The following is a 72,089-nucleotide window of genomic DNA, read 5'->3' as shown; positions in this document are numbered from 1 at the left end:
ATGTACCTGTGACTTAGCTCCTGGTTTCCCCAGCTCCAACCCACACCCACCTCATCATTATTTTCAGCAAGCTAGTGTGCCCAATGCTCTTGATCCTGAGGGCCAAGGAACCTACAAAACATAAGTCTACAACAGTCTAATTGTAATTTCACATCTATTAAGTGCCAGTAACTGTTTTAAGCACTTGACATAAATTACCTCATTTAATCCTCAAAACAACCCTAAAAGGTAGTACTATTATACCCATTTTACAACGAGGAAATCAAGGCCTAGGGATGACATAACTTTGACCAAAAGCTAGTAGGTAGGAGAGTGGGATTTCAAACCTAGGTAATCATCTAATCATACTTACATCTCTCAGAAAGAGTATATCTTAACTAAAATAATCACTTAATTTAGAAGCTGAAAGAAGGGGTTCTCTTTGCTAGAGTTGAGGTCACTTACAAAGTTAAGAAGATCATCCACTTCAAGCGTAGATGAAAGTGCCAGTTCAAACTGGGCTACTGAGTGGACTCTCCTGAGGTAATCCTCAATGCGATCCTAAGAAACACCCCAAGCACACACAGAGCCCCAGGCTTCCTCCAAGGAATCAGAGGTGCTGAAGTAAAATGTTGTTAGGTGTCGTCCAGTCAATTCTGACTCATAGCGACCTGATGTACAACAGAGCAAAACACTGCTCAGTCCTGCACCATCCTCACAATCGTTGTCATACTTGAGCCCATTGTTGCAGCCACTGTGTCAGTCCATCTCATTGAGGGTCTTCCTCTCTTTCTCTGACCCTCTACCAAGTATGACGTCCTTCACCAGGGACTGGTCCCTCCTGATAACATGTCCTAAGCATGTGAGACAAAGTCTCGCCATCCTTGCCTCTAAGCATTCTGGGTGTACTCCTTCCTGTAGATTTTTTATTTCTTCTGACATTCCATGGTGTACTCAGTATGCTCCACCAACACCATAATTCAAAGGCCATAGTTCTTCTTCAGTCTTCCTTATTCATTGTCCAGTTTTCCATTGCATATGAGGCAGTTGAGAACACCATCCCTTGGGTCAGGAGCACCTTAGTCCTCAAAGTGACATCTTTGCTTTTTAACACTTTAAAGAGGTCTTTTGCAGCAGATTTGCACAATGCAATATGTCTTCTGATTTCTTGACTGCTGCTTCCATGGGCATTGATTGTGGATCCAAGTAAAATGAAATCCTTGACAACTTCAATATTTTCTCTGTTTATCATGATGTTACTTATTGGTCTAGTTGTGAGGATTTTTGTTTTCTTTAGGTTGAGGCGTAATCCATACTGAAGGCTGTTGGTCTTTGATCTCCATTAGTAAGTGTTTCAAGTTCTCTTCACTTTCAGCAACCATGGTTGTGTCATATGGATATCACAGGTTGTTAATGAGTCTTCCTCCAATCCTGATGCCCTGTTCTTCTTTATATAGTCCAGCTTCTTGGATTATTTGCTTACCATACATATTGAATAAATATGGTGAAAAATATAGCCCTGACACACACCTTTCCTGGCTTTAAACTGTGAAGTATGCCCTGTTCTGTTAGAAACACTGCCTCTTGGTCTACATATAGGTCCTGCATGAACACAATTAAGTGTTCTGGAATTCTCAGAAGTGTTCTGAAATTGTTCACAATGTTATCCATAATTTTCATAGTCAATAAAACACAGATAAACATCTTTCTGGTATTCTCTGCTTTCAGCCATGATCCATCTGACATCAGCAATGATATCCCTTGTTCCATGTCCTCTTCTGAATCCACCTTGAATTTCTGGCAGTTCCCTGTCAACGTATTGCTGCAACCTTGTTTAAATAATCTTCAGCCAAACTTTACTCATGCATGATTTTTTTTCTCTTTTATTGTGCTTTAAGTGAAAGGTTACAATCCAAGTCAATTTCTCATACAAAAACTTATATACACATTGTTATATGACCCTAGTTGCTCTCCCTATAATGTGGCAACACATGCAGCTCCTGCCCCCTTCTGCCTTCTCATCTCACCTCTGCACAGGAGCTGCCCCACATAGTCTCATGTGTCTACTTGAGTTAAGAAGCACACTCCTCACCAGTATCATTTTATGTCTTATAATACAGTCTTATCTTAGTCTGAAGAGCTGGCTTTGGGAACGGTTTTAGTTTGGGGCTTACAGAGAGTCTGGGGGCCATATCCTCTGGGGTTCCTCCAGTCTCAGTAGAACATTAAGTCTGGTCTGCATCCCACTTTTCTCCTGCTCCATCGGGGATTCTCTGATGTGTTCCCTGTCAGGGCAGTGATTGGTGGTAGCTGGGCACCATCTAGTTCTTCTGGTCTCAGGCCCTTTCTGTCTCTTGGGTTCTTATTTTCCTTCTGTCTTTGGTGTTCTTCATTCTCCTTTGCTTCAGGTGTGTTGAGACCAATTGATGCATCTTAGATGGCTGCTTGCTAGCTTTTAAGACCCCAGATGCCACTCACCAAAGTGGGATGCAGAACGTTTTCTTAATAAACATTGTTATGCCACTTGACCTAGATGTCCCCCAAAACCATGGTCCCCAGGCCCCCACCCCTGCTACTCTGTCCCTCAGTGTGTTTGGTTTGATTCAGGGAACATCTAGCTTTTGGCTTAGCCCAGTTATGCTGAATTTCCCTGTATTATGTGTTGGCCTTCGCTTCACCTAAAATAATCCTCTACTATCTAATTAGTGAATACCTGTCTCCCTTCCACCCCACACTCTTAACCATCAAAGAATGTTTTCTTCTGTGTTTAAACCTTCTCTTGACTTCTTATAATAGTCATCTCCCAAAATATTTGTCCTTTTGAGACTGACTAATCACTCAGCATAATGCCTTCCAGATGCATTCATGTTATGAGATGTTTCATGGATTCTTTGTTGTTCTTTATCATTGCATAGTATTCCATTGTGTGAATATACCATAATTTGATTTTTCATTCATTCATTGATGGGCACCTTGGTTGTTTCCATCTTTTTGCTATTGCAAACAGTGCTGCAATGAACATGGGTGTGCATATATCTATTCATGTGAGGGCTCTTATTTCTCTAGGATATATTCCAAGGAGTGGGATTGTGGGGTTCTATGGTAGTTCTATTTCTAGCTTTTTAAGTAGGCACCAAATCGACTTCCAAAGTGGTTGTACCATTTTACATTCCCACCAGCAGTATATAAGTGTTCCAGTCTCTCCACCTCTCCAACATTTATTACTTTGTATTTTTTGGACTAATGCCAGCCTTGTTGGAGTGGGATGGTATCTCATTATAGTTTTGATTTGCATCTCTCTAATGGTTAATGATTGTGAGCATTTCCTCAGGTATCTCTTAGCCACCTGAATGTCTCCTTTGATGAAGTGCCTGTTCATATCCTTTGCCCATTTTTTAATTGGGTTATTTGCCTTTTTGTTGTTGAGATTTTGCAGTATCTTGTAGATTTTAGAGATTAGATGCTGATTGGATTTGTCATACCCCCCAAATTTTCCCAGTCTGAGGTTGTCTTTTTACTCTTTTGGTGAAGTCTTCAAATGAGGATAAGTGTTTTATTTTTAGAGCTCCAAGTTATCTAGTTTCTCTTCTGGTCTTTGTACATTGTTAGTAATGTTTTGTATACTGTTTATGTCACATATTAGGGCTCCTAGCATTGTCCCTATTTTTCTTCCATGATCTTTATCATTTTAGATTTTATATTCGGAAACCCTGGTGGCATAGTGGTTAAGTGCTATAACTGCTAACCAAAAGTTGGCAGTTCGAATCCACCAAGTATGCCTTGGAAACTCTATAGGCAGTTCTACTCTGTCCCATAGGGTCGCTATAAATTGGAACCGACTTGACAGCAATGGTTTGTTTTTTTGTTTTTTTAGGTCTTTGATGCATTTTGAGTTACTTTTTGTGCATGGTGTGAGGTATAGGTCTTGTTTCATTTCTTTGCAGATGGATATCCAGTTATGCCAGCACCATTTGTTAAAAAGACTATTTTCCCCACTTAACAGACTTTGGGCCTTTGTCAAATTTCAGCTGCTCATAGGTGGATGAATATATGTCTGGATTCTCAATTCTGTTCCATTTGTCTATCTATGTATTTGTTCTTGTACCAGTAACAGGCTGTTTTGACTAGTGTGGCAGTATAATAGGTTCTAAAATCAGGTAGTGTGAGGCCTCCCGCTTTGTTCTACTTCTCCAGTAATCCTTTACTTATCCAGAGCCTCTTCCTTTTCAATATGAAGTTGGCGATTTGTCTCTCCATCTCATTAAAAAACGTCACTGGAATTTGGATGGGGATTGCATTGTATCTATAGATCACTTTGGGTAGAGGAGACATTTTCACAAAGTTCAATCTTCCTATTCACGAGCAAGGTATGTTTTTCCCCTTGTGTATGTCTCCTTGGTTTCTTGCAGTAGTGTCTTGTAGTTTTCTTTGTATAGGTCTTTTATGCCTCTGGTTAGATTTATTTCTAAATATTTTATCATCTTGGGGGCTATTGTAAATGGTATCAATTTGGTGATCTGCTCTTCAAAGTTCTCTTTGTTGGTGTAGAGGAATCCATCTGATTTTTGTATGTTTATCTTGTATTCTGATACTTTGCTGAACTGTTCTATTAGTTCCAGTAGTTTTCTTGTAGATTCTTTAGGGTTTTCTGTGTATAAGATCATGTCATCTGCAAATAGAAATACTTTTGCTTCTTCCTTACCAATTCAGATGCCCTATTATTCTTTTTCTAGCCTAATTGCTCTGGCTAGTACCTCCAGCACAATATTGAATAAGAATGGTGATAAAGGGCATCCTTGCCTGGTTCCCATTCTCAAGGGGAATGCTTTCAGGCTCTCTCCATTTAGGATGATATTGGCTGTTGGGTTTATTTAAATGCCCTTTATTATGTTGAGGATTTTCCCTTCTATTCCTAGTTGGCTGAGATTTTTTTTATCATGAATGGGTGTTGGACTTTGTCAAATGCCTTTTCTGCATCAGTTGATAAGATTGTGTGGTTCTTGTCTTTTGTTTTATTTAGATGATGGATTACATTGATTGTTTTTCTAAAGTTAAACCATCCCTGCATAACTGGTATGAATTCCACTTTGTCATGGTGATTTTTTTTTTTTTTTTTTTGATATGCTGTTGAATTCTATTGGCTAGAATTTGGTTGAGGATTTTTGTAAGTTCAAGAGGGATATTGGTCTGTAATTTTCTTTTTTTGTGGTATCTTTACCTGGTTTTGGTATCAGGGTTATGCTGGCTTCATAGAATGAGTTTGGGAATATTCCATCCTCTTCTATGCTCTGAAATACCTTTAGTAGTAGTGGTGTTAACTCTTCTCTGAACATTTGGTAGAATTCTCCAGTGAAGCTGTCAGGGTCAGGGCTTTTTTGTTGTTGTTGTTGGGAGTTTTTTAATTACCTTTCAATCTTTTGTTTTGTTATGGTTTTATTTAGTTGTTCTACCTCTGTGTTAGTTTAAGTAAGTAGTGAGTTTCTAGAAATTTGTCCGTTTCTTCTAGGTTTTCAAATTGTTAGAGTACAATTTATCATAGTGTTCTGTTATGATTCTTTTAATTTCGGTTGGGTCTGTTGTGATATCACGCATCTTATTTTTTATTCAGGTTATTTACTTTCTCTCCTGTTTTCCTTTTGTCAGTTTAGCCAATGGTTTATCAAATTTGTTGATCTTTTCAGAGAACCAGCTTTTGTTCTTGTTAACTCTTTCAATTGTTTTTCTGTTCTCTAATTCCTTTCAATCTGCTCTAATTTTTATTACTTGTTTCTTCTGGTGCCTGAGGACTTCTTTTGTTGCTCTCTATTGGTTTGAGCTGTAGGGATAATTTTTTGATTTTGTCCCTTTCTTTTTCTTGGATGTGTGCATTTATTGCTATAAATTGTCCTCTGAACCCTGCTTTTGCTATGTCCCAAAGGTTCTGGTAGGAAGTGTTTTCATTTTCATTTGATTCTATGAATTTCTTTATTCCATCCTTAATTTCTTCTATATCTCTTGCTTTTTCTCTTATCCATTTCTACTTTTATGGCTTAATGGTCACAAAAGATCCTTTGTAATATTTCGATGTTCTGAATTCTGTTAAGGGTTGCTATATGGCCTAATATGTGGTCTATGCTGGAGAGTGTTCCACGTGCACTGGAAAAGTATACTTGGTTGCTGTTGGGTGGAGTGTGCTGTATGTCTATGAGGTCACGTTGGTTGATTGTGGCATTTAGAACTTCTGTGTCTTCATTGAGCTTCTTTCTGGATGTTCTTTCCGGATGTTCTTTCCCTCGCCGAAAGTGGCGTGTTGAAGTCTCCTACTATTATTGTGGAGCTGTCTATCCCTTTTCAATGCTGTTACAGTTTGTTTCATATATTTTGGAGCCCTGTCTTTGGGTGCATAAATATTTATTATGGTTATATCCTCCTGGCATATTGGCCCTTTAATCATTATATAGTATCCTTCCTTATCCTTTGTGGTGGATTATACTTTAAAGTATATTTTGTCAGAAATTAATATTGCCATACCTGCTTTTTTTTTATTGTTGTTTGCTTGATTTATTTTTTCCATCCTTTGAGTTTTTGTCTGTGTCTTTAAGTCTAAGGTGTCTCTTATAGGCAGAATATAGATGGATCGAGTTTTTTAATCCATTCTGCCACTCTCTGTCTCTTTATTGGTGCATTTAGTCCATTTACATTCATGTAATTATTGATAGGTTGAGTTTAGCGCTGTCGCTTTGATGTCTTTTTTTGTGTGGTGTTGAGAATTTCTTTGTTCCACTTAATTTTCTGTGCTAGTTTTTCTTTATATATTTTCATTTTTTTCACCGTTGTTGCTCTTGTATTTGCTGATTGTTTGTTTTTCTTGTTTTTTATTTTGATGTGCAGGATTGTTAGTTTCCTTTGTATTTACCTTAATATTTACCCCTATTTCTCCAAGTTTAAGCCAATCTCTTATTTCTTTATATTGCCTTGACTTCCTCTCCATATGAAAGATCTATGGCTACATTTTTTAGGCGCTCTTTTTTGTTTTAATGTTGTCTTCTTTTGCATAAATGACATCTCCGTTTCCTTGTTTTGAGCATTTTAGCTTTGATTTATTTTTGTTATTTCCCTATCAGGGTTGATATCTAGTTGCTCTGTCCCATGTTCTAGTCTTGGGTTGTTATCAGATGTTATTGATCTTCTAACCGGGGGACTCCCTTCAGTATTTCTTGTAATTTTGGTTTGGTTTTTACAAATTCCCTGAGACTTCTGTTTATCTGGAAATGTCCTAAGTTCGCTTCATGTCTGAGACACAGTTTTGCTGGATATATAATTCTTGGCTGGCAATTTTTTTCCTTCAAGGCTTTATATATGTCATCCCATTGCCTTCTTGCCTGCATGGTTTCTGCTGAGCAGCCCGAACTTAGTCTTATTGACTGTGCTTTGTAGGTGACTTTTCATTTGTCCCTAGCTGCTCTTAAAATTCTCTTTGTCTTTGGTTTTGCCAAGTTTGATTATGTCTTGGTGACTTTCTTTTGGGATCTACCTTGTGTGGGGTTCAATGAGCATCTTAGATAGACATCTCATCTTTCACTATACCAGGAAGTTTTCTGCCAGCAAATCTTCAACAACTCTCTGTATTTTCTGTTATCCTCCCCTGTTTTGGTAAGCAAATTTTTAGGGTTTCTTTTTTTTTACATTCCTTTAACTGATTTTTCCTCACGTATGTTGGTGTCAAGTGCTTTATCTTCAATTTCACTAATTCTCACTTCCATCTCCTCAATTCTACTCCTATGACTTTCTATTGAGTTGTCTAATTCTGAAATTTTATTGTTAATCTTCTTGATTTCGGTTTGCTGTCTCTGTAGGAATTCTTGCAGCCTAGTAAATTCCTTATTATGCTCTTCTCTAATCTTCTCAAGTTCTTCTAATGCTTTGCCTGTGTGCTGCTTGGCTTGTTCTGCATTTTGCCTGATCTCCTTCCTGATCTCTTGAAGAGTTCCGTATATTAATCTTTTGTATTCTACCTCTGGTAGTTCCAGGAATATATCTTATTCAGGAAGATTCCTTGATTCTTTGTTTGGGAGCTTGTTGAAGCAGTCATGGTCTACTTCTTTATGTGAGTTGATATCAATTGCTGTCTTCAAGCTATCTATAAGTTATTGTATTAATTTATTTTATGTTTGCTTACTGTGTCCTATCTTCTTGTTTTGTTTTCATACGCTTGAGTGAGCTAGTTTGATTATTGGTGCCTTTGAGGCTCTAACTTCCTGTCACCAGAGGTGTTACTAGGTATATGAGCCCAGGAGTCCATTTACTTTTCATGTATGGATTCAGCTCAGGTGTCCAGGTAGTCAGTAACCAAGTGTGTGGTGTAGGCTCTCACCTACAATCTTAGATGAGCAAGGGTGATGGGTGTAGGCACAGGTATCTGGCCGCAGTAAAGGGTCATGCGCTGATCAAGGCAGGCAGATGACAACCAATCCTGAGTGTCTGTGAGGAAAGCATCTCCCTGTTCCCTAGAGCGCCTAGGTGGATGGGTTTTGCAGCCAGACTATGGGCACCCAATGCTGCTGGCTGTAAGGACTGGGAGGCTCCACTTATCCTTGGACCCCTGTCATAGGTGGCTAGGTGGCATAGATGGAACCACCAGTCCTCAGGCCCCTGATGTGAGTAGGTGAGGAGCCTGCTTAATAGGCAGAGTGGTATCAAATGTCAGGAACCTGCCTCTCCACCATACAGCTGAAACAGTTGAAATTAGACTTCACGTGTATACCCTGTTGTACTGTGCTAACTGAGGCCCTACACTGTTGAAATGGGCCCACACAGGTCTATGCAGGGGTGAAAGGCATTAAAAGCCCGTGGACCCCCTATGCCTGTGCCTAGGCAAAGGAGCTGTTTCTGCCTTGAGTTCCCAGCTTAGGGGAGCCAGCAGACTATTTTTTCCCTGTTTCTTAATTTGTTCCTTCTCCAAGGCCAGCAAAATGGCTCAGGATGTGTGACACAGGTCCTACTTCCAGCCCAGGGAAAGTGTCTATCACTGAAGCCGACTCAGGACGAGTGCAGACCAGTAAGGAGTCAAGTAAATGGGGGACAGTTTTCTCTCAAAAGCATTTTTTTTTGCTCCAGGTGGTAGATTAGACACAAGTACTTATCTTTTGCCAATTGTGTGCCACTTTTCACTGATTCTGGAGGTGTGAGTGGACTCTCTGCTGCTTGGTCTCTCCTGATGTGAAAAATGCCTCCTGAATGCCACTGCTTACCTCACCATGCTCACGCCAGTGGATCCGGCCTCCGGGGTGCCAGTTCCAGGCAGATCAGGTCTGGCAACTCCTCACTGCTTCTGAATCATCTCTCCCTGCCCCGCTGCTCAGTCCAATTCCTCAACTTTGCGTTTGATATGCGGGCTCCTAGATTGTCATATATAATCAATTCGCTTGTTTTCTCAGGTCTTTGTTTTAATAGGGACCACAGGAAGCATCTGACTGCTCTGCCATCTTAGCCCTGCCTCCTGTGTGTGATATTAATATTGTTTGATAATTTCCTCATTCTGTTGGATCACTTTTCTTTGAAATAGGCATAAATATGGATCTCTTCCAGTCAGTTGGAAGAAGCAGGCAGCTGTCTTCCAAATTTCTTGGCATAGATGAGTGAGCACCTCCAGCACTGCATCTGTTGAAACATCTCAATTGGTATTCCATCAGTTCCTAGAACCTTGTTTTTTGCCAATGTCTTCAGTGCAGCTTGGACTTCTTCCTTCAGTACCATCATTCTTGATCATATGCTACCTCCTGAAATGATTGAATGCCCACCAATTCTTTTTGGTACAGGGACTCTGTGTATTCCTCCCATCTTCTTTTGATGCTTCCTATGTTGTTCATTATTTTGTCCATAGAATCCTACGATGTTGCAACTCGAGGCTTGAATTTTTTCTTCAGTTGTTTCAGCTTGAAAAATGCCAAATGTGTTCTTCCCTTTTGGTTTTCTAACTTCAGGTCTTTGCACATGTCATTATAATACTTTACTTTGTCTTCTCAACCCACCCTTTGAAATCTTCTGTTCGGCTCTTTTATTTCATCATTTCTTCCATTCGTTTTAGCTATGCAATGTTCAAGAACAAGTTTCAGACTCTCTTCTGATATCCATTTTGGTCTTTCTTTCTTTCCTATCTTTTTAACGACCTTTTGCTTTCTTCATGTGTGATGTCCTTGATCTCATTTCACAACTCGTCTGGTCTTCGGTCATTCGTGTTCAATGCATCAAATCTCTAAATTCAGGTGAGATATACTCAAGATCATAATTTGGCTCTCATGGTCTTGTTCTAATTTTCTTCAGGTTCAACTTGAACTTGCCTATGAGAAATTTATGGTCTGTTCCACAGTTGGCCCCTGGCCTTGTTCTGACTGATGATGTTGAGCTTTTCGATCATCTCTTTCCACAGATGTAGTCAATTTGATTCCTGTGTATTCTGTCTGGTCAGGTACATATGTATAGTCGCCATTTTTGTTGTTGAAAAAAGGTATTTGCAATGAAGAAGTCAGTGGTCTTGCAAAATTCTATCATGCGATCTGGCGTCATTTCTATACCAAGGCCATAGTTTCCTACTACCAATCCTTCTTTGTTTCCAACTTTCGAATTCCAATTGTCAGTAATTATCAATGCATCTTGACCGAATATTCAATCAATTTCAGACTGCAGAATTTGGTAAAAATCTTCAATTTCTTCATTTTTGGCCTTAGGGGTTGGCATGTAAATTTGAATAATGGTCATATTAGTTGATCTTCTTTGTGTGCATATGGAAATTATCTTATCACTGACAGCATTGTACTTCAGGATAAACCTTGAAGTATTCCTTTTGATGATGAATGCAACACTTTTCCTCTTCAATTTGTCCTTCCCAGCAGAGACCATAAGATTTTCTGATGCAAAATGGCCAAAACCAGCGCATATCAAGCTCATTAATGACTAGTATATAGATGTTTGTGTTCCACTTCATTTTTGACAATTCCCAGCTTTCCTAGATTCATACTTCATACATTTCACATTCCTATTATTAATAGATGTTTCTTCTCATGTTGAGCCATGCCACATGAGCAAATGAGGTCCCAAAAGCTTCAAGCCATCCACATCCTTAAGGTCAACTCTACTTTGAGGAGGCAGCTCTTCCCCAGTCATATTTTGAGTGACTTCTGAGCTGAGAAGGCTCATTTTCCAGCACTATATCAGACAATGTTCCACTGCTATTCATAAAGTTTTCATTGGCTAATTTTTTTTCAAAAGTAGGTCACTAGGTCCTTCTTCCTAGTCTTAGTCTGGAAGCTCAGCTGAAACCTGTCCACCATGGGTGACCCTGCTCTTATTTGAATACTGGTGGCATAGCTTCCAGTATCACAGCAACGTGCAGGCCACCATGGTATGACAAACTGGCAGATATTTTGGGGCTAAAAACCTAGAACAACATAGGAAAGAGAATGTAAAATACTGATTACATGTTGGAATGGTAATAATTTTTGATATTTTGGGTTAAATAAAATTACTTTTATTAAAATTAATCTCACATTTCTTTTTACCTTTTTTAAGTGGCTACTGGAACATTTAAAATTATGTATGTGGCTCCTGTTTCTATTGGGCAGTACTGTTCTTGACCACATCCGTGCTGCCCTGCGTGCCAATGCCCTTCCTATTGAATTCTGTTATTGTCATATTTTTTACTCCTATGTATATTTTGCCCTGCAGAACATATTATTTTGTTTTATACAACTGACTGCTATTGTTGCTGTGTGCCATCAAGTCCATTTTGACTCATAGCAATCCCATGTGACAGAGTCATGGCTATAATCTTTATGGAAGCAGATCACCAGGTCTTTTTCCTACAGAGCTGCTGGGTGGGTTCAAACCACCAATTTTTCAGTTAACAGCTCACCACTCAATCATTTGCAGCACCAGGGCTCCTTATACAACTGATCGATATTTATATTTATTCCTATACTTTACCTCCTTTCTTACCACAACTCTGTATTAGCCATCCACTGCTGTGAAAAAATTGCTCCAAAATTCAGTTACTTAAAACTATAAACATTTATGCTCTCATACTGTTTATGTGAGTCAGGAATTTGGGAATGGCTTAGCTGATTGGTTCTGGCTCAAGATTTCTCATGAGGTTGCTATCAAGATGTCCTCCAGAGCTGCTGTCATCTGAAGGGTGAACTGGAAGATTTCAAGGTGACCCACTTGTATGTTGGCAAGTTAAAGTTGGCCATTGGCAAGGGACCTCAGATTGTCACCATGTGAACCTGTCCATAGGGTTGCTTGAATGTTCTCATAACATGGCATTTCCCTTCCCTTAAATTATCCAAGGGAAAGTAGGCAGAAATCACAAAGTATTTAATGACCTAGCCACAGAAGTCACACACTATTATTTCCTCAATATTGTATTGGTTATATAGGATACCAAAATCAAACCTGTTGCCATCGAGTCGCTTCATAGCGATCCTATAGGACAGAGAACTGCCCCATAGGGTTTCCAAGGAATAGCTGGTGGATTCAAACTGCCAGCCTTTTGGTTAGCAGCCATAGCTCTTAACCACTGCACCTCCAGGTTCCATAATAAAATAAGGATGAGCACAACTTTCCTGGTTTGAAACTCAGGTTGGGATACCCCTGAACCTGAACCTGCTTCAACATGTAGTTTTCTCTTTGTCACCAGGGAGACATTGAGAAAATTTACCTCCACTGGCTTGAGGCTGATAGAACTGTAGCCAGCCAGGCCTTCAGTTCCCTGAGATGGAGCTTCATCCTCTCCCACCTCAGAGCTGATCCAACATAACACAATGAGGTTTCAACACTTTTATTCATCAGTCTGCATAATGCATTCATTGTCCACAATGGACGGGGGTTTCCTTTCCAGGGAAGACTTTTCCTTCTCTCTCTGAACTCTGTCTCCACCCCACTGCCCATGTTAAACACCACACTTTCATACCTTTGATGTTTACTTGCTAAGGCCAACTTGGGCACGTTTGATTCTAGGCTACATCAGAGTGTTTTGCTGCCCTGTGACACACCCAGTTACTAAAAAAGTAAAGGCACTGAACCTGTGTCAAAAACATCATTTGATTACTGGGTTAGTGGAGAGTGAAGGCTGATGCAATCCTAAAATCGGCTGCATCAGCTGCTAGGTGACAGGAAGTGAGCAAATCAAACATGAGAAGAAAGTCACAAGAAGCAACTGTCATGGTACCAGTGAAGTCTGTGAGAGCTGGAACCACATCGCAGAGCCACAGATACGTGGTCTGATTCCCTTTCTCCAGTGTCAGCAAGTGCTCAATATCTGCTGATTGAACGGAGGGAAAAAGTTGATTATAAAACCTTCAAGTCCTCCTGATCCTGGGGTCAGCCATATCCTGAGAAAGAAAACCAGCCCATGACAGCTGGGAGCTGTCCTGGCTCTATCAATTAGGCCTCGAAGTTCTCCATGTTGAAGGTAATTTCACAGAACATCTGCATCAGACAAGGCCACTCTGCGATCATGATGGATCAAGGCAAAAATAAGACCACTCATAAATCAAGTCTGATCATAGATACACAGGAACATTGTCCAAGCCACAAAAAGGACCAAGTATTACACTATCCTGGCTACTGCCTGCTGCTCTTTACCAAGGGAGCTATAGGCTCACTCCATTCTTCTTCCTTCTAGGTGAGAATTATTAAGATACCAAATCATAGAATGAGCCTGCTTCCTGACAGCATCCAATCCACAGCAATGCCCCACTTCCTTGAACCCTCCCCAAAGCACCAAATAAGTCCAAATTCTCTAAGACTTAACACCCTCTGATGGAAACACCCCAAAGCTTCCCATGGTAAAATTTTCCTCATGGTCTTTGGCTAAGAGGAATTAACAATTCTTAGCCATCGACGCCCCTTCCCAGGCTAGCGATGGCTATGGTTGCCGCTGTACCTGTATCATAGGGAGAAGAGAAACAAGCACAGGAGAGAGGGAGGAGAAAATTCAACAGTTGTCAAGGTTCATTACAGCGACAGATAAGGGTGATTTCTACACACATCCTTGGTGCAAGGTCAATCTTCCCAGGACCTACCCTAGGTCATGTGCAATGCTCTACTCCTTTCTCCCACTAAAGAAAGCTCACTGGAATACAGAAACTGATTGACCTTGAACCTATAAAAAAAATATGAACCTATACATACACATAAAGTAAACCACTCAAACTTCTGTAATAAACTTAATAATTACTTGTAGGTCGAGTTACAACTAATCAGCACAACAATTAAGGAACACCAACTATTAAGAGCCCAGCTCTATAACCAGCTTCAAGTAGGAGCAAGGTCTGGAACCAGAGAAGCCTGGCCTGCTTTTCCAGTGTGTGACCTGAGCAGGTTACTCAAACTGAGACTGCTTCTCACAGTGCATAAGAAAACTAATGCCATAAAGTTATTGCAAAATGTCACGAATTGAATTGTGCCCCCCCCAAAATGTGTCAACTTGGCTAGGTCATGATTCCCTTATATGATTGTATGATTGTCTACCGTTTTATCCTCTGACGTCATTTCCCTGTGTTGTAAATTCCATCAGTATGATGGAATAAAATGGATCAGTGGCAGTTATACTGATGAGGTCTATAAGATTAAATAGTGTCTTAAACCAATCTCTTTTGAGATATAAAAGAGAGAAGTGAGCAGAGAGACATGGGAACCTCATACCACCAAGAAAGCAGTGCTGGGAGCAGAGCGCATCCTTTGGACCTGATGTTCCTTCTGGGGAGCTCCCAGACCAAGGACCTCCCTCCAGAGCTGACAGAGAGATAAAGCCTTCCCCTGGAGCTGGTGCCCTGAATTCAGGCTTCTAGCCTACTGGACTATGAGAAAATAAACTTCTGTTTGTTAAAGCCATTCACTTGTGGTATTTGTTACAGCAGCACTAGATGACTAAGACACAACAGAGGAAAGCCCCAGAACAACGCCAAGCATGCAGTAAGTGTTCAAGAAGTGATAGTGTCCTCCTTTCTCATCCTCACCACCTTCATATAAAGGTTGGAAACAAAACAGCACTTTAAAGCAAAGCCCCCCTCCTCAAGTTAGTTACCCACTTGAGAAGATTCGCCTCTACCCACTGTTATTTTCCTATAAAAAGTCACAACGTAGCACCCCTGGCACTTCTTATGGCCTACCTAAGAGTACCCTCCCAGAGACTGCAAAAGTAGGGGTTCCAGGCTGGCTTGGGCACTAACCGGCTTTGAGACTGTGACCAAGTAACTTGTCCTATTCAGGCTGTTTCTCCACCATAAGCTGGTACATTTAAAGCGCTTTCATAGAGTCAAAGCCAGAGAGATGACTTGTAGGCAGCTGGCACCAGTCACCTGATGACCACTGTCCCCATCTCATCACTCCCCCTTCCCCCTACATTCATTCACAGTCTTGCAACATTCATGCACCTTGCCCCTCATTGATGCCATTTCTCTGTCAGCGTGCCTGCCTCGCTCACCAGGCTGGAAGCATCTGGAGACAGGAGGTAGCTTATCATCTGTGTCCCATTCTCTCCCTCCCCTAATACCCAGCAGGGATCGGCACATGACGGGAGCTCAGAAAAATTTGATGAAGAGGATCAAAACTTTGAGAAGCTCTAGCTGAAACCAAAATGGAACCAATTTTATTCACATCCAAGTGATTCTCTCCTCCGTTGCCTTCCAGAAGCGTGGCAGTCGATCTCGGTTATAACCCTTTCCCAAACACCAAACTTGCAGTTTGCCTGTGTCCCTCAGCTTTATCCCATGTACCTGCAAACTATTTTCCATTCAACTTATTTCCAAGCAAGACCACATTTAATAACAACTTTACTTAAGAATCTAATCATAATTGGCCCCCAGGGCAAACTTCTGCATGTGTGCCTAAAAAAGAGGTGTTTTGTTTTCTACAAGTTATGAGAAGAAAAACCTCACGTAAACACTGAGAAGCTGCAGTTCCCCCGGTGCGAACGCCTGTGAAACCCGCTGAAAATTTACATGTAGACCATGCAGGTGTGTTTCAGAAGCTCCATTTGTTGTTTACCTTTATCCCTAAATTTAATACACATCGAATTAAATCCACTTCAACCATAGCATTAAAAACACATGCCACGAGAGCTTTAAAGGGCATTTAAAAAATTAATTGTACCAAGTTTTGTTAGCTAACATCTAGTGGCCATTTTGTGCACAAAGCCTCTTGAATGCTCTGTGCTGATTAACTTTTATTCTGCAACATGATTTGGCGGGACTTGAGATGCCAAAATCCTGGCAGCTATAATCCAAGCTTCAGAACCGAGAGCAAGAGAGAAATGACCATTCAAGTAACATGCCAAGTTAGCATGGGGAGAAGGGGGCTCCCACCACAGACACCTTTAACCACAGGACAGAGTCCTTCAAGTCCTGACTCCAGTTATTACTGAGCTGATCATGGCCTTTCTTTTCCCTGTCTACAAGGCTGTTTTCTGGGCACTTCATCGCTTACTGGAGCCCTGGTGGCACAGTGGTTAAGAGCTTAGCTACTAACCAAAAGATTGGCAGTTGAAATCTACCAGCTACTCCTTGGAAATTCTATTGGGTAGTTCTACTTTGTCCTATAGGGTCACTATGAGTCGGAGTCGACTCCACAGCAATCAGTTTGGTTTTTTTGGCCACTGCTTATTAGGCAAATTGCCTGAAGGTATACAGAGATGTAAAAATTCAGGTTACCCATTTTATTGCTTATCAGTTTCCAGGACGAGAGATGGCCTGACTAATACTAACCTGGGGATACTCTGTGACCTTGTTCAACTGTTATCCTCCATTACCAAATTAATACCTTGAAAAAAAGGTCTATAGAAAAAAAACACTTCCTTAGGAAATCAAGCTCTCCCAAAGATAAAGAAAAAAAATTATTCTGGCTCGAGATTTCTTGAGCGAATTCCATCCCTTATAAAAGTTCCTGGAAACCCTGGTGGCGTAGTGGTTAAGTGCCATGGCTGCTCACCAAAAGCTCGGCAGTTCGAATCTGCCAGGCGTTCCTTGGAAACTCTACAGGGCAGTTCTACTTTGTCCTATAGGGTCACTATGACTTGGAATCAACTCGACGGCAGTGGGTTTTTTTGGTTATAAAAGGTCCTACACAAAGTAGGTGAGCAAAATTATCTGCATTTTACTGCAAAACTACAGCAAATCTTATAATGAAGACAGAGTCAAAATGGCACCACCATACTGTTTTATTTCAACCTTCAAACAATACAAAGAGGTGATAATGTCTGATGCCAAACCACGCAAATAATAAGGAACAGAAAAAATATACACAACAAAAGAAAATTATTTTTAAAAAAGTACTTCACATTTCACAGAAGTGCTCTGGTGGTGTTGGCAGTTAGCTCTGGTGACTGCTTCCAGCAGCAGGGGCCTGACGAAGCCCCACCTGACCTTGGCAGACGCACAGCCACCTTTCCCTGCAGTTTACACTCCATGTCACCACACACCGCACTGCAGACTTCTGTAAACCTGATCTTAAGGTATAACTGAGTATTATACAGAATCACAACAAAAACCGAACACAACAGAGCAGCAGAACAGTAAACAAACTCCAAGTTTCCAGTAAGGCATCAGGAAATCACTGGTGGTTGGGCCCTTCATCTGTCCGGCTTAGAGCAAAGATTTTTAATTCTCAGCAAACCCAATTCAGGAGCTTAACCAGCAGTCCCCCTTTCTCTTTTTTTGGTAAATGTTTCATATAAAACATGAAATCAAGTGCTACTTTATTAAAAAAAAAAACACCAGTGTTTTTAATAGTAAAAATATATATGTTTATATTTCTCTTTTTAAAAAGACATTAATAACAATACTTCAGAAGACTGGGTTTGGGCCCCACCCCCCGCCAGTGGTCCACCTGGCATAGTACATTAAGGCAAAGGCTCCTGGGGAGGCAGGTCCACCTCAGCGGTGCGTGGGGACGCAAGGTGAACACAGTCTGCTCCTGCAGGGTCAGCGGAAAGGCTTCTCCCTCATGCTCACCGAGCCATCCTGCATACCGAAGTAGACCCTCTCGGCCATGTTGATGAACAAGCCTGTGTCCACCACGCCTGCAGGACAAAGGACAGAAAGAAGCCGTTAAGTTTCAGCTCCCCAGGATCACAGGATCAACGGAAGCAACTACTACAAGCGGCAGTGGACAAATGACAAATCTAAAGTCTTCCCCCCAACATCGCAATGAAGAGAGATTCTGATTCTCTACTACTTCTGGCAATCTTCTTCTTCCCCTCCATTTTGGTTTGGTTTTCTTTCTGTACCCAAACATGCCACAGGCCTCAGGGCCTTTTCTGATGCTGTTCCTTTTCCCTGGTCATTTCAAACACTGAAGAGCCTGGCTCTTCTCCACCCTTCAGCTATCAGATGACAAGCCATCTTCTCTGAGAGACCCGTCAAAACTAAGTGGTCCCCGGACCCTGCCAGTTGTTTTCAATCATGTAACCAGCCTTGGAAGATTTCTTCCGAATGGGTGAAGATATCTGTAATACATATACTAGACAAAGGACTCAGAACAAAATACATAAATTCTTCCTCAGGTCAGTAAGAAAAAAGACAGACAACCCAATAGAAAAATGGCAAAAGGCTTAAACAGGTATTTTACAGAAGAGGCCATCCAAAATAGCCAATAAACATTTTATAGGTGCTCAAATTCATCAGTGGATAGGGAATGCAAATTAAAACAAGGTAACATCGCAAACCCACCAGAATGAGTGTGATGAAATACGGCTAGGATGCAGAGACATACCCATACACAGGTGGGAGTATAACCACTTTAGACAACGTTTGTTCATATCTTCTAAAAGTAAATATATTCATATCTAATGGCCCAGCAGTTCTACTCCTAGGCATATATGCGACCGTTGGGCATACATATGGTCGTAAACAGACAACCACATGTACAATAACACTCACAGTAGCGTTTTTCCTGTAGCGAAAAACTGAAGACACCCAGATGATCATCAAGAGTAGAATGGAGATACGTATTTTTCACACACATGCGTATGATGGAATACTAGTCACCAATGAGAATTAACTGTTACTACACACAACCTCTACTGAAAACATTTACATACGCATGCATACACTACAATGAAATAACTCCGCTCAGCTCTCAGAGGGAAGTCTGAGGGTGTATGGCGGACAAGTACTCAGTGTGCAGGGAAACCGGTACCTACACAAGTTGCTGCTGGTTGAAGGGTAAACCTGTGCGATCTATGGAGGGCAATTTAGCACCGCCCAGCAAAATTACAGATACACTTATCCTCTGATCCAGCAACTCCCTTTTAGGATAGGACTGGAGATGCAGGGATCTGGTTAAACTATGTTACAGCCGTAAAATGGAATACTATGCAGTTATTTAAAAAGAAAAAAAAATGAGTACACTCGTAACACGATTACATATTGCACATCACCATGTAATAACTTCCAAAATGGGCAAAAGCAAGAAGCAGACACATGTACAGAATGCTGCCACTTGTGTAAAAACGGGGGAAGGGTGGAGGCTGGGGAGCTTTGATTTGTGTGTTTATGAACGTCACCTGAAGGAGAACACAATTCTGGTAACACTGCCTCCATAGCCAAAGGCTGGGCAGTGGGGGGAAGCTTCACTCTTTTGCAGTTTTGAACTACATAAATTCAAAAGGAAAGGGCAGTGATTTCTCTACTGGGGACGAAAAGGCAGGGAACAAAGCCTCTGAAACATATAAAGGTCCCTGCACCAAGCTGTGCCAACATGACTGGAGCCTCCCAGAGGTGAGCAAAGGGGCCGCCCAAGACTCAGCTTTTTCAAAAACTCTAACCAAGGTGGCACCTTCCACCTGATCCAAGAGAAGTCAAACCAGCTTCAGAAAAGGCTTTAAAGAAACAGCAGATGAATGGGCAGCAGTCTGAGGTCTGATCTTGCAGCAACCTCCCCTCAGGTTCCTGAGATGCAGGAGTGACTGACCTCCCTGCCCTCACCCTCCACCGCCACCAAACACGGCGGAAAGGGCAGAGGATGCCAAATGTGAACACGAGGAAGGAACCCCAGTAGCTCTGGCCCTTCTATAAAGAGCTGCTCTATATTCTGGGTGTGACCAGTGAGACAGCCAAGCGAGTGGGCAGCCACGCAGTTCAGCTGTATCTCTGTGCATCCTCCCAGGTGCCAGTGGATACACTGGGAACAGGGCAGAGAGGCAGGGGTAGGGAAACTCGCCCTGCTTCTCCTCCCTTGGTCTTGGTCCAGCCACGAGTCTCATGGACCAAATCAGGAAAAGAACGAGAAAAGAGAGAACCAACCACTCTGATGATCCTAATGGACCATTATTTAATAGGCAGCCTTTCTTTTTTCATTCTCCTCACTTTAAGTTTCTAATAAAAACCTGAACTTCTCTAAGATGTAACTTCTACTTACTTAAGTGGAGAGTTAAGTATGGGCAAAATTACTCACCAAAGACATCTCAGCGTCTTAGTAAGCAAATGAAGGTCTGGGAAGGAGGAACAGCGCCACCTAGTGGGCACTCCAAGAAACCCATTTACAGGGGAACAGCAGGGACACTGGTGAGCCTTAGGGGCAAATGCTCCAATTTAACAACAGTGACCTCTGTATCTTCCTTCTCTTCCTCCTGCTTTCTTGGTTCTTTAGTTCTTCCATTAAGAAGATAAACACTAAGTGAGAGAAGGATAATTGAACTAATCTTTTTTTACTTAACACACCGTCAATAGAAGACTGGTAAAATAGCAGACCGAAGCACGGTTGGAAGAATTAGCTCTTTACATACATTCACACAAATTTAATCCCCAACTAGCATAAAAAAAAAAAAAAATTTTTTTTTTTTTTTTTGGGTAACTTAAAAAAACTTAGAAGCTAGTATATATTTAATCAATAGTGAAGACGGTATCCTTTCTTCCTAGAGATTTATTCATTCAACAAACATTTCCTCTGGTGCTGGGCACAATTTTAACTCATTTAACTCTTCCCAGCAACCCTACCAGGTTAGCCCTTTTTACAGAGAAGGAAACTGAGGCACAGAGTTAGCAACCCTGCAGTTCACGACCTGCTCAAAGGTCACAGAGCTAGAGCGTGGCTGGGTAAGACCCTTTCCCAGGCAGTCTGCTCCAGAATATACTCTTAGCCATTGCACTCTGCTAAGCTAAACTTGTCTGCCTCAGTGGTGACACAGTGGTTAAGAGCTCGGCTGCTAACCAAAAGGTCGGCAGTTCGAATCCACCAGCCACTCCTTGGAAACTCTATGGGGCAGTTCTCCTCTGTCCTATAGTGTCGCTATGAGTCGGAATCGACTTGACAGCAACGGGTTTGGTTTTTTGGATTTTGCCTCACTAGCCAGTTATGCCCCAAGAATTTTTCATCACGTGGAATATTCCCAGTTAGACAGTCTCTCAATACCGTAAGAGAGTGATACCTCCTTTCAAATCTGTCTCCTTTCAGTCCCCTCAAACAAGCTCCCGATACCTCCTCCTAATTGTCTCTGCACCACCCATCCAGCCTTCACCTCAGCTCCTACGCCCTACTCCATCATCCTCTGGCACAAGATGTATTAGAGGCTCTCTAGGCTCAGAAAATTCAAGTCACACAATCCCTCCTGGGCCTGGCACTCGAGGAAGTGAGAATTAAAAATCAGGGTCTGGAAGCAGACAGCATAGGACACCCACTTTGGTGATGGCACTCATGAGCTGTGGACCTTGGGCAAACTGCTTAACCTTCCTCAGCCTGTTTCCTCCTCTATCTTATAAAAGTGGAATCAAATGAGACATTTTTAACACTCAGCACAGAGCCTAGACTATGCTATGCTAAGGCATAGGTGAGAAGCCATCTCTTCTCCGTGAAACGACTCCAAACTCCCCAAAACAACCAACCTTTGTGTACTCTAGACTCTCGGTATTTCCCTAGCAGAATTTACCACATCCTATTTGTTTTTTTTTTTTTTTATTTAGTTTGCAGGCATGGCTCCTACACAGCCACACTCTGCTTTCCCTAGATTTACATCAGTTCCTTGAGAACAGATCCCATGTTCTATAGATCACAGAATCCCCTATAACACATGGTACAGCACCTTGCCTGCGGCATGTGTCCAGTGAGTGCACGTGGACTGAATTATTTGTTCCCACCAGAAATGGTGGGCTTATTTTGAAGCAAGTCCCCTGCCTGTCCATCATCTCCAAGCCTATCCCAAAGAAAATGGCTATGAAATGCAACCCAACAAAGCTGGCAGGTAAGCAACAACTATTTCTCAGTGCAGGAAGGCAACGGTCAAAGGCAAAAACTTCAAGCATCATTAGGTTAGAAATCACAAACATGGTATAAAAGAAGCACTTCTTACCAACCAAGTCTTACAAATTCCACGTCTGTTGGGCCTTCTGCGGCCAGAAGCGGAGAGTGATTAGGAAGGGCCTGGGTGTCTCTGCCCAGCGAGTGCCACTCACATACCTGGGATCATTTTGATAGCTGTGTTCACTTCACTCCATTTGTGCACCTGGTCAAACTTCCAGTCCAGGATAAAATTCCCATTATCCGTCACCACAGGACCCTAGAATAGATTTTCCATGTTGACCAACGATGTGATTACAGGCAGGCAGAGAGAGACAGGAAAGAGGAGATGACAAGCAAAAACAAATATCCTTACAAGTAACCCAGCTCCAACCAGCACTTGGCCTTGTGCTTTTTACAGGGCGGAGCCATGAAACAATAATGAGCAGACGCTCTGGAGTCAGAAAGATCTGAATTTGAGTCTTGAGGCCACAGAACTGTGGATCTCAGAAGAGGCATCAACCTCTGCGAGCCTCAGGTTCCTCAAAGGCAAAAGGGGTAATGATACCTACTTCCTACGGTAGCTGCAAAGGTGAAATGGAATTGCATGTGTAAGCTCTGCCACAGTGAGTTCTCACTGTAAGGGCTCAACAAGTCTTAGCTACTACAGGAGTCCCCCCTTACCCACAGGGGACACATTCCAAGACCCCTTGTGGATGCCTGAAACAGCAGATGGTACCAAACCCTATGTATACTATGTTCTGTTCTATACATACATGCCTATGATAACGCTTAACTTATAAATTAGGTACAGTAAGAGATTAGCAACAACAACTAATGATAAAATAGAACAATTACAACAATATACTGTAACATGTGTATGTGGTCCCCAGGCGGGACAACAAGAGTTTCATCACGCTACTCATTTAGCATTTTTGGACCATGATTGACCACGGTAACGAAAACTGCAGATAAGTGGCCAGCGGCAGCAGGGGGAGGTTTCCGTATGATGCTTTGAGTTGTTAGAGACTCAACAGCACTCAACAACATTACAGTGAAAAACTACAGCCACAGAACAGATGCCCAACACTGCACAACAGTCTCACATCTTCAGACAAAGTATCTTCATCGTGTGAAATACGCCAGTGCTACTGTCCCCATCACAACATCCCCTTGACCAGGCCATGCCATCAAAAAGACAGGGAGCAGGAGGGCTCCTGGGGTCAATCAGGGAGGGGTAGTTTAGTTAATCCAGAATTCTACAACAGCTCGGGACAAACTGTCCACCCTGTGGAAGAGCAGGCTGAGAATTTAGGAACAAGTGCTGATGGCTCAGGAGGGAGGATGGGAGCTCTAGGAAGGAGGCGTACTGGGGCTCTTACTGGACCGCCCCCAGCTATGAGAGAACCTCAGTCAAGGATGGGAGCTCAGTTAAGACCTCTATGAAGGAAGGGTACTGCCCCAGCTATTAGGGAACCTCAATCAAGGATGGGAGCTCAGTTAAGACCCCTATGAAGGAAGGATACCGGGGTCCTTACTGGACTGCCCCCAGCTATGAGGGAACCTCAGTCATCTCCTCCCCACCTTTCAGCCGCAAACTGAGCACAAGAGTCAGAGCTCTGTACAACCACTATGACTGGGACTGCCTTTTAAAAGTCACAAAAAAAAACTGGGAAGAAAACGCCAAAATACAAATGCATCAGGGCAGAATCATAGCTAATCTATTTTCTGTATCTTTCAAAATACTTATACGGTTATCTCTATTACAGTTAGTTTTGGGATTATTACTTTTGCTTATTTGTTTATTTAATATAAGAAAAAATTCTGTACAGCCAACTCTAGAAGTTGAAGAGAAACATCAAGGACTAAGAACGTGGAGTGTATTCCTGGGGAGGGGCTCACATCTCCCATAAAATCTTACCTCTTTTCACATTTAACCACAGAATGAGTGAAAAATTACACTACATCCTGGAACCTAAAAAAATGTTCTGCCCTGGAGGCTTCCCAGAGCCTGTGTTTAGTGCTATAAACAAGGGCAGTCCAGGCCACCTGGAGGTCTGAGGTTTGAAGGTCAGATCACCCTGGGGTTTCTGAGGGACAGAAAGAATGTCTCTCCTGTCTGTAAAGGGGATATGCACTGTATTAAATATGGTCTTACCCATGTGGGTGAATACAGAAACTAAAAAGCCAGCTCTCTAAAACAAATTAACCAATTTAAAAAATTAAAAAACCAACCTTCTGGTCTAGGCTCAGTGGACCTAACGGGAGCAAAAAGGAGGACACCACGCTGAGAACGAGATGCCCTCCAGAAACCTCCCTGGCCACTTACTGCCTTGTTGATGGCCATTCGTAGTTCCACCACACCCCCAAACTTCTGGGTCACGGCTCGGCTCACGGGGACGTAGGCCATCGGGATGACCTCAATGGGGATTCCCTTATGCCACTGATCCCCAAGGTTCTTTGAATCCTTCCTGAAAAGAACAAGTCAAAAAGCACAGTGAAAAAAGATATACTTAATGGGACAGATAAACATCAAGTTGAAGAATGCGGTTAATTATATGGTGGGAGGAGACAGGGAGTAATCAGGGACAAATATACAAGGAAGGTGTTGGCTGTTATACTACTTAAGACAAGATATCTGAAGTAAACATTACAAAAATACTAAAATGTAACATGGCTGGCTTGTGGGTATGCAGGTATCTGTTATGTTATTTTCAGCCATTCGACAGCTATAACATTTCATAATAAATAAATACATACACTTATGTATGTTTTTTAATTAACATGCTCAACACAAGTGTCATCTACCAGATGCCTGGTCAAAGAGTGCCCACAAGACAAGTCCATGTGGCAAACCCTGACCTCAGAGGAAGCCAGGCTGAGTCACTGCTCCTGAGTTCGGCTTGCCCTGCTTTCTCTCAGGATCCCTGTGAGGATCAAACAAGTGACATGAAGGCATGCTGCTAACAGGAGCAGCAGCTGTCTCCATCCCCTTCTAAAGTGCATATGAAAGAGTTGAGGTTCCAGAGTGATGTGATCAATTAGCAGTATCTACCTTCAGCATAAAAGCAGTACGTAAATCATCCTAGACGCTGCCCCAAGTCCAGCCACCAGTCCTCAAGATCTCAAAAAGTCAGGTAGTTCCTCCATTTCTTTATTTCCTCCTCTCTAAAATGGGGATGGGGCCTGGGGCCCAGTCTATCTCCTCTGTAGGCAGTTCAGAACACCGGACGCCGTACCTGAAATCGGCGATCACGATGAAGCAGCTGGCGTAGCCAGCCACAATCTTCTCCTGGGTCAGGCAGCCTCTGAGAATGGGAAGAAGCAAATGAACACAGGATTAAGAAAAAAACTCAATTTGGAAACTAAGGTCAGATACAGGAGATCCAAATCAGCTCAATTCTGGCACTTAAAGAGAAATTTAACTTTTTACATTTAAAGGGATATCCCCAGCCCCATCATGCTGCTTCTATTAAATGGACTACAGCAAGGTTGGCCTGTACCCAGGAGACCTAGAAACTGGACAACGGTTCCCAGTCAGGCCAGCCATAAACCGATCCGTGACACATCCAAGAGGAAGCCCTGTGTGTAGGGAGCGGTCATCTGGACATGGCAAGAATGGAAGCGTCTATCACTTGGGGAGTCAAGAGAAGTTTGTCCTATCAGCTATCTGATAGTCATGGTGACGAGGTGGAGCGTGCTGGACCCTGAGTCAGGAGATCCGGGCCCAGGCCTAACCCTGCTACTTACTGGCTGAGTTATTTAACAACTGCCATCTGGAAGATTAATAATAAATATGAAAATATCCTATAAACAATAAAGGGACTGGAAAAAAAAAATTCAAGTCACTCAGAGGTCTGCTTGATTATAAGAACCAACAGGACTTCACCTTTTCAATTCACCAATCCCCCCAAATCCAGCAATTAAGAAACACTCAACAGAGGTGAAGCCAAGATGGCAGACTAGTCAGATGCACTAAGCCATCCTGCTGCAACAAAGACCTGAAAAACCAAGTAAAGCAAATATCGCCGTCAATCCTGGAACCCTGAACCTTAAATGAAGAGATGAAGTATTAGATTGGAATTCACTAAGGAAAAGAAGAAACTGATAGAAAACAGGGAAGGAACAGAGATATGGAGTGGGGGTTCCTGACCAAACGGCATGACTCAGTGTTGCCATTTTGGAAAAAAGTCAACAACCCCACATGCAGAAAGGCACCTCCAGGGAATTCCCAAGAGGAGATAGAGGTAGGGTGCAGACATACCCAGGGCTAGTTAACACCACGTTTGCTGGCTGCAACTCAAGGAGAAGCCCAGACTCTCTCACCCCATAAACACAGGAGCATGCTCCTGCAGCCCCCACCCCTCTAGTGAACAACAGCTGTAACCGTCCCATCCCGGCAACCTGACTGCCAGGAACCAGAGTACCAACCCACCCTATTGCCCTCCTTCATCTAGCCCCTTCTGCCACTGCCTTCCACCCCTCTCCCACCCTCTCTTCCGCACGGCAATTCCGACCCGAATAACAACAGCATTCTTAAACAAGATGGAAAAACTCATTATTAACTTTATATGAAAGGAAAGAGGCCCCAAGACGTAAAGCACTACTGAAGAAAGAGAACAAAGTAGGAGGCCTTGCATTACCTGACCTCAGACTCCACAGCTATAGCAGCCAAAACAGCCTGGTACTGGTACAGCGACAGATACACTGACCAATGGAACAGAATCGAGAACCCTGACATAAATCTATCCACGTAAGGTCACCTGATCTTTGACGAAGGCCCAAAGTCCATAAAATGGGGAAAAGACAGTCTTTTTAAAAAATGGTGCTGGCAAAACTGGATGTCCATCTGTAAAAAAATCAGTCAGGACCCATACCTGACATCACACACAAAAAACTAACTCAAAATGGATCAAAGACCTAAATATAAAACCAAAAACTATAAACATCATGGAAGAAAGAATAGGGTCAACACTAGAGGCCCTAACACACAGTATAAACAGCATACAAACCATAATTAACAATACAGAAGCACCAGAAGATAAGTTAGATAAATGGGATCTTTTAAAAATTAAATACTTACACTCATCAAAAGACTTCATCAAAGGAGTAAAAAGACAACCTACAGACTGGAAAAAAATTCTTGGTTGTGACATATTCGACAAAGATCTAATTTCTAAAATCTACAGGAAAATCCAACACCTCTACAACAAAAAGACAAATGAGCCAATTAAAATATGGGCAAAGGATATGAATAGACACTTCATCAAAGAAGGCATTCAGGCCGCTAACAGATACAGGGGAAATGCTCGCTATCATTAGCCATTAGAAAAATGCAAATCAAAACTACAATGAGATACCATCTCACCTAACATTACTGGCACAAATCACAAAAACAGAAAATAAACATTGTGGAGGTTGCTGGGATACTGGAACTCTTACACATTGCTGGTGGGAATGCAAAATGGTACCATCATTCTGGAAAACGACATGGCACTTCCTCGAAAGGCTAGACATAGAAATACCACATGATCCAGCAATCTTACTCCTAGGAACACATCGTAGAGAAATAAGAGCCGTCACACGAACAGACACATGCACACCCATATTCCCTGCAGCATTAGTCACAATAGCAAAAAGATGGAAACAACCTAAGGGCCTATCAACAGATGAATGGGTAAACAAACTATGGTACATACACGCAATGGAATACTACACAATGATGAAGAATAATCTGTGAAACCCCTCACAGCATGGATGAATCTGGAGGGCATTATGCTGTGTAATAAGTCAACCACAAAAGGACAAATACTGTATGAGACCACTATTATAAAAACAGATGAAAATGTTTCCACACAGAAAGGAACCATCTTCAGTGGTTAAGAGGGAGGGGAGAGGTGGGGGAGGAAAAAATACTAACTAGGTAGTGGATAAGTGGTAACTTTGGTGAAAGGTAAGACAGCACACAATATTGGGGAAGTCAGCACAACTTGCTTAGGGAAAGTCATAGCTTCAGAGATACATCCAAACGCCCTGACAGATCAAGCTACTGGGCTGAGGGCTGGGGAACGTGGTCTCAGGGGATATCTAGCTTGATTGGCATAACATAGCCTATAAAGAAAATGTTTTATATCCAACTGTGGTGAATAGCAACTGGGGTCTTAAAATCCTCTGACCTGTGGTGAATAGCAACTGGGGTCTTAAAATCCTCTAACCTGTGGTGAGTAGCAACTGGGGTCTTAAAATCCTCTGACCGGCCATCTAAGACGTATCTACTGGTTCCAATACAGCTGGAGCAAAGGAGAATAAAGAAGACCAAAGACACAAGGAAAAGATTAGTCCAAAGGACTAATGGACCACAACTATCACACCCTCCACCAGACTGAGGCCAGAACAAATAGATGGTGCCTGGTTACCACCACCAGCTGCTCTGGTAGGGATCACAATAAAGGGCCCCAGACAGAGCGAAAGAAAAACGCAGAACAAAATTCAAATTCACACACACACACCAAAAAAGACCAGGCTTGATGGTCTGACAGAGACTGAAGAAACTCCAAGAGTATAGCCCCTGGATACCCTTTTAATTCAGTAATGAAGTCATTCCTGAGGTTCACCCTTCAGCTAAAGGTTAGACAGGTCTACAGGGCCAACGATAACACACGAGGCACGTGCTTCATAGTTCCATCGTGTATAAGGGACTAGTGGGCATACCAGCCCACAAGCAAAGATGAGAAGTCAGGGACAGGAAAACTGGACAAATGGAACCACGAAACTTGGGGTGAAGGGGAGAGTTTGAGACATTGCAGGGTTGGCAACCAATGCCACAAAACAATTTGTGTATTAACTGTTTATTGAGAAACTAATCTGCTCTGTAAACTCTCACCTAAATCACAATAAATGTTTTCCATATGAATAAATGCATTCCTAACTGCATGCAGCTTTAAAGCAATGACCACACACTAGTGCCCACAGATCTAATCCAGCCCAGTGATATGTCTGGTTTAGTCTGTACAGTTCTTAAAGTGTGAATCAGCTGGAGCAGAACAGTGACTTTCCCTCACACAGGTGGCATGTTCCACTTTAGCACAGTCTCCCCCACTTCCTGGGTGACACCTTGCCTGCTTCACTGACTGAGACTGAAGTACAAGTAAATAGAAGACTGTGGAGATAGACAAAGAACCCATTAAGAGCTCCAGGCTTCTAGTCACCAGGTCACTGCTAACGACCAGAAGTGCCACCCTGGCTCTAAGGCCAGATGCTAACAATGTTCTAGTAGAAGACAAGCTCACAAACATCATCACAGTAATGTGTTTATTCTATACTCCAGTTTTCTTTCCTAAGGATTGACTGGCAGACATCCTTTAGCAAGAAAGTCCTCACAACACTCACCCACCACCCTTGATAAGATTGAGGTCAGCATCTACTTCATCAGCACCATCGATGGCAAGGTCAATCTGTGTTGGGGGGAAGGAAAGACAGAAAAGTCACTAAGGGCCTCTCGAGGGGAGGCTCTGTGCTAAGCTTTGACATGCAGTAACTCAAGAGATCCTCAAGAGCCTTACTAGTTAGTAGGTAGGTATGGTTATCCTGTTTAACTGATCGGGAAACTGAGGCTCCAAGAGGTTAAGCAGCTCCACTAGGGAGCCAGGAAAGCAAGGGCAGGACCTGGGATTCAGAGCTAGCAGCAGCTCTACCCACAACACTGCACTCCCTTATCTCACTGACGTCCACTATAGGGAAGCTGGAATTATGTCGCGTATGCATTCTCAACGTGGGTGATATCATCTCCGACGGGCACAAAAAGTGGGTCTCGGAGGAGTAAAAAAAACTTCGATATTTCAATGATTTCTGGCCACAAGTACATAAATAGACACACAGTATGTCTGTGATAACAGAATTTCATGGGGGTGGGGGACCACTTAAAAAAAAAAAACAAAACAAAGGCTGCGAAACACTGATTCGGGAGTCTCTGAACGAACGTGGTCAAAAACATAGCTAACTTAAGGTGGACCCAACCCTAGCAAAAAGATATGTAAAGAAGTTGACACACATTTGAGGTGATCCTGAGCTGGAAATCACCTGAGCCATCCCCAGTATGATCCCACCAAAACACCTGTCTGGCCTCCCCCACTCCCTGTTGGAAAGCTCCACTGCCAGCCCAAAAGCGATCCCAGGGGAAACGGGTTCATTTATCCTAAAGTCAAGGAAGTTATGTACTTCTCATCACTCCCGGTACTCTGCACGGGTGGGCGAAGCAGGAGCCACAAGCACAGTTTTTTAAAACAGCATAAAAAACCTCCGTGCAAATTCCCGTCTAAGCTGCAGTTACTCAGAAGCTGCTGAGTGGCTGGAGTGGCACAGGTATGAAATCTACAAGTTTTCACAGCGACAACCTTGTTTCCATCCTTCCCTGGATTCTGGGCTTTGTGTGAAGTCACAGCCCTCTTTGCTCCTCCCCCTCCTGCACGAAGCCCAGGGCCAGGATGAGCTGTGGCAACTCTCCAGGGCCTGGAAGGCAAGGGGCACCTTTTCCGTCTGGGCTTCAGGCCAAACCATTCTCCTAACAGTCACTGAACAACTGATTCAACCTACAGCCGGCTCTGTCTTTCCAGGTGGCTCTGTCTCTCCAGGTTTCCTAGAAACCCTTTCTTAGCCATAGCAACATGGTTAACTCTTTCCTGGCTCAAATCCAGACCCTCTAGCCTGGTTTTCCAGCTGCCATACTGAGCCCCCACTCCCAATCCAACCTTGCACCCCCCTGAACCTGCGCACCAATGAATCCCACCCAGTCTGTCCTTATCGCCCCCGGCAGTCTGGGCTCTGTCCACAAATGCCCACCTGCCTGCCTGGAACCGCTCCAATAACTCCCATCCGCCTCCCCCCCGGCATGTTCTCCCCTGGCCTTCAGAGCTCAGCTTAAACTTTACTTCTTCCTTCTAACTACTAACAGTCCAGAATGGGATGTTCAGATCCAGCTCTGCCACTTACAAACAGCGTGGCCTCAGGCAAATGTGCCTTTTTCAAATCTGTAAAACAGAATAATAATGGCACCCACCTGAAGATTGCTGGAGATTCAATAGGTTAATACAGGTACCGTGCTTAGCACAGACCTGGTGCACAGGAAAGGCTCAGTAAATGTTGGCTATTTTTTATGACCATGAGAGACACTGCTCACCCTCATCAACTTCATCGCCTCTGGACTGCCCATGTGTTTAACAGCTTTTACCACAAACTTAATTTTAGTTTTTCAAATATCTCTGGCTACCTCTTCAATTTCTTATTTCCACTTAGTGGGAAGCTCCATGGGCCAGCTCTCAGGAAACCCTGGGTGCAGCCTTAATCTCGTCCAGTTCCCTTCACTGTGCTCATACTGGGTGCTCGGGGCATGTACTGGGACTAGGCACCTCTCCCTCTGTGACCTCAGCCACAGTTAGTACTCAGGGCCCAAGGGAAGTGCTAGTATGACTCAAGGACCTTTTACCTAGACCAAGTGAGACACCTAATATGCAAGTGACAGCCATAAAAAGAGTCAGTTCAGCCAGTAGGAGAAATGAAGTCTTGATACATGCTACAATATGGATGGAGCTTGAAGACATTATGTGAGTAAAATACGTTAATCACAAAAGGACAAATATTGTATGACCTCACTTATATAAAAAGACAAGAAAAGGCAAAGTACAAAGACCAAAGTTTATCAGTGGTTGCCAAGGGCAGGAGGGAGGGGGAAAGGGAGGATTACCGGTGAGGGAAAAATCACATTAAGGGTAGGGTTACACAGCTGATTATTTCATTTGCTGTCAATAAGTTGTACACCTGTAAGAAGTTGAATCAGGAAAAGCTGTATGATGGATGTATTTACAACGACAAAAGAAAAAAAAAAAAAAAGCAACTGGTGAGGCTGCTTATGTACTACCAAAATCCTCATGGTGGTATCTGGTTTGGAGGTTTAGGATCATGGTTTCATGGGACACCCCAGTAACTGAGCTAATAATGTGCTTAGTGCTTCTATTCTCCCTCCTAGTTCGTTGCATAGTGCCTGGGGTCTTAAAAGCTTGCAAGCTGCCATCGATGGCACAACAACTGGTTTCTATTCACCTGGAGCAACAGAGGAAGGGGGAGAGTCAGGAATTGGAGGAGGATACGAAAATGTGACTAACTGCCTCCATGAACAACTGCCTCCTTTGCTATGCGACCAGAAGAACTGGATGGTGCCCGGCTACCATTACTGAACATTTTGATCAAAGATTCCATAGAAGAATCCTGATCAAAAGGGGGAAGATGCAGAATAGAATATTAAAATCTCATGGACTCTAGACTTTCTGGAGCCATGGAGGTTGGATGAACCCCTGAAACTACTGTCCTGGGATAATCTTTAAACCTTAAGCCAAAAATATCCCCTGAAATCATCTTAAAACTATAGTTTAGCTAACTAGTAAAAAAGGTCTGCCTTGAACATCACGCTCTTTTAAGATCTATATGGGATCAAATGGACAACAGCAACTTAAAAGATTAAATAGGAACCTTAGAGGGGAGTGAGTTGATATTGATGGAGGAACAACTCAGAAAAGGAGGGTAAGAAAGGTTGCACAACTCGAAGAATGTAATCAGTGTGACTAAACTGCACATGTAGAAACTGCTTAATCGGTGTATGTTTTGCTGTATATATTCTCAAGAGTCAGAAGGACACAGCAGCCTAACTCTCTTACCTCTGGGTGTCGGTCCAGGTCACTAAGGGTTAAGCCATATTGCAAGATGAGCTGACGGGCCTGCAGGGGACACAAAAGAAAGCACCCATAATCACTTACTCTGAGCACATGCTGAGAACAATCAGAATTCTTTGGGGTTTACGTTTCAAGAACTGAGTCCTGAGTCGGGCTCCCTCCCAAATCTGGCCCACCAAAACGTAGGAGAGCGAGCCCCATGAATGCCAACTGCTAATGAAGCCTGGGAGCTGCAAGGAGGCAAACACCACATGGTGAAGGCTCCGTTTCAATGCTAAGAGCTCCTCCTCAGTGACCTCCTACTCAAGTCAGTGCCATGGGCCTCTAGAGTGGTAATACAAGTATTAAAAAAAAAAGAGTACAAAATTCACAAAAGATTAGCAAAGCTTTTTTAAAACTCCAATGATATGAGAAAAGGCTGAGGAAAATCTCTATACATTGATATGAAGTGATTTCCAGATTATACTGTTAAGTAAAAATTCACAAAGAATATATACAGTCAAAAAAAAGACGGAGGCTGGACTTCCGGAATGGCAAAGTGAGGAATTCAGCAAATCTTCTCCCAAAAAGGCAATGATAAAACTGAACAAAAGTTCTGAGCAAGGTTAGGGCGGAAGAGAGTGCCAGACCAGGATGCTTGTGAAAAAAGTCAGCCCCACTTACTTTACAGACACATCTCAAAGTTAACCTTTTAAACAGGCTGACAAACCATTACAGGGCCCCAGGCGGGAGTCTTAGCTAGAATAAAGGCACCATGAACTTTCACGTTTGACCAGCCAAGTCAAATTGGTGAGGTTTGGTGTTCATGTCATTGCTTATGATGTGCAGGAGAGCCCAGAGATGAAAAGTATGACCCTTGGCAAGTTTTCTCGTCTGTATAACAGTGCAGAAGGGTGAAATGACAGATGCCAACCTCCTAATCCCAAAGCCGAGAACTCTAGGAATAAAACACAAGGACCCTGAAATTTACAATGTATGGGCCTTACTTGGATCCTGACTCAAACAAGTCGGAAAAAATATTTTTAAAAGATAATACGACAGGATAAATGTGAACACTGGGTATGTGATGCTGTTAAGGAATAGCGTTCATTTCTTTAGTACTGTTACGACATTTAAATTGTTGCCTGTGCCTCTATGCCTTTAATTGAATAAGGTTCTTGCTTCTCACTGGTCAAGAATGAACAGGTAAGGCACGGAAAATTTTCCACATGAGCAAAGCTTTATTAAAAGGGCTTGCAAGCTGAGACAAGGACAGCCTAAGCAGAGGACAGCCCAGGCAATGCTTACCCGTCTCCCAGAACAAAGGATTTGCATGGGTTTTTAAAGGTTTTTGAGCAGGAAAAGATCTACGCTTACTCATGGGCACAGGCGGGGTTTTCCAGGAAGTGGCCTGTGTAGGCGGGGATTTGTTCACTACAGTGCATGCGCAGCAGCTTTCTAAGATTGCTTTAAGACAGCTCCTGTCCCAGAGGCTTCTGGGATTCGTAGCAGGACATATTATGGGATGTCGCACCTGCGCAGTCCCTCCCGTGGTGCCGGTTCAATTCCTGTCTCGAGTCACCTTGCGGATATCTACACATGCTCCAGGGACCAGATCTGGCTAGTCCTTCTGAAAAGAACATCTTAAAACAGAGAACACTGTTTGTTCTTATCACACATTCCAGGATGGAGGTTTTGTATTAGCCAAACACATAGGATTGTAAGTAAGTCGCAAGTTGCCAGGCTCCCTGCCTATTTCTTTCCTATCTCAAAACGATTTCCTATTTTTCAGAGAAACACAATGAAATACATACAATGAAATGAAATTATGCCTGGGATTTGTTTCAAAATAACAAACGTGGAAGGAAACAGGGAACAGATGAAACAAGATCAGCCATGAATCGGTAACTGATGAAGATGGGTGATGGATACATGGAAGTTCATTATACTGTTCTTTATCCTCTTCTGAATTTGAAATTTCCTAATAAAATGCTAAAACAAAATGGTGACAAAAAAACATGTTCAAATTAAAAATAATGACATTAAAGATTTTGATTCTTACTTAAGAAAAATATATAATGAAATGGAGAAACAATAAAAATGGTATTACTGGAATACTTTTCAGAGCCTAGATTGCTCAGAAGTAGTACTAGAGAAGCCATCCTCTACCTCCGGATGCTGAGGAAGGCATGGTAGCAGCCTCCAGGATGGCCCCTAGTGACCCCTACCCTCCTGGTCTTTGCAACCTTGTGCAACCCCCTCACACGGGCTGGCTGTGCGACCAGACACCTCTGAGATGCAAATGTGGCATCGGCCTGGTGAGGGGAGAGAGACAGTCCTGCTGCGTGCATGACCAATCTCTGGGAAAGACCAGCAGCCAAGTCCTTAGGCCACTGAGACAGCCTGGGAAAAGGTCCATGTGGTGACTGAGTGATGCTCTTACCCACCAGCCTGTGCAGAGCTGAGGCCTGCAAACAGCCACATGAGTGGGCTTGGAAGTAGATCCTTCAACCACAGCTGTCTTGGATGACTGCGGCCTTGGCCAACAGCTTAACTGCAACCTCATGGGAGGCCCAAAGCGGAACCACCCAGCTAAATTTCTCCAGATTCCTGGCCTCCAGAAACTACGTGAGCTAATATGCGTGTTGTTTTAAGCTGCTAACTTTTGGGATAATCTGTTCTATAGAAACAGATATCTATACAGAAAGTGTTATATAAATTCATATAGTTTCGTGTGATATCGTATGATGGTGAATAAAACTTTGAAATGCACTACAATTTCCTATTAACTTTGTACCTGTTAGGAACAATACTGAACTGTGTACACACTTATGTAAAAACTGGAAGTCAAGAAACTGTTCTAACGTGACTTCTATGAAAAATCCTGTGCAAATATATCCTTTTAGGTTAAGATAACGTTTATTAAGTTCAGGACTGCTTGCGCCACTTGGTGGTAGGTATTACTGTTTTACAAAGATGTCCTATTAGCCCATTTACACTGTAATCAAAGTGAGAGAACACATTTTATATTCTCCAGTAATCCTCTACCCCCGTACAAACCAAACCTGTTGCCATCAAGTCAATTCCAACTCATAGTGATCCCATGTACTACAGAGTAAATGGTTCCATTGGGTTTGTTGGCTGTGGTCATTTACAGCAGAGTGCCAGGCCTTTCTTCCGTGATGCCACTGGGTGGGTTTGAGCCACCAACCTTTAGGTTAGCAGAGGAGCGCTTCGCGCCACCCAGGGACACCCCTCTGCAGTTATCATCATATTGAGCCAACAGCTGGGTAAATAATCAATCCTGAGTTAGATCTGGAAGGAGCCCCAGCACAGACTGGTTACAAGGAAGGAACGGATGCCCAGGGAATTTGCAGGGAGGAATTAACAGCAAGGACCAGAAGCACAGTCTTCTGCTTTCCTGTCCTGTCTAAGGACCAGGGAAAGAACTAGAAGAAAAGGAAAAGAGAGGAAATGGTAGAAGAAAAAGAAAACGGGGGTGGCCTTTGCTTATAAATGGAATTAAATCACCTTAAATAATAATGCTATTAATAATAACGATTGTAAAAACACTTCTTTGAGATCTTGGCATTCCCTCCCCCACCTGAAATGCCCTGCCTCCTCCTGAGCTCTGGAGCCTGGTGCCCATCTCAAATGCCATCCTCTCCAGGAAGCCTTCCCCACCTCCCAGGACAAGAAGGCGGCTCTCCTTCTAAAAGGTACATTAGCTCACCTTCTCCTCTACCAAGCACTTCTAAAACAAAGAAAGAAATATGCACATAAATGCAGCATTAATTCACTCAATGAACACTTACAGAATATTTACTAAGAGCCATGCACCACGCTGGACACTAACATGTTGCCTCGAGTCAATTCTGACTCATAGCAACCCTAGAGGACAGAGGAGAGCTGCCCCAACCCAAGTCTGTAGTCTTTACAGAAGCCAACTGCCACATCTTTCTCCCACAGAGCGGCTGATGGGTTCGAATGCCAACCTTTCAGTTGGCAGCTGAGCACTTAACCACTGGGCCACCAGGGCTCCTTTGTTGGACACTACAGACAGTGATACACACACTTCCCATGCACAAAAAACCTCTATCCCTATAAAAATATACATACCTTAAGTAAACACCCAACCACTCGTCCGTCAGTTTGTTAAACTGTGCTCATGTGGAGCCTGTACATAGACTAAGAGGTAGTTGTTCAAACAGAACAAGGGGATATTGCAGTTTAAAGTCAGGAATGGTGTGCATCAGGGCTGTATTCTTTCACCATATTTATTCAATCTGTATGTTGAGCAAACGAACTGAGAAGCTGGGCTATATCAAGAAAAACGGGGCATCAGAATTCAAGGAAGACTCATTAACAACCTGCCATATTCAGACAACACAGCCTTGCTTGCTGAAAGCGAAGAGGGCTTAAAGCACTTACTGATGAATATCAGTAGAGATCACCTTAACATAAAGAAGACAAAAATTGTCACAACTGGACCAATAAGCAACATCATGATAAGCTGAGAAAAGACTGAAGTTGTCAAGGATTTCCTTTTACTTGGATCCCCAATTAACACCCATGGAAGCACCAGTCAAGAAATCAAAGGACGTATTGCACTGGGCAAATCTGCTGCAAAGGACTTCTTTAAAGTGTTAAAAATCTAAGACGTCACCTTGAGGACTAAGGTAAGCCTGACCCAAGCCATTGTGTTTTCAATCACCTCATACGCATGAGAGTTAACCAATGCCTTTGAATTATGATGCTGGCGAAGAATATTGAATATACCACAGACTGCCAGAAGAACACACAAATCTGTCTTGGAAGAAGTACATTCACAATGCTTCTTAGAAGCAAGAATGGCAAGACTTCATCTCACATATTTTGGACATGTTATCAATAGGGGCCAGTCTCTGGAGAAGGACATCATGCTTGGTAAAGCAGAGGTCAGTGAAAAAGAGGAAGACCCTCAAAGAGATGGACTGACAAAGGAGCTGCAACAATGGGCTCAAGCATGATGATTCTGAGGTTGGTGCAGGACCGGGCAGTGTTTTGTTCTGTTGTACACAGGGCCGCTATGAGTTGGAACCAACTCGACAGCACCTAACAACAACAAATGAACACTATGTCTGACTAAACTTTGTCTTCTCACCACCACCACCAGCTGCCTGTTCCAGTGCCTAGCCTAGAGCCTGGCACTGAGAGAGGCCTGGAAGGTAAGAGTTGTGTTCTGCAGCTGGGGGGCCTGCTGTGACACGCTCCTGCCACACTCCTCATTTCTACAAGCTCCGGGACTCTCCCATCTCCCCAGACAGACAATATGCACTGACACAAGGACAGGGTCTGTACATCCCCATCCACAATGTGGGGGTGCTCAGTAAGTCGCCACTGTGAGGATGGACAACCAAACATTGGACCCCCTCGAGATCCCACTCAGTGGTGGAATAATTTGGAAAAGGATAACGAGAATGGCTGTGTAATTTGAAGAATATAATCAATGTCCCTGAATTACAAATGCAAAAGTTTTTTAATTGGCCTGTTTTCTTGTGTATATGTTTACCGCCCCCCCCCCACAATAAAATCCCACTGGGGTGGGTCCCTTTAACCTGTTCCCATCAACAATTCCCAACTGTCCCGTCCCCCTCCTTTGACCAGACTCCCCCACTCCACACCTCCTCACCCAGCACACCAGGGCTCTCCTCTCCACTGGCTTCTGTCTGTCTAAATGCTTCCCGTAATTATCATTTATAACTTGTATGAAAATACACAAAAACAAACATTTATTAAGCACTGAGCAGGTTCAGAAGTCTGTGCTGAGACCTGAGGGGATTCTGCCCTAGACCTTGAGTAGTTGAAGTTTTAGCAGGAGAGAAGACGAGGTTCTAAGCCAAGATCACTCTTCCATTTTCCAGGCAAATCTCAACGTTGCCTCCTTCATGCCTTCTTTACTATCGCCAATAAGAATCGATTACTTGTGTTTTATACCATATAATTAGGACTCATCCCATACTCCCTAACAATGGCCCTAGTCCCTACTTCCAGATGCTCCAGAGGGACTGGTGACCAGAGATAAGGTCTGGACTTTCTCACACGGCCCATGGAGGAGACATATCCATGAATGGCTTGTGCCTCATTTGCCCTCCCTGGGGCCCCTCACTGGCTGGGTCAGCACCAACCCAGCCCCAGGTGCCCGACCCTGACTAAACTCAGTACCTGCTGGACACCAGACCCCCAGATCTCAAGCTAAGAGGCTTCCTGAGGGTGTGAATCAAACCACCTCCCTGCCTCCTCCAGTCAGAGCACTTAAAAAGGCGGGGAACAGGGCAACTGATTAGCTTGTGCTTCTGAAAAGACAGGAAGCAATGCCTCCTCACAGCAACCTCTCAACCCAAGCCCATTGCCACTGAGTCGATTCTGACTCACAGCAACCTTACAGGGCAGAGTAGAACTGCCCCACAGGGTTCCCAAGGAGTACCTGGTGGACTCGAACTGCCAACCTTTATGGTTAGCAGCCCTAGCTCTTAACCACTACACCACCGGAGTTTCCTGCTGGGGCCCCCAAATGTCTCTTGTAATTAGGGATGGTGGCATGTGGCCAATGCTTCCATTTGTCATAAATTTCCCAATAAAACTTGAAAACTCTTCGCATTTTCCCTCTGACCACCTAACTGAGGTGGGACTAAAGGCCAGAGTGAACAATGAACACTGTGTTTGGCTTACATCAGGTCTGGCTTTCTTTCTTTTTTTTTTTTTCTTTTCCTCTTCCAAAGGCCTTTATCTACAAAGAGAAATCTACAAAAAAAAAAAAAATTAAATTAAATCCAATAAGTATATTTTAAAAGTAGGACAATTGCTGTATGTTTTCAACAACAAAAATAAATTATTAAAAGAAAAAAGCAGGGTAAGAAATATTTTGATTTCCTTTTCATCATTTCAGCAGATTGCCTTCTGACTAAACCTGACACAAGACTTTGGGTCTGAAGGTTAAAAAACAAACAAACAATAACCCCGAATAAGTGAATTTTAAAAAGCCCTGTGAACTTGCAGTGACTCCTCCACCTAATTAACTGGAACTGGCCAGCATTTCTAATTTGGGTACACTGTTATCAGTTACCACCATAAAAACATAGGTGGGTTAGGAAAATGCCCTCTTAAAAACAAAGAATCAAACTTCAGTTAAAGATCACAATTTGAACACCTGTATTTAGCTCAGCTGTCTCCCAAAACTTCTCTAAAACTTTCTTCTTAGTCTTTCTTAAGAATTTCTTTTCTTAAAGGTATAAATCTTACAGCGAACAGACGAGGAGAAAACAGCAGCAACTTCTAACAGCTGGATGCTGGTTGGCAGTTGGTGAATGGCAGAACTAAGAAAGCCAAAGCCTAACCCAGAACTGAAGAAAGCTGAGAAGCAACCAAACCCAAACCACAGAACCTCCCCCAAAGACGCAGGAAATCAGCGGCCCCGTGAGCTTCTGGAAGCAGATGTGACAACGGGAGTGAAAAAGGGAAGGTCAGTTGAAAGGCTATTTAAAAACTGTTACACCTCCAGTCTTCTCCCCTACTCCCAGAGGAGCAGCTTTACTCTCTGGAAGAAGGGAAAACCCGTCTCTGGACTGGGTTGCCAGGCACAGCTGAGGACAGGGTTACTGTACCTGTGAGCTACAGTTGCAGAGCATCTAACCCAAAACTCAGTGGCTTAAAACTGCAAATATTTATTATTTCTGATGATTCCATGGGCTGACTGGGAAGTCCTCTGGGCTAGCTGGTCTGGGATGGCCTCACTCACAAGGCTGGAACGGCTCTCCGCGGGGACTCTCAGCCTCTGGGAGACCAGTGCAGGATGCTCCACATGGTGCCGAACGGTTCCCAGCAGCAAGGGGGCCAAGCCCCAATGCACAAGCCATTTTCAAGCCTCTGCTTGAATGACTCACTGGAAAAAAAACAAGTCAAATGGCCAAGCCCAGATTCAAGAAGACACTGCAAACTGTTGTGGACGTTTTTCCCAACTATGACAAACATATTAGTGAAAAATAAGAGAGTTCAGTGCAAATTTCCATCCAGTACATTGATTGGCACCTTCAAGCCTTCTTCACCCACTTGGCTCCCAGGACATGGGTAGACATGTACGCTTATACCAAAAAGGAGCTCGGCCATCATCTCTGAGAAATCTGACTAGCCAGAGGAAAGACAAAGGAGCTGATACCAGTTCACCAAGGTAATAGCTTAGCAGACAAGCCTCGAGTGAAGAGCACCCTTTTCCTGAGAAGCTTCAATTAGCATCTTAGCAGACCGCTCTTCAAAAGAACACAGCTCAGGAGTGCCAGAATACAAAAAGCATAAATATAACAAAGTAAGATAAAAACAGTCCAACAATATTTTAACTGTGTTGGCTGTTACATGTACTGTATGTGTTTGTCAAAACTCACAACTACACACTAAAAAGGGTAAATTTTTACTCTATGTAAATTATACCTCCAACAAGCAAAGAAAAGCAACTTTGAGGAAACAAAGCCCACAGAGTCTTTAAAAAAAAACTATCATTAATATTTTCAGGAAGACAAAAGAAAAATTTTTTAATCTTAAACCTATAAAACAAGAATGAGATCCTACTTTAAAAAAGAAAAAAAGTTCTTAGAAATTAAACAAAAGGGTTAGAAAAAGAAAAAGCTTAAGCTCTATCAGAAAGCACAATGTAAGGACAAAGTAGGCTGGTCCACAAACACACACCAAAGGCAGACCTAGAATGAGAGACCTGAGAAAGTAGGGGAGAAAAGCAAAGAAATAATAATTTTTTAAAAATCCCCCAAATTGAAGAGTGTTGTGGTGGATTACATTCGTGCGTGGCATTTCTAAGCATGGTCTTGTAACTCCACCAGGGTGATGGGTCGGGACTGTGTGATAGGGTAATTGTGGCCTACCAAGGGGATTGATCAGCTTTGCCTTCAAAGAGAGCCAATTCCAGAGCAGAGAGAAGGACTCTACCACCACTGGGGAAGAACAGCCAGGAGCAGAGAGCTGTAGGGAGAAAGCTGAGTGCCTCTGGGGAGAGGCCTAGGGCCAGGAAGAGGCAGGCCTGCAAGCACCGCTGGGAAGAAGCTGTCCTGATGAGAAAACTGTATCCCGAGTGTTCCTGAGCCTGAATTGTACCTGTTACTTCCCTAATAAACTCCATAACCCTCAGTATGGTCTGTGAGTTCTAGGTGGCCACTACAGTGAATTATCAAACTCAGCAGAGAAGTAGAGAGTGCTGTATGAGGGATGATTGGAGTCAGAATTAGTAAAGGTGGCAGAGAGGAGGCTTATCCAGCCTCTGCCTCATGGCAATCAGCCTTGCACTGTTATCTTGGTTCTCCTTCCCCCTTCTGGGGTTAGAGCAGGTCAGACACTGCCCCTAAGCCATTTTTACAAGTATGAATTCACAGAATGAAATACCCTAGCAAGCGCCCAGCACGATGAATGAATCAATGAAAACAAACCCACACCAAGATATATCATGGTGAAATTTTGGAACATTGGAGACAAAAAATAATATAACACTATAAAGATTCAGAGAATAAAAAATAGGTTTCTTACAAAGGATCAAGAACCAAAATGGCATCAAGCTCAACAGAAAAACTGAAAATCAGAAGACAGCAGAGAAGTGCCTTCAAAATTCCAAACAAATTATTTAACACAGAATTCCCTACCGAGCCAAATGACTACAAAGGAGGGTAGAATGAAGACATTTTCAGACATACAAAGTGTCGACAAATTTGCATCCCATGCACTTGGGAAACTACCTAGAGAATGTGTTTCACCAAAACAAGGAAGGAAACAAAACAAAAGGGTAACTGATGGGCGGAGCTGAGGGTCATGGAGGAACAGGATAAAGAAACAGGGAGATTCAAAACATCAGAGAAGGATACTTCTGGCCTGGGAAGGGAGACCTCATGACAACAGCTGAGTGCAGCAGCCTACACCACTGCCAATCTCAGTGCTCCACAGAGATTCCTCCAAGAAGGTGGAACTGATGGGATAGAACACCACTGTGTCTGAGAGAACTGAGACTTCTCCAACTGGCTAAAAGTGTGGGGTTGAATCAGTAAGAAGTATACACCAAGCAAATGAAAAAACGAGGCAACAGATACTTAACTTTGGGGGAAAACAAAATACCGGACAGGTAAGCGAGAATAACCATAATACACTGACGTGGTTCACCTGTAATCTGCCATCATGGTTCTGCAAACACTGAGTAATGGCCTATCAAAATGTAACTATACTGTGAGAGCAAGGAGGTAAAGGGTAACCACATGCTCACCTTCCACAGTTCAGGGTGAGAAATACTACCTGAAGTTGAAAAAACAAACGGCAAGAAAACCACATAGTTCCGAGACATTGGAGCAAATATCCAATCAACTAGGAGAGTTAAAAGTATGTCCCTCTTAAGAGCAAGAAATAGTAGTGGGGAAAGTGCTTTAATTTTTTTTTTAAAAAGATCTGAATTGTTTGATTCGTTAATCCATGTGTATGTATAACTTTGATTCAAAATAAAAACCAGTACCAAAAAATTTATTAGGAAGTAAAATACTAGATGATCAAATCACTTGGACAAACTGGACACTTAGCTTTCCAAAAAGCCAAGAAAGCCCACCACAAGCCACTCTGACTTAGGACAGCAGGATTTCCAATGCAAAATCACAGATTTTCTACTGCGTGCAGCAGGAATTACCGTATTGTCTTCAGCCCCCCGGATGTTCACCTACCCCACTCAAGGTCCCCCAGAGACTTAACACCAAATAAGCTCTGTGAGCACACACTATTCTAACTCCCTACCTGTCTACCTGGAGTCCCCGCCGCCATGCCCTAGTCAGAGGTTGGGCCATACGCCTGGCTTAGAAGGAAACTCATGGCCCCTTAACCCATTTCTTTCACCAGAGTTGGCTGCAAGCTGCCAGCCCTCTGCTCCTCCAGCCTCCACAACAGCAGGGTTTCCTAAGGCCTGACCTGGCTCTCCAAAAGGGAGTCCACAAAGTCCTAGAAGCAGGACGGTCTACAAGTCCAACCTGCTTTCCCAGTTCAGGTCACCTTGATTAGTCTGATGCAAGACTGGATTATACAAGCCCCTCCCAGAATGGCCATACTTGGGAAGGGGGGACAACTCTAACTGCACTGAGCACCTCTTTTTCCTTCCATTTCCCTGAGTCTACTCTTTCCTCATCTTTCCCTATATTTAACTGGCTCCACTGCTTTCCCCCACCAGCCTCTACCACTTTATGGTGAAAGAGCATTAGACATGGCATCGAAATACTATATTTGCATTACTGACAGATCACTGAATTCCTTTCGGCCTCAGTTTTTTCACCTCTAAATGGGGATAATATTCCTTGAGGATAGAAACCATGTGGTCATGTCTACATAGTCCATGGTACCTAATACAAGATACACTAAAAAAAACTTCTCTGAGTGAATCAATGAATCTGAAACCAGATCTCCAAGGAGCAATCCTCAATCAGTAAACTCCTCTCCCGCCTCTGGCTCGTTCACCTGCAATCCTGGTGCACAAGCCTAAGCCACACATCCTCGTCTTCAGGGAACCAGGAGGCTAAGCAGCAGATGTCACAAGTGCAGAAAAGAAAGCGGGACATACCTGGAAGGAGGTGGGAATACAGACGAGGTTCAAATTCTCTTGCTTCACTCTTTCAGCTGTGGAGACAAAAGCCACGTTGCTGGTTTTCCACTCTCCTCACTTTACTTTTCTGATCACATGTAAGGTTTATTTGATACCAACAGTCAGAAAAAGGTATCTCTCCCACTGACAGGTAGCTGCCTTTCATCTGTGTCCCATCCTGGTGAAAAGCTGGTGACCATACTTCCCTCACATCACAAAAAGCCTGAGGAGGTGAAGATTCATCACAGGAAAAGTGAAGTGTTTGCTACCATCATGTGCCTGGCTACAGCCGCAGAACTCTGTACATATGAACTTATTTAATCCTAACCACCCAAAAGGCTAGTTATGACTACTGTCCCCATTTTACAAACGAGGAAACTGAGGCAGAGAAGTGAATTAACTTGCTAGTCACACGGCTGTTAAGGGCAGAGCTAGAATAATCCCAGGCAGTCTAGCTCCACAGTCTTAGCTACTACCTTATTTTGCCTTTTCTAGGGAATAACTAGAACTTTACTTCTGCATTTTGTGAAAAATAATAAACCACCTGTAAGCCCCCTGAAAGTGTTCAAAAGGGGATTTATTTACTCATTTTGGATTTGTACTTTTCAAGAAAGCTTTATTAAAACAACTTAAGGAAAAAACCATCTTATCATGCCAGCATCAGGTCTACACCACAAGGACAAACTGTTCCCGGACTTTGCCTCCCAGGACCTGCCCTTTGGCATCTAGAAACTGAGATCAGCATTCAGACAAGCCTCTCCTCTGGGCTTTGTTCTTACCAACAGGAGTAGGGCAGTAAGACCTGTTGAGCAGCCACAGTGGTAGTAATTCCTAAGCACTGAGACACCCTAATCGGAATGAAGGTAGCATCTGCTAGAACCAGCCACCAGTCACAGGAGCCTCACCTCACCTCCACTCCAGGGTCACCAACAGGCCAACGCCCACTCTGACCTCAATCTGTTTGCCTAAGATTGCCTGAAAAACCCACAGGCTCTGAAGGGCCTGGCCCAGGACCCAACACAGAACAGACACATGACACCCCGATGATTAATTCTGTTGAGACCTCACCTATGTCAGCTCCTCCCCTCCAGCTACACGAAGTCCACAAAGCCAAGGGCACCCCGCAAAGCAGGTTAAAGAGGCCCAGGGATTCCTCTCTTCAGAGAAGAGCAGATACACTCAGCTGACCTCATGGCAGGCAGGCAGCCCCTTTCCCACTCTGCACTGCAGAGCCAAGCTGGCCAGGTGCCGGCCCTGTGCCCCACTTCCTCCCTCTCCCCCTCCCCCACCTCCCAGCCCCCATCACCCCACAGTGTCCAGCAGACAGAGCAAGAACTTACCTATTCGCTGCACTGCGTGGACAATTGTAGAACCACTTCCAATTCCCAGCACTTGGTTATTCTGCCAAAGAGGAGGAAAAACAAAATGTATTAATGTCATATCAACACTCCCTCTTCAGCTCACTTCCTAGAGTTACAAAATTATTCTACGAACTGTAATTCATGAACACAGGACAAGGTAAGTATGTGCTCAACTTACTGGAACGTAACTCTGAACCTCAACACCGTACTTTATCCTAGTACCCAGTGGGCAATTTATCAGCAGAGTCCTCCCCCTTCACCTCTAACACTAACACTGCCAATGCCACCACTTCTCACATTCCAACCAAGAAAACAACTGATTTAACCACTCACAGCACACGCCTCACAGACATGGGGTGCCTCACAGACATGGGGTGCATATGAATGCTGAAAGATTCGTGGCCAACCCCAGGCAGCACTCAGAAAGGAAAAGCCTGAGGAAAAGGCAATAGAACCTGGGTGCGCCCTAACAGCAGAAACCTGGGGTTTCCTGCTCCAGTGCCTTTTCCAAAAGCTTAGCCTCTAGAAGACAGGAGACTGACCACATGCACCTTCAAGGGGGTAGCACCACAGGGAACCTCAGGGACACATCAGGCCTGATATCTAGAGCTCTCTCAAAGGGAGCAGGGAAGAAGGGAGGTCCGATGTCACCTCAAAATAGTGAAGCACAGCAGTATCTGTCCAGCTGACACCAAGGGGTCTTGGCTTTCCCAGAGAATATTGAAAGAGGACAAAGGCTTAGTTAGGAACATGAGAAACGGCCTTTATCTGCAACAGGAAGGATTAGTAATAGGTGGAGAGAGCGCCTCCCGAGTACAGAAGACATGAAGTGGGTGTCACAACACCGAGCCTGCCATCAACTGACCAGGGGCATGGCATGGGCCCTGCTGAAGTCAGTTAGACCACAAACAGCAAGCTAAGGTTGGTATTAACTAGCAATCTAATAATCAGGAATAAGCAGAGCTTGGGCGAGGTCAGGGTTCCATCTACCACTGATGTCCTCAGGAAGGCATTATTTAGGCAAACCCAAAAGGCAAGAGTTCCAATCTACCAAGGAGAAAGGACTCCAAGTAAAAGGTACATCACAACACAAAAACATTCAAAATGCCTGAATATCTGAAGGGCAAAAATCTTTAAGTAACTGAGAAAATGTCTTGACTTATATAAATGCCTAGACTTAACCTGAACTTCACACCTAACCCGAAGCTGCAAGCTCCAGCTATACAGCAATCAACCGTCAGGCTCCTCACTGCCATGCCCAGCAATACACACATCTCACCAACAGACTCCCAGCAGGCAGGTGGCACACAGATGAACTTGGATGAGTCATACAAGCTCCTGTGCACAGCTCCTCTCTTGGCTGTGGAAGGAGGCCAGCAATTATAGGGGCTTGCCAGGCCCAAGCTCTTCAGCCATGTGTTCCTTCTACCTTGAACTCAAATGACTGGCCATGCAATCAGTGCCCTAGCCAAAGCCAACCAGAAGTGACCAAATGCTGCCTGTGAGGTGGCCCAACAGCAGAAAGCTGTCAAGCAGGCCCTGCTGGAGGAGCAAGCCCCTTCTGATGGGCAATACTAAACCTGTCATGTGTACATCTGAACTCGCCTTGTCCACGGCAGTAACCTTGGAGATACTGCTGCTGACCAAATGAAACTACTGCCAACCAACTGAGCCAGTCAAAGAACAAAACCTAGGCTCCATCCTGGCTAGCTACACAGACGATTCAGCTGAGAACCCTCCAAAGGCCCATCCACCCAGATGTGGAAGTGATTAGCACACTGAAACACCAATCGACTAGGGAACCAGAAATCCTACATCCTAGAGGTTCTAAGCGATAACCCCAAGACCTCCATATTTGTGTCCACACTCTGTGCCAATTCAACAAACATTTATGGCGCAAGCCCTACTATGGTCAATACTGAATGAAGATAAGGTAACTATCCTCCAAAAGATCACCCTTTAGGGACATAAGAGAGACAAACACACAGATGACTAGAACATAAGAGGTATATAAAGTGCTACAAAACTGCAGAGGAGAAACCATCCTCCTCTTAGGAGGCTAAGGAAAAGTGAAAGGAGGAGATAGCCTTTGAAGCAAGCCCTGAAGGACACATCTGAATTTAACAGGTAAAGACAAAAGACAAGATTAGACATTCCAGCTGATGATAGTGACATTAAACAGACAATACATGCCAATCATCTGTTTCAATTCTCTGGCATGTGGGGGAGAAGACAAAGAAGGAAACAAGACTGTGAGCTCAAGGACAAGAACCAGGGTTATCAACTTCCACCTGGCTCAGTATCTGGCACACAGCAGATGCTCCAGAGTGTTACATGAAGGCTACTTGGGGCCATTGTGACACAGATGACAGCTTCAGAAGAAAACACATCACTTGGGAGGGCGTCACTCAGGAAGTTGGCAGAGGGGACAAGATAAGAGCAACTGCAGTTCTCTGGCCATGGCAGAGCCCAAACTGGGACAGTTGGCTGGTGTCTTAGTTTGCTAGTGCTGTTTTAACAGAAACACCACAAGTGGGTGTGTTTAATGAACAGAAATTTATTTTCTCACAGTTCAGGAGGCTAAAACTATGAATTCAGGGCACCAGCTCTAGGGGAACGCTCTTCTCTCTCTGTGTCAGCTCTGGGAGAAAATCCTAGCCTCAGATTCCTTGAAGATCCCCATAAAAAACAAAAAACAAAAACCAAACCCACTGCCATTGAGTCGATTCCGACTCATAGTGACCCTACAGGACAGAGTAGAACTACCCAATAGACTTTCCAAGGAGCGCCTGGCAGATCTGAACTACCGGCCTCTTGGTTAGCAGCCTCAGCACTTAACCACTACACCACCAGGGTTTCCAAAGATCCCCACAGGGCATCTGTTTCCCATTTGTGCTAACTTGTCTCCAAGCCTAATCTGTTCTTTTTCCATCTTAGAGGTCGTTAAGTTTAAAACACACCCAGACTGATATGATCTCGATAATATAACAAAGGAAGCCCCACTGCCAAATGGAATTACACAATTCAGTCCACAACAGCTGGCCAAAGGGAAGAAGCAACTCTAAAAACATTCCAAAGGCGTAACTAACAGGGCTTGGCACATAACCTACTTTAATAAACTCGTGATTAAACAATTGCAAGATGCAAAGTACTACAGAAAAAGGTGGCCTTCGATAAAGCAGAGGATAATCCCTGGAAGAAGCAGCTAAACCTTGACAATTAGGCACAAGGCTGCCTCAATAAATGTGCGGCCTTGAATTAGTTATCTTGTCTGCAAATTACCCAGGACCTGACTCTCCGCCTCCTCCCTTTAGCCACGTTTCTGGCTATCCCACTGCCTGACATCAATGGGCGCTCAATAAATACTCAAAAAACGAATGAAATGAATAAATCAATGTTAAAGACCAGAAATACAAAATTCAAATAGTGTTGGCATCTCAGGAAAAAATTTTGACAAGGTAAGTGGGTATAACTGAGGCTGAAGTGAGGTGCCCTCTGGGTGGCCTGGTAACCTCACAGACTGATGTGGCTGGAATCCAGGGTTTAGAGTCTATACCCTGAGATGAGGGTGTGCAGGTTTTTATTTAACTGAATATATAACAATCAGACAAAGATCTGGCAGGCATATGCTACCAAGTGTTAATGTAAATAGGTTATTGGAACAATTTCAGTTCGGAGCTTTTATATTTCTATAGATTTCATTTATCTGTCTACTGTCCACTGTATCCAGGTACTCAGAGCAGAGGCACTGAATCCCAAACACAGGGCTGATTACAAATCTTACGTTATTACCTCTGTGTGTTCCCAGACAGGGTCTAAAAGACTAACTAGATGTGCATCACACTACACCAGAAGTGGGTGGCAAAAAAGAGTGGAAACGCACTGAAACGGGGGTCACTCAGCTGGGTCCTGGACCATCCACTCAACAGACACAAAGCCACAGGTTATCACACCAGCTCCACCCACTTAATCAGGCTATTGTGAAGCTCAAACGACATCATTTATGCAAAATAACTTTATAAAGTATATCATTAACAAATGTAAAGAATGATGATTAGCGGAGAAAAGGAATCTGATACCACTTTCCAAGAAGCAGAAAAAGGAGACAAAAAGCCAACAAGGCCAAGGAAACTCCACTGCAGGGCAGAGATATCCCATTTGGCTTCCGTCGAGATACTATAATTAAAATAATTAACTTGATTGGTTACAGGAAATCCACTCAGGTTAAAGGTCTCCTCCACTAAAAGCTCCACACCCGCCCCTTAAATAAACAAGTGAGGCCATGACCTCGCCAAGTAACAGCTAAACATCCACACCCACATCTTAAAGAGCAGCATCCTCCGGACCTAGAGTCCACCCCTCTTCGGTTCTGTCTCCCATTCTCTCTGGCGAGTACACTCAGGAACAGGCGCGCGACAAACTAAGAACCTCCCTGGAGAGAAACTTCAAAGCATTCTGCAAACGAACTTTGCGCTGTGAAAACCAGACAGACCCCTCGGGAGCCCCAGAACTCGACCACTTCCCATCTGTTCATAAGGCTGCCACAGGGAAAGTCCTTTCTAGCCCCGGCCTGAAACAGAAACCACTAGGCTCCACTTTGCAAACTTATCGACCCATCATGGAATCTTGACAAAGCTCAACTTTTTGCGGGGGCTCGCCCCCAACCGACACATCTAGAAAGCCTTTAAGGAGCGAGGGAAGAAGGGGATCTAACCACGGACACCGCGCGCCCCCTTTCGCGCTCACACAGCCCCCACCCGCCAGGAACCAGGCGCACCGGCAGTGTCCAGAGGGCGCAACACGAGCCCATCAGGCCACCGGCAGACGCCCCATGCCCGGAGCTGCTCACCCTCACGTGGTTCTCCACGGCCGCGCGGCCCGCCAGTTTCTTGGCCTCCTCGGCCTTGGACATCGCGGAGGGGGCCGGGAAGACGCGGCTGGCACCCCCGCCACTGGTGCTTGCGCTGCCGGTGCGGCTGTAGGACCCAGACTGCGCGCACCCGGGAGGCTGCACGTGGGAACCCGGGGCGGCCCAACTGTTGCCGCCTCCACCGGAGGCCGCGCCCCCTGCCCGCCCGGGGAGCGGGGCCAGGACCCGCCCGTAGAGGGTGCTGAAGGGCCCGGGGCGCTGCATCCTGCCGCCGCGCTCCAGCCTCCACCACGGTCCCGCCCCCGGGCCGCCCGGAAGTCTTGTCGCTTACGCACATAGCGTGCGCCCTCTGCTGCGCGGGTCTCGCTGGGAAATGTAGTTCCATGGCTCCAGCGGTCCGAAGCCGCGCCCCAGCTTGGACTACCTGCCCCACAATGCTTCGCGACTGGCGGTGCAAATCTTCGGCGACAACCTCGCGCGTCAGCAAGTGCGGCGCGAGTAGCCTGCAACCGAGTTCTATAACGTCTGTATACCTTGGGGAGGTGGATGAATCCCAGGGGTTTTTCTGTCAGCCCACATATCCTAGAAAGAGGTATTGGTCCCGGCCCTGTTGTTTTTCCCAGCAGTAAAAGAACCTGGCGGTGGACCAGACCTCAGGGTGGTGGCTCTTTTGGAGACGTCAGGACAAGTACGCGACGGTACCCCCCCCCCGCAAAAAAAAACAAATCCAGCGTCGTCGAATCCTTTCGACTCACAGTGACCCCATAGAGTTTCCCAGGCTATAAATCTCTAGGGAAGCAAGACTGTCATATCTTTCTTCTCCGGAGCCGCTAGTGGCTTGGTACTTGGGGGTAAGTAGACTCACTTTCCATGGAAACTTACTTCAGAACTCCCGTGCGCTGAAGTCCATCCTTAGACTCCGGAACCACAAATTTTAAACCCCATACCTTAGACGTTGTTCCCCACTTGGTGATGTTGGATGGCGTGCTTTGTCCAGATCGAGCCTGGCCCCACATATAGCGGTCCCTGCATTTCTTGATGATTAACAAGGGCTTTCACTGAACTTAGGAGCTCTGGTGGCGCAGTGGTTAAGCACTGGACTGTTTACCTAAAGATTGGTTTCCCTGCGGGAGAAAGATGTGGCAGTCTTGGCAGTTCTACTCTGCCCTATAGGGTCGCTTTGAGTCAGAACTGAATACACGGCATTGGGTTTCACTGAACTTAACAGCTTTCTCTCTTATTTTCTCCCTTTAGGGTTTCTGGCTGTAGAAAATAATAGGGTCCCAATTTTACAGACAAAAATAATGCCACAGCCATACCGAGACCAGTTGGAAGTTCTTAAAATTACTTGGCCTTTGTGCTTCTCCAAACTGGTTGACTCCCGCTAAGACAAGCCTAGTCATAGAGCCATTTTTCTTAGCCTCAAGACAGCCCCTCTCCGAGCCCAATTCCTAGAGTTCTTTCTTTTCCTCCTCATAACGTCTTTAAAGAGACACAGCCACTGGTTAACTGGAATGGGCTGAAACAGTTTCTGCCCTCCATCCTGGCATTCCAGATGACCTTTAGCTCATTAACTGCCTCATGCACGGTCATTCTCACCCCGGGTGGAAAGCTGACATGCTAATAACATGCAGGAATTGAACCTGTAACTTAAAAATGCTTACGCATGCTAAAAGGCTCAGCGCCTGCGCCTGCACCTGCACCTACATGTATAAACCAGCCTCAACAAGCTGCCTTCGAGGCAGTCTTGGATGGCACATAGCTCTGTCTCCTCTTTTGCCCAAGCGATAAAGTTGCCTTTCGTTCTCCTCGACTCGGTCTGTTTTTTTGGCCCTGGAGGGAGTTGGTGCCAAGCAGTACCCAGAGTTCTCGACAATAACTGTCAGGCCATTCCCTTCAAACTCACTCCACCTCCCACCTCTCTTGCAAGGTCCCCAACATGGGCTGCTGTTAAAGCCATCATCACCTGGATTCTCTTTACTGTGCTGCAGCCCCCTGAGGCTATTAGTTTCTGGACCCCCACCTTGGTATGCAAGAGGACAAGTTACTTGAGGGGATAGTTGAATCCTAGGTTTTAGGAGCATTCAGAAATTAGCACAAGGTTCTAGCTAAGATGTAGGATGTGGTATCTGGACTCCACTATTTTTGGTCTCTGCACAGTTGAAGGCCACCCTAACCAAACTTGAAACCTTTTCCGCATCACTATGGGAGCACTCTTTTTCTGTTCAGATTCCCTAGACCCTCAGCACCCACTACTAAAAGGTTAATGTATCAAGTGTTAGTGGCCAACGTCTGCTTTACTCCTCCAGCCCCAAGGGCTTTGCACTTAAATGCTGTGCCTGTACCCTCTCCTCCCATCTTTCTATTGCTATCTTCTTGTTGTTCAGACACAACTGAAATGCCATTTCCTCAGAAATCTTCCTGACTACCCCATCTCATTTACAGATCTCACTCACTAAGCCTGTATCACTTGGAAAAAAAAAACCAACCCCATTGCTGTCCGGTGGATTCCAACTCTGTCACTTTACCCATTCTTTATTTCCACTATAGAACTTTCCTTGATTTCTTTACTTGCTTGTGTACTTGTTTATCATCTGTCCCCCTCTCTAGAAAACATTTCTAGTTCAGTGAGTAGTGACGAAGGTCTTAAAAGCTTGTGAGCAACTGTTTGGTATCTGCCTGGAGCAACTAGGCATCTGAGAAGGAAGTGGACTGCAGGTCCTTTGTCATGCGACCAAAAGAAATGAATGGTGCCTAGTTATCATAACTGAACATTTTGATCAAGGACTCAATAGTTGGATCTTGATCAAAAGGAGGAAAAATGTGAAACAATTTCACACTCTTATTGGAAACCAGACTCACTGGGTACATTGAGACTGGAAGAACCCCTGAATCTATTGCCTGGAAACAGCTTACACCTTGAACCAAAACTATTCTACGAAGGCATCTTTAAACAGTAATTTAGTTCATTTAATAAAGAATATTTGCCTTGAGCATTGTTCTCTTTTAAAGAAATACCTGTATGAGATTCATGGGCAGCAGTAACTCTAAGACACAGACAAGAACTTTAAGAGGCAGAGAGCCTAAGTTAACAGTGGTGAGACAATATGGACAGACACTGTGACAATGTGAAGTATGTAACCATTGTCAATGAACTATACATGTAAAAATTGAATGGGTGTATGTTTTATCGTGTATATTTTCAGAAATTTTTTTTTTAAAGTCTCTCTGAGAAGAGGGACTTTGCTTTTTCCCTACAGCATTCTTCATTCCTAGAACAGTGTCCAACATGTAGATGATCCTCAACGAATCCCGAGGCATGATTGAATAATGAATAGATTTTATGCCTTAAACCCACAGTCTGCCTTCAGACATACAGAATTTCAGTCTCTGCACACACACTCTTGCCTTCATGGCTTTGCACACACTGTACTGTACCCTTCTAACTTCTAGATGTTCGGTACTCCACACAATAACTTCTTACTCTGCAAATTTGAACCCCTCTCCTAGTTGGGTTGGCTGCCGTTCAGAACATTGTACCCCCTTCTATTATAATCCATCTTGATCTATTTAATTGACTGTCTTATTCAAAAGACTATAAGCCCCTTGATGGCAGAGACTATCTTCCCCATAAAGTGCACATACCTAGCTTAATACTTTGGGTGTGATCAGTGATCTACAAAGATCTACCTGTCCGTGCCTCTTGTTCTTTTCTTGTCTCATTTCTCTCCATCCCATGTTCGTTTTCCCATCTTTGCCCCCTTTTAATCCTTCTACTCCTTAGGTCTGCCGGTGATGCCCAGTAACTCTGAAGGCCATTCTGAAATCCCATTGTTGACTTCGGGGGCTGACAAATACTGATTCTTAGAAAAATATGAGTGCTTGGCTTTGGGAGCTAATGAATGCTGATTCTTAGAAAAATATAAGTGCCTTGTTTCTAGAATGCTTCATTTTCATATTTATTGGTAACAGTGTTAGGCACCGTGCTAAATACTTTGCAGATATTATCACATTTAATCTTAACAAAGAAGTGGGTACTCATCCCATTGTACAGATGAGGCACAAGAAGTCCTGACCTACCCAAGCTCTTGCTGCTGAAAGGCAAGTGAAGCTGGAATGCAAACCATCAGTGACTTGAGGACCAAACTTTGATCTAAGAGAATCACTTAGATGGAGATTTATTAATTGCTCCAACCCCAATTAAGCCCTAAACTTGGTACAACCCACACAAGTAGTGCCTTTTCTCTTTAAAGGCACAATAATAGCAATGAATAGGTTACTGATCTTGCAAAATTCTATCATGCTATCTCCAGCGTGGTTTCTGTTATCAAGGCCATGTTTTCCAACTACTGTTCCTTCCTTGTTTCTAACTTTAGCATTCAAATCACCAGTATTTATCAATGCATCTTGATTACATGTTTAGTCAATTTTAGACTGCAGATATTGATTAAAATCTTCAATTTTTTCATCTTTTGCCTTAGTGGTTGCTGCATAAATTTGCGTGATAGTCATATTAACTGGTTTTCCTTATAGACGTATGGATATCATCCCATCGCTGACAGTGTTATACTTCAGATCTTGACATGTTCTCTTTGACAATAAATGCAACACCATTCCTCTTCAAGATGTCATTCCCTGCATAGTATACCATATGAGTGTAAGATTCTAAATGGTCAATACCAGCCCGTTGCAGCTCACTAATGCCTAGGATATCAATGTTTATGCATTCCATTTTATTTTTGACAACTTCCTGAATTTCCTAGATTCATACTTTGTACATTCCATGCACTAATTATTAATGGATATTTGCAGCTGTTTCTTCTCGTTTTGAGTCATGCCATATCAGAAAATGAAGGTCCCAAAAGCATGACTCCATCCACATCATTAAAGTGAACACAACTTTGAGGAGGCAGGTCTTCTCCAATCATATTTTGAGCGCCTTCCAACCTGAGGGGCTCATCTTCTGGCACTGTGTTAGACAATGTTCCGCTGCTATTCACAGGGTCTTCACTAGCTAATTTTTTTCAGAAGTAGACTGCCAGGTCCTTCTTCCTAGACTGTCTCAGTGTGTAAGCTCAGCTGAAACCTGGGTGACCCTGCTGGTATTTGAAACACCAGTGGCATAGCATCCAGCATCACAGCAACATGTATGCCACCACGGTATGACAAACTGATAGACACGTGGGTGAATATACATGTGAACCTTTCCAGATAGAATACACAGGAATCAAATCGACTACATCTGTGGAAAGAGATGAGGGAAGAATTCAATATCACCAGTCAGAACAAAGCCAAGGGCCGACTGGAGAACAGACCATCAATTGCTCATATGCAAGTTTGAAGTTAAAGCTGAGGAAAATTAAAACAAGTCCACAAGAACCAAAAGACAACCTTGAGTATATCCCACCTGAATTTAGAGACCATTTCAAGAACAGATTTGACACATTGAACACCAATGACTGAAGACCAGACCAGCTGTGGAACGACATCAAGGACATCGTACATGAAGAAAGCAAGAGGTCATTAAAAAAACATGAAAGAAAGAAAAGACCAAAATGGATGTCAGAAGAGACACTGAAACTTGCTCTTGAACGTAGAGTAGCTAAAGCGAACAGAAGAAATGATGAAGTAAAAGAGCTGAACAGAAGATTTCAAAGGCTGGCTTGAAAAGACAAAGGCAAGTATTATAATGAAATGTGCAAAGACCTGGAGTTAGAAAACAAAAAGGGAAGAACATGCTAGGCATTTCTCAAGCTAAAAGAACCAAAGAAAACATTCAAGCCTCAAATTGCTATGTTGAAGGATTCTACAGGGAAAATATTAATGCAGAAAGCATCGAAAGAAGATGGAAGGAATACAGAGTCACTGTACCAAAAACATTCCGCCATTTCAAGAGGTAGCATGTGATCAGGAACCAAGAGTACTGAAGGAAGAAGTCCAAAAACTGCACTGAAGGGAACGACAGAAAACAAGGCTGGGGGAATTGATGGAATACCAATTGAAACGTTTCAACAAACAGAGGTAGCACTGGAGATGGTCAATCGTCTATGCCAAGGAATTTGGAAGAGAGCTACCTGGCCAATTGACTGGAAGAGATCCATATTTGTGCCCATTCCAAAGAAAGGTGATTCAACAAAATGTGGAAATTATTGAACAATATCATTAATATCACATGCGAGTTAAAATTTTGCTGAAGGTCATTCAAAAGCAATTGCAGCAGTACATAGACAGGGAACTGCCAGAAATTCAAGCTGGATTCAGAAGCGACATAGAATGAGGGATATTATTGCTGATGTCAGATGGATCTTGGCTAAAAGCAGAGAATATCAAAAATGTGTTTATCTGTGTTCTATTGACTATGTAAAGACATTTGACTGTGTGGATCACAACAAATTATGGATTACACTGCAAAGGATGGAAATTCCAGAACACTATTTTGCTCGCGAGGAACCTGTACGTAGACCAAGAGGCAGTTGTTCGAACAGAACAAGGGGATACTGTGGGGTTTAAAGTTAGGAAAGGTGTGCGTCAGGGTTGTATCCTTTCACCATACTTATTCAATCTGTATGCTGAGCAAATAATAATCCAAGAAGCTGGACTATATGAAGGAGAATGCAAAATCAGGATTGGGGGAAGACTCGTTAACAACCTGCCTTTTGCAGATGACACAACCTTGCTGGCAGGAAGTGAAGAGGACTTCAAGCACTTACTGATGAAGAAAAAAATCCTCACAACTGGGCCAACATGATAAACGGAGAAAAGATTGGAGTTGTCAAGAATGTCATTTTTCTTGGATCTACAATCAACATCCATGGAAGCAGCAGTCAAGAAATCAAATGTCATATTGCATTGGGCAGATCTGCTGCAAAAGACTTCTTTGAAGTGTTAAAAAGTAAAAATGTCACCTTGAGAACTAAGGCATGCCTGACCCAACCCATGGTATTTTCAGTCACCTCATATGCATGCCAAAGCTGGACAATGAATAAGGAAGACTGGAGAAAAATTGATGCCTTTGAATTATGATGTTGACGAAGAATATAGAATATAGAATATACTGCACGCTGCCAGAGTGAGCAAATCTGTCTTGGAAGAAGTACAGCCAGAATGCTCCTTAAAAGCAAGGTTGGTGAGACTTCGTCTCATATACTTTGGACATGTTATCAAGAGAGAGCAGTCCCTGGAGAAGGACATCACGCTTGGTAAAGTAAAGGGTCAGCAAAAGAGAGGAAGACCCTCAATGAGATGGATTGACACAGTGGCTGCAACAATGGGCTCAAGCATAACAATGATTGTGAGGATGGCACAGGACCAGGCAGTGTTTCTTTCTGTTGTACACAGGGTCGCTATGAGTCAGAACCAACTGGACAGCATCTAAGAACAACAACAAATAGTAATGAACCATAAAGAAAATGATTAACAAGGGGAAAAAAAGGAAACATATAAATGAAGGGAAATGCACATTTTTGGATACTAGACGAAGAATCTCAACAAGGACGAAATCAATTTGCTTTATAATTTCTAAAATGAGTTGGAGTCAACCTGAGGCAACAGGTTTGGTTTGAAGAAGCCTAAGGAGCCCTAGTAGCACAACAGTTAAGAGCTCATTGGTAACCAAAATGTCAGCAGTTCGAATCCACCAGCTGCTCCTTGGAAACCCTATGGAGCAGTTCTACTTTGTCCTGTAGAGTTGCTATGAGTCTAAATCAGCTTGACGGTAACAGGTTTTGGTTTTTTGTTTTGAAAAGCTCAATCTTGATTACTCGCACTGGAAAGAACAACATGGGGTACTGGTGCTGTTGGAAACGTTTTCAGGGCCAAAATAAAGGCTCCTGGGGGGCAGAGCTACCATCCTACGCTATTTCTGGTGGTAATCAGAAGGGCTTGGGCCTTCAAGTTTCCCCTTCCCTAATCCATAACTCCGGTGTGATCTGGTCTGAGAGAAAATGAAGGCAATAAGGTACCACATCACTTTCCTTGTGGATATGATAGGCTTCCCCAGGGAGAGATACACAGCCACCATTGTATGGCTGCCGAGGCTTCAGTGAAGTGAAAAAACTTGATGAAAGATGCTGGTCCTGTCCCACCAGTGCATACAGCAAATTTGGTCAACAGAGCAGGTGCTAGCTGCAGCTTCCTCAGGAACCCAGACATCTCCCAGAATGCTCCACACGAGCCATCTCAAAGACATTCAACTTTATTCCACAACTTATGTTCACTTATTTGAAATAAGTTTGATGGGCACATGATAACAGAATAAAACAGCAGAAAAAGGTATTTAGTGAAAAGTAAATTGCCCTAGATAAGCTGGAGGCACTATGTGCCATAAATTAAGAAGATGGTTTTAAAAACAGTATGTTGCCTTCCTCTTCCTGTCAGATTGTCTCACAGTTCGCCCCAGAGCTAGCCAATGTCGTCGGTCTCTCGTGTATGTATATGTGCATGTGTGTGTGTACCCTTTATGCGCACTGTTTTGAACCTTACTTTTTCACTTAATGACATAAGATAGACTTATTTTAGAGTTAGACTGAGCTGCATTCAAACCCTGGCTCCACCACTTAGTTTGTAACACTGGACAGGTCACTTGTCAGATAGTCACACCTATCTAGTGGAGTGAGGGAAGGATAGTGAGTAATGTACTGTTACTGTCTGACACACAGCAGCCCCATTAAGCTCATGTTCACATGTACTGAGGATGTGCCATGTGCAAGACTCGGAACATAAATACTCTTAGTTAATCCCCACAACACTATGAGATAGGAATTTTATTCTGTTTTTAAAGACCCAATTGCAAAACCCATTTTCTTTTCTGTCTGCCATCCTCTCACCAGCCTTGCATTCTCGCTAGATTCTCACTGTGCCTACTGTGACAGGGACGTGCAGCTAAGTGTGTATTAGTGAAAGGCTGTTCTCTTTGTCAAGTGGTCCTTAATCACGGTTGCATAACAGTGGAACACCTAGACGCCCTCTCAAAAATTCTGCCACTCAGGGCTCCAGGTTTCATCCCCAAAGATTCTGATTCAGTTGTTCTGGGGTGTTTAAAAACATTTGTAAGTTTTTAAAGACTATCCAGAGATTTTAATATGCAACCAGAGTTCAGAAGTACGATGCTAGAGTAACCCTCTTATTCTGCAAATGAGGAAACAGATCTAGAGAAGTTACTTGAGTTCCCCAAGTCCTAAACAGCAGCCAGAGCAGAAGAATAGAACCCAATTTCCTGGCTCCCTAGTCAGAGGTCTTCCCAATGTAGATGCCTGTCCTTAGCTTCTGTATCAAATCAGAAACCTCACCCCACCTCCTGGGAGAAGATGTGAGGAGGAAAGCCTGTAGTACTGTGGCACAGAACAAATTGCTTAAACTCATTCCCTATGCCTCTCCCCCCTCCCCCTCCCCTGCTTTTCCACTTCCCTTTTCTCTCCCTTCTCCCTCTCTTTCTTTTCAAAGGGTGTCCATTTTGAAGGGGATTCCCAAGTAAGACAGTGCAGCACTACAAAGCAGATACAGGGATGAATTTGAGGATGGCGCCAGAGACTGGAATGATGCTGGCTCAAATACACCTCAGGCTAGAGCTTGGATGACCGTACTTCTATTTAGAAACAGGAACTCTAGCTAAATTCCCCCTCCACTCTCATACCCTTAGAACCTTCCTTTGGAGCCTCAACTTGTGGCCTGTGTTGCCTAATCCCCTGTCTTTGTAGATGGCTGGTTTATTGCCTACTCATAATTTTGACAAACAGAGAAAACCTTAGAATAAGATGGGACCTTAATATTGTTGGTGATCAAAACGAGCCATCACGTTTCTGTGCACTTAACATTGGAAGGCATCATAGTGCAGCGTTGTTACTGCTCTTGTCTTTCACTAGTCAAGAATGAGCAGGTAAGGCATGTGGAATTTTCCACATGAGCAAAGCTTTATTGAAGAGGTTTGGAAGCAGAGACAAGGAGGGCCTAAGCAATACTTACCCTGTCTCACAGAACAAAGGACTTGCCTGGGTTTTTAAAAGTTCTTGCGTGGGAAAAGATTCGTGTTTATTCATAAGCATAGATGGGGATATGTTACCTATGGTGCACGTGCAGCAGCTTTCCAAGATGGCTCCTGTCCCGGAGGCCTCTGGAATTCATACCAGAACTTATTATGGGGTGTCACACCTGTGCAGTCTCACTCCCTGGGTTCGATTCCCTGTTTGTGACTGCAGCCCCTCACTGCCCTTGGTGGAAGGTCACATAGCTGTCACAGGTGGTTGTTCTGCACATGTCCCTGGGGCTGGTTTTCTCCAGCTGCTTCTGAAAGAAAACCCTAGTGGCATAGTGGTTAAATGCTACAGCTGCTAACCAAAGGGTCCACAGTTCAAATCCACCAGGCACTCCTTGGAACCTCTATGGGGCAGTTCTACTTTGTCCTATAGGGTCGCTATGAGTCAGAATCGACTCAATGGCACTGGGTTTGGTTTTTGTTTTGGCTTCTGAAAGACAACTTTAAAGAAGTTTGTGGGCTTTTTTTGATACCCCGCCCCATCGTTATGGTGGAATGGCTTTGTTTCTGCGCCCTGGCCCATTTCTTGTTACTTTGCAGATTTGGGGGGCCCTCCATTCCCTGTCTTAGTCTGTTTAACAAAACCAAGCAGGGCTAAACACCAGTTCCTTTTAGTTCGAACCCCTGCTGGAATTTGCTTTTCTAACAAGTCCCCAGGCGATGCTAATGCTGTTGGTTAGGGACCAATTTTTACAACTGTTAATAGAGCTGTGGCTCTCAAAATTTATTACACATAAGAATCACCTGGGAATCTTATTAAACTGTAGATTCTGAATGCAAACTCTCAGCAGGGGTTTGAACCGGAACAAAGCCCTGAAACCAAGTCTTCCTGCTAGTTAAGTCCACAGGGCCCTGAAGAAAATGTGTACCATAGGACCTTTTTCTGGTAACAAAACCATTCCTTGCATAAGAATCAAGCTGCCTTTTGAAATTTTTACAGCAATGGTTGACAACTGGGACTGATTTTGTACCCCAGGAGACGACGGGTGTCAGAAATTGGATTGTGTCCCCCCTAAAATGTGTAATAACTTGGTTAGGCCATGATTCCCAGTATTTTGTGATTGTAATTTTGTTCAAGAGGATTAGAGTGGGATTGTAACACCCTTACTAGGTCACATCCCTGATCCAATATAAAGGGAGTTTCCCTGTACCACCTTTTATCTCTAAGAGATGAAAGGAAAGCAAGCAGAGAGATGGGGACCACATACCACCAAGAAAGCAGCACCAGGAGCACAGCGCGTCCTTTGGACACGGAGTTCCTGCGCTTGAGAAGCTCCTTGACCAGGGGAAGATTGAGGCCAAGGACCTTCCTCCAGAGCCAACAGAGAGAGAATGCCTTCCCCTGGATCTGACGCCTTGAATTTGGACTTGTAACCTATTAGACTGTGAGAAAATAAATTTCTCTTTGTTAAAGCCATCCACTTGTGGTATTTCTGTTATAGCAGCACTAGATGACTAACACAGAATTTGGTACCGAGAGAGTGGGGTACTGCCCTAACAGATACCTAAAATGTGGAAGCGGTTTTGAAACTGAAAGGATAGAGTTGCGACAGCAGCAGAGGACCAGTGCAGCAGAGAACCTGCAGTGGCAGAGAAGCACCAACGGCAGAGAACCAGCAGCAGCAGAACCGGGAGACCAGCGCCAGACAGCGATGGAGCCCACCCACGGAGTGAAAGAGCTGAGTGCCTGTATGCAGGAGGCTTCGTGGCGGAGTGGGGTGCCTCCAGGCACTTATCGGTGGCACTACAGATTTTGGAACACTTGCCCCAGCAGGAGAGATGCAGGCAGGTAGCCTGAGGAGCCAAGAGGCCAAGAAACCAGGAAGCAGAAGCTGAAGAGAAGAAGAACACAAGAAGCCAAGCTGCCTCAGTCTCAAGAGGTATGGCCATAACCTCAGGGGTTTCAAAGGGTGGAGACTTGGCCTCTGGTGTTTCTAAGGGTGGAGTTACCACTCAGATGGACCAGGAGAATGATATGTCTAAAGCCGAGGGAGCACAGTTGCTGTCCCAGTGGGCCTGGAAGGTGGAGCTGAAGCCTAGGGCTGAGGGGTGTCGGCTCAAAGTCCAGAGAGTGTGGCTAATACCTAGAGTCTAGAGGGCAGGGCCATTGTGTAAACTGAGAGAACAGAGGATTATTTTCAAAGCCTTGAGGGCTAATGTAATGTGTTCTGCTGACTTGCTTGGTGCCTGTTATGCCTTCTTTCCCTCCAGTTTCTCCCATTTGTAATGGAAATGTCTAGCTTGTGCCTGTTCTGCCATTGTACCTTTGGAAGCAGATAAACTTGTATTCCAGATTTCACAGATGAAGAAGAATTTTTGGATTTTGGACTTGGAGTTAAGACTTTTGCTATGATATGATGGGATGAATATGTTGTACATGTTGCAAGAATGTGATTTTTGGGGGGCCAAAGGGTGGAATGTTATGGATTGGATTGTGTCCCCCTCAAAATGTGTATATTAAGCTGATTTAAGTCATGATTCCCTGTATTCTGTGGTTGTCCTCCATTTTGTGATTGTAATTTTGTTAAAGAGGATTAGGGTTGGATTGTAACACCCTTACCAGGTTACATCCCCGATCCAATGTAAAGGGCGTTTCCCTGGGACATGGCCTTCACCACCTTTTATCTCTCAAGACATAAAAGGAAAGGGAAGCAAGCAGAGAGTTGGGAACCTCATACCACCAAGAAAGCAGTACCAGGAGAAAAGTGCATCCTTTCGACATGGGGTCCCCGCGCCTGAGAAGTGCCTTGACCGGGGAAAGATTGAGGACAAGGACCTTCCTCCAAAGCCAACAGAGAGAGAAAACCTTCCCCTGGAGCCGACACCCTGAATTTGGACTTGTAACCTACTAGACTGTGAGAAAATAAATTTCTCTTTGTTAAACTTGTGGTATTTCTCTTGTAGCAGTACTAGATGACTAAGACAACGGAGTACACAGTAACATCCAGTAGGTAGAGGCCAGGGATGTTGCTAAACATCCACAGGGTATCCAACACATACAAATGTCGATAGTGACCAAATGTCAACGGTGCCGAGGTTGAGAAACCTCCCCTTAGAGAGTCCTCAGGTGGAAGATGATGGGGGGCTTATCTACCCTATACAGCTTGTTTCACCTGCTTCATCTATACCCAGAACCCCATGGGATCAGTCTCCTCTAAACCTATGTTGTCACCAAGGAACATTTCCCTCCACCCACTCCTGTTAGTCTCTCTTCCCCACAGCACCCCCAGGAGCTTAGCTCTTCTCTTTGGTCAAGAATGTCACTCAGTCCCATCCGTTTTTTCTCTGGATAGAACCGAAAGATGCTTCAGATCCATGTGGTAGGGGAAGAAGAGGATGAAGGAAACCAACCTGTCCCAGTCTGGCCCCAGGGAGCAGTCCTTTCCCCACTGTCAAACTGACACCTCTGGCCCTGGCACCTGCGCTATTACCCCCAGGAGCCTCTGTCTCAGCTCAGCTTGCATGGCATCAGTGAAAGGATGGACTTGTGTCCCACCCCACAAAGGCAAGGGAGGAAGAAAATAACCTGTCCTGCTATTTCAGTATGTAAATGACTTCTCCAGAGGCCCCAGAGGGGCACTTTCTAAGACTGGACCATACATTTTAGCAGTGGACCTTCACACGACTGTCTCCCTTGCCTCACCCTGGTCTCTGCCCCCTCAGAGGTCTTCTATGATGGATTAATATAGTACCACTGCCCCAATCCTCAGTAGCCCAAACCCCCCTCATCCCTTCTCATCACCCTACTGTACTCTTACTTCACCTTGGAAAGTGAGCTTTTTCTTGACTTATTGCCTGTACCCCCTCCTAGAATATAAGCACAGCAGTTACAGTTCCGGGGTCAAGTTCTCTCCTTCCACGTGGGAGACCTAGCTTCGATTTCCAGGCAGTGCACCTCAAACACAGCCACCATGTGTCTGTCGTTGGAGGCTTGTGTGTTGCTATGATGCTGAACAGATTTCAGAGGAACTTCCAGACTAAAATGAGGTAGGGAGAGAGGCCTGGGGATCTACATCCAAAAATCAGCCAGTGAAAACCGTAAGGGTCACAACGGTTTGATCCCGTTGTGCACGAGATCGCACGCGTCAGGGGCTGACTCTGCGCAGCTAACAACACAGTCTTAAACAGAAACCTTGCTTCTGCTGTTCATTGCTGGATCCCAGCATCTAGCAGTTATTTGCAGAAGGAGTGACTACTGAGCACTAGTCCTTGGCTTATCCTTCCCCTCATCCTCCCTCCCGCTTTCATCCCATTTTACCTCAGGCGTGGTATAGAGTAGCCTTCCTCTACATTAACCCACAAACAGTTTAAGTGCTTAAGAATAATTTTACCAAGAACTGTGATACAACAGTGGGCCAAGATTAACACCATCCAAACATCTCTCCTGCATCTCTAAAGCTACTTCCTATGTAGGAGGCCTGCTGTGGGCTCCATTGGGTGCTCTGTACAGGGTTCCTGAAGTTTTTTACAGCAACTGTACCTTGCTGGTTTCCCTGACACCAGGCCCTGTCAGAGCTTAGGGGGGCAGGGCTTCTGGGGAGGCTGCTGAGCCTGGGGTGCTGAGCACAGAGGGGCAGCGTTCAAGCAGGAGGGGAGCAGACCCGTGGTTGTACAATGGGAAAATACTGCTGGAACATCCAGAAGGTAGAATAGTGAATTTTTATGGGACCTGACAAAACCCCTGTGAGCTGCAGCATACCTTGCGATTCTTTTCTGATTGTTCTCTCATGACGTTGTGAAGGTTTAAGATTAATCTATGTTTTCTCTCTAAAGATGAAGAACAAGTGATAGGATCTGAGAACCCAGGAGTCAGGAGACGGTGACATAAGAAGACCAAACTTCAATGATGCCGGAAGGGACCCTAAAAATACCTTGAAAAAATCATCACGTCTAGCAGGCGGTTTGCAAGACCACCTCAAAGGGAATTAAAAATTCTCCAGATTCCTCTGACTTAGCCTTTCTTTCGCTATAAAACTCTCCAGCTGGCCCTTTTAGGGCAGACAGAATTTGGGAGGAACCTATCCGCTTTGCAGCAGGCGGCTCGAATCCGCGATTTGCAGTAACAGTTGTTCTCCTCACTAGAAAAGCAGGACAAATCGTGGACACCGTTTAGATAGAGTGGGCTGACCTAAAGTAACATCGATGGGAAACAGACGATCCCGGACATGCATTATTATTGCAGGGAAAATAAAAGCTAAACAAGATGCTAGCTTCCTCAGGGTGTTTTTTAACTGGTTTAGAAAGCCCAGGCTCTCTCGGCCTTCAGTTTTGATATCTGCCTCTCCACCACTATGCAGATTTTTTTCATGATCAATGAATGATAAACAACATTACTAAAGACAAGTCTAAGGGTTCAATGCTATTTCCCCTTTGAGTCTATTTTTGACTCTCAGAAAATATAAGGAAGGATAAACAAGAGGGGCTGAGGAACTTTGTATTAACCATTTCATCATATCAGTAGAGTACTCTTTAGTAAGAAAGGACACAGAACCTGGTGAGGTACTTTAGTTTTGGTGGTGAAAGGGGCAATATAGATTAAATTGTGTCTCCCCAAAATATGTGTGGAATGCTAACACCTATACCTGCGGATGTAACCTCTTTGGAAATAGGGTTTCTTTGCTGTATTAATTGGATAATACCCGAGTAGGTTGTTCTAAATCTAAGCACAAGTAATACACCCACCGTCAGTGTAGGGGACCCCAAATTTGCTGACACCCTACAAAATTTGACACAAATTTCTTTCTATCGTTAAGGCAACCATTCCTTTTCAAGAAATTTCTTCCTTTTTATTTCCAGGGAGAATAAATGTCTGTCTCCCTTTTTCTTCTCAGCCTACTCAACACAAGCAGAAGGTTTTCATTTAGATGCCTCATATATTCAACTGAGACTAGAAGGACCCCAGTGGTCATGGTGCCCAGACCTTCTCTTAGCCCAAGACAGGAACCATTTCCAAAGCCAACTCTGCAGACGGGTTGGACAGGACAATGGGATAGTAAATGCTTCTGGTGAAGAATGAGCTTCTTGGATCAAGTAGACACATGAGACTATGTTGGCATCTCCTGTCTGGAGGGGAGATGAGAGGGCAGAGGGGGCCAGAAGCTGGCCAAATGGACCTGAAAATAGTGGAGGGAAGGAGCGTGCTATCTCATTAGGGGGAGAGCAATTAGGAGTAGATAGCAAGGTGTGTATAAATTTTTGTATGAGAGACTGACTTGATTTGTAAACTTTCACTTAAAGCAGAATAAAAATTAAAAAAAAAAAAAAAAAGGCCTAAGAAACCACCTGGACTTGCCAGCCAGCCAGAGATTTGAAACTCCAACTGAAGCAGTGTTTCAGCAATTTGAAACAAGCTGCTTCAAAGCCAGCCACTGACACCAAAGCCACAGCTCAAGGTCACACAGGAACTGCTGAAAATCTATCAACTCTGGTTCTTAACTGTTGGTATTTCAATAGTCTTGATTATTTTTGTTTACTTGTAGAATTATTATATTTTTTGCTCTAGTAATCATTGAATATCTTTAGCCTAGAAGTTCAACCTTTTTATTTCTTACACCAATTATTAAAGTAGTTTAATACCTATAAACTGTTTAAAATAGTTTTTGTTATCTACTTGTATTCATTTCTTGGTGAATTACTAGAAAAGAAAATGTGTTTTATGCTCAAGTTCCTTTTTACTATATTGTTTATTTAACCTTTTTATTACAGAGTTTATAATAAGTTTTCTTTTTTTGTTTGTTATAACCATCACAGATGCTTGGAAAGAAATTGGTTTTTTCAGGTTAGCTCAATCAGTTTTCAGCACCAACACTGTAACAAAATGTTGGCTATGTCTCTCTGTCCCACAGTCCACACAGGACAAAACTGATTCTCTGGCTATGCCAGTTTTAGCTTATAAGCTCACAGCTAACTTTACTATCAATTATAAAAAAACATTTAAACAAGCCATCTGTGTTAAACTGTGGCTGCCTTCAGAATTATCAACTTATCCATCAACCCCCTGTTTCAGCCTTTCCCATGTACGGACAGAATGTCCTACTCTGATCACAAGACGTGAAGTTTTGGTTAATAGTGCTGGATACTATCCCTTAATTATCGATGGCTGTATTGAATTTAATCCAAATCACTCTGTTTGTACTCACCTCCGGGAATCCCTAAATTTTGGAGAATTGCCCATCTGTGATGACCCATTAACTGCAACCTGGCTTAAAAGAGCCAATCAGTCCATTGCATTTCCTAATATCCAAACCGGAAAAAGCATGTTATGTGCCCCATCTGGATATGTCTTTTTACGTGGAGAATCACCTTATACAACAAAAAAGTCCAAGAATTCATCTTATACTGGCTGGTGTTTGGAATTCATAGGAGTTCCCATGAGTATCCATTCACACAGTGACAGCTTAGTATGGAACAGTGATTCAGAATTACCATCTAGACAAAAGAGAGACCTCATCCTTTCAGGAAATCCCATAGCTGATTACTCAGGATGGCGATGGTCTTTCTTAGGTGCTACTATACTTTGGTTTGAAATTGTACAATTAAAATGTTCATTCGTAATCTGTCTTCCTCTATGGCCCAAATTGCTGATAGTGTTACTGATAGAATGGCTGCACAACGAAAATCTTTAGAGTCTTTGGTAAAGGTAGTATTGGACGATGAAATTGCTTCGAACTGTATTTTACCCCAGCAAGGAGGGGTTTGTGCTATCTCCAATAGTTCTTGCTGTTCGTGGATAAATACCTCTGGAGAAGTAGAACAAATCAGATAAACCCATTGCCGTTGAGTTGATTCCAACTCATAGCAACTCTATACAACATAATAGAACTGCCCCATAGGGTTTCCAAGGAGTAGCTACTGGATTTGGACTGCCAGCCTTTTGGTTAGCAACCGAGCTCTTAACCACTGCTCCACCAGAGCTACAGTGAAGTAGAGTAAGACATTTCTAAAAAAACACCAAAAGTCCTCTTGGTTGCATAGTATTCCACCACCCTCCCCCCACCCCCTGAGACAGCCTCTTCCTTCCTTGACATTTTTAGCTGGTTTCCCCAAAACACCAGATATGGGATACACTCCTTTCTATTAATCTGTCTTTTTCTTCTAATCAATGTAATTATTATCATAAAAAAATTATTCTAGGACTTGTTAAATGTATAATGCATTGTGTTTCTCATTTCCACAGCCAGTCCTCAAGGCATGTGACAAATTATGTATTTAGGAGAAGCTGATTTTTCTAAGGAAGGTGAAGTTTAGCTCTGAAGTCAAAATCTGTTTAGAATGCTGGTTATTCCTTTTAATGTAGTAGCCCTGTTTCCTATGTTCTCCCTACTTAGAATCTGTCCACCCTGAAGATAAAACCCAAAGCTATAGCAAGGCGAAGTCAGATACTACCCAGCTACTAAAAAACCAAATGGTGTCTAGTTGCTAAGGAACAGAATCCAAAACCTAAGAATACAATAAGGAGAAAAGACTTTTACATCTGGATTTAGGAGAGAAATATGGTGAGATCCTATTCCCTGCAGAAAGCAGATGTTACCAGATTAGGGTCTGTGCCCTGAAGCAGTCGAGCCAATGAAATATACTCCAAGTCAGAAAGAGTGAAAGCGTTTATTAAGGAGTTGTATACATCACCGGGGACCCGGCAGCAACACAGCCTGTCTATATGGAGTCCCAAAGAGCAATTTTAAATTAGAGCTTATATAGAATTTTACAAGGGTTTGAAGTGTCTTTGTAGTCTACAGATGGCATGGCTGGAGGAATTATTCATTACAAGATAGTGACAAAAGTCTCTTTATCAGACTAAAGACACATATTGGACACCTGGGTTCTGATTTTCCTGTGGGAGGTTGTAAGTCACAGGAAAAAAAACAAAATTATTTGCATCAGATTAAACAACAAAGTCATTAAAATAAGGTCAAAACTAAGTCATTAAAGGTATGCTAAGAAGGAGGCAGGCAGAGGAAGGAGAAAAACTTATAGGTTCATTATGGCGTTAGTTATGTCAAGCTCTCAGTCACCCATTTTGAAAAAGGAGAAAGGGTGCTGGGGAGTATTGTGTGACACAGACACCTGGAAACAGCAGCTTAAAACTCACACGGAACAATCATTTCCAGAGATTCCAAGGCCTTGCAGAAGACGGGTAAATTCTTCGTGGATGATCTGCCGCCCCCTAGTGGTGGCTTGATCAAAAGCGGGATATGTGTGAGGAACTAACGATTTTGAGGTGCTGTAGGTCTAACTGGGGAGATTTCAGAACTAAAATTAAGCACTCCATTCAGAAATTAAACTGAGGGTTTTGCTTCCACACTCCTGATAACCATTAGGCTTCTATTAAAATTTGCTATTTGAAAAACAAAGCTCAGCCGTACTTGTTATGTTGAGAATTCCCACAACTGGCCTTAGAAAAAGCTTCGATGAGTTCTTAAAATAAATTAGAGCCTATAGATAAACATGTTGTTTTAACTACCTTAAGAAGTTTCCCAGCAAATGCCTAGGCATTATCTCTTTTCTCTCAGCTAAATAAGCAGAGTTTATTTATACTTTCCTAACTAAGGGTCAGTTCTGTATCCAAAGATTCCAATTAAGTTGGCCCACTAACTTTCATATCAAAATTGTTCATACTTTTCATTCTAGAAATAATGCCTTCGTTAAAATGTATGAAGTATGAGATATTTGTGTTAGACCAGAAAGTGCCATAAAGAAAGTTGCATGGTTAACTGCCACCCTTGTAAATTTCACCTCCTCTCCCGCCATTATTTTGATGTAAAACTGTTATCTGTACTCACTCTACTCGTTAAATATGTCTTTGTTTTGCCTGAAGGCAGAGCATATTATTAAGCCAAGCTGAAGGCATGGTCTCCTGCAGTTCATTCCTTCAATACATTTTGTTTGCTTAAGTATCATATTAGAGTGTTGATCCAGTGACTTACCGAGGACATATTAAGAGTAAGTACTGTTTTTGTGAATAGTTTTTCAGAGTGGCTGTGTAGAACATGGTCCTTTCTGGAGGCTCTAGGTCAAAGTTTGACTTGGTGTGGCTGAGACTCATCACAGAGGACTTAAGGTGGGAGGCAAGGGTAGGGTGGAGGGAGGGGAAAGAGGCTGGAGAAAATCAAGCTGCTAATTACAGCAGTTTTTGTGTTTCTTTTTGTGGGCTGGGGGAGAGGGCAAGTCCGTGGCTACTTCAATGTTAAATATGATTCCCAAGATATTTGTATTGGGTACAAGGACCATAGCTATTCCTTTAGACGTGCAACTGTGTAAGGAAATTGCTGCTTAAATGAGAAGTTTCTTCAGTGGAAGGAGGACTGTCATGGATTGAACTGTGTCCCCAAAAATAATCTGTACCAATTTGGCTGGACAATGATCCCCAGTAGTGTGTGATTGTCCACCATTTTGTCATCTGATGTGACTTTCCTGCATGTTGTAAATCCTACCTCTTTGGTGTTAGTGAGGTGGGATGCATGGCAGTTATGTTAATGAGGCAGCACTCAATCCACAAGATTGGATTGTGTCTTGAGCCAATCTCTTTTGGGATATAAAAGAAGTGAGCAGAGAGACAAGAGAACCTCATATCAGCAAGAAAGCAGTGCTGGGAGCAGAACTCGTCCTTTGGGCCCAGGGTTCCTTCACAAAGAAGCTCCTAATGAGTTTACCCATCTAGAAGCTGGGTCAACAAGAACCACACCCTATCAACATGAGATAAGGTTGAAACAACCCATGAATTACTATCACCTTCTTAGTGTTTTTCTAGTCCCTTCCCCCTTTACAGGCTCCTGCGTGCGCAGAAGAACAAAACGTGAACCTCTGTTTAACCTTCCTTAGTCCTCCGAAGATGGCGATGTAGCGCCAAAGATCAATGTGTTTGTGCTGTATCCCATAATAAGTGATGCCAAGGGCTGCCGAGAGGACTCCATCTTGAATATCGGCAGGCTCCATCTTGGATTCCAGATGCACACATGATCTAATTAACAGGCACTTGCATTCTGAGAAGTACCTGCCCTTTGAAAGAAGCCCACTAAATATTCATTACTATATTGTCTCCACGGAACCCATATAAGCCCTAGCCTTGCTTCCCTTTTTGAGTCAGCCTTTTGGAGAGGCTTAGTTCCCCACTGACTCCTTTTGCTTGACTCAAGCAAAATAAAGCTTCCTGAAGGTAAAGTTTGTCTTTTGAGTGTATTCTTAGTAGGGAAAAGACAAGGACCCTGTGCGTCAGATTGGTGATTGGTAACACTAGTCCAGGGTAGGATTAATGAGAAGGACCTTT

At 43.6% G+C, this 72,089-nt stretch overlaps 1 protein-coding gene and 1 long non-coding RNA gene across 3 annotated transcripts; one reads left to right on the top strand and one right to left on the bottom strand.

Annotated features, from left to right (window-relative positions):
• Nucleotides 1-17,716: 17,716 nt before the first annotated feature.
• Nucleotides 17,717-51,060, bottom strand: RPIA (ribose 5-phosphate isomerase A). Its single transcript, XM_003420399.4, has 9 exons — nucleotides 50,776-51,060; nucleotides 45,906-45,966; nucleotides 44,545-44,600; nucleotides 32,934-32,993; nucleotides 29,617-29,681; nucleotides 25,467-25,535; nucleotides 24,557-24,698; nucleotides 22,408-22,507; nucleotides 17,717-18,034 (listed from the first exon to the last, which is right to left on the bottom strand). The coding sequence occupies exons 1-9, from the start codon at nucleotides 51,058-51,060 to the stop codon at nucleotides 17,937-17,939; spliced, it is 936 nt and encodes a 311-aa protein (XP_003420447.1). The 3' UTR covers nucleotides 17,717-17,936.
• Nucleotides 51,061-51,112: 52 nt separating this feature from the next.
• On the top strand, nucleotides 51,113-64,667 carry LOC135227795 (uncharacterized). 2 transcript variants are annotated; one of them, XR_010317972.1, is made up of 3 exons: nucleotides 51,113-51,647; nucleotides 61,995-62,706; nucleotides 63,038-64,667. It is a non-coding gene; the product is annotated as an uncharacterized LOC135227795 (long non-coding RNA). The 2 variants fall into 2 exon arrangements; XR_010317971.1 differs by having other exon boundaries at nucleotides 61,995-62,515; nucleotides 62,601-64,665.
• Nucleotides 64,668-72,089: the final 7,422 nt, after the last annotated feature.

This window comes from Loxodonta africana, chromosome 15 (assembly GCF_030014295.1).
Source record: "Loxodonta africana isolate mLoxAfr1 chromosome 15, mLoxAfr1.hap2, whole genome shotgun sequence".
NCBI lineage: Eukaryota > Metazoa > Chordata > Mammalia > Proboscidea > Elephantidae > Loxodonta > Loxodonta africana.
The sequence above is the reverse complement of the archived record's forward strand: the minus strand, read 5'-3'. Positions and strand labels throughout refer to the sequence as shown.

Coding starts and splice junctions, on each gene's coding strand:
- RPIA (XM_003420399.4), bottom strand. CDS start 51,060: ATGCAGCGCCCCGGGCCCTTCAGCACCCTCTACGGGCGGGTCCTGGCC. Junction 29,682..32,933: donor ACCTGGACCGACACCCAGAG/GTAAGAGAGTTA, acceptor CCCCCAACACAG/ATTGACCTTGCCATCGATGG. Junction 25,536..29,616: donor AATCTTATCAAGGGTGGTGG/GTGAGTGTTGTG, acceptor TCCCATTCTCAG/AGGCTGCCTGACCCAGGAGA.